This window comes from Ochotona princeps, chromosome 11 (assembly GCF_030435755.1).
Source record: "Ochotona princeps isolate mOchPri1 chromosome 11, mOchPri1.hap1, whole genome shotgun sequence".
In the NCBI taxonomy this organism is placed as follows: Eukaryota; Metazoa; Chordata; class Mammalia; order Lagomorpha; family Ochotonidae; genus Ochotona; species Ochotona princeps.
Window position 1 is genome coordinate 6,742,907 of NC_080842.1, and position 71,008 is coordinate 6,813,914.

The 71,008-nt window shown below is 54.2% G+C and overlaps 1 protein-coding gene across 1 annotated transcript; it reads right to left on the minus strand.

Annotated features, from left to right (window-relative positions):
- Positions 1–7,931: 7,931 nt before the first annotated feature.
- Positions 7,932–41,862, minus strand: SFRP1 (secreted frizzled related protein 1). Its single transcript, XM_004592727.2, has 3 exons — positions 40,980–41,862; positions 36,623–36,700; positions 7,932–8,534 (listed from the first exon to the last, which is right to left on the minus strand). Exons 1-3 carry the CDS (start codon positions 41,530–41,532, stop codon positions 8,212–8,214), a joined length of 954 nt encoding a protein of 317 aa, XP_004592784.2. The 5' UTR covers positions 41,533–41,862; the 3' UTR covers positions 7,932–8,211.
- Between the last annotated feature and the right edge of the window lie 29,146 nt (positions 41,863–71,008).

A 71,008-nucleotide genomic window follows, 5' to 3' on the forward strand; every position in this document is an offset into this window, starting at 1 on the left:
TGCCTGTGCTGCCAGGTTTAACCTACTACACCACGGCACCAGTCCCACACTTGTTCCTTTTACTGGTTGGATATTTGCCACTCTGACTTACAGTTCCCTGTGGAATCCTGACATGGCGCACACTGTACATGGGTATCAGTCATTTGTAAGGCATCTTTGGAGAAACGAATATTCCAATCCTAATGTTGAGTTTCTTGTTAGTGGTACTGAGTGACAGGCAGACAGGAACAGAGAGAGGAAGGTGTTCTATGTGCTGGCTCACTCTCCCACATGTCTGCAACAGCCGGGACTGGACCAAGTAGACCCCAGTAGCCAAGAACTCCATCTGGACCTCCTCAGCAGGTGGCTGGCACTCAATCACTAGGACCATCACCTCTTCGGATCTGCGTTAGCAGGAAGCTGGAATTATCTAAGGGAGAGGGCAAAGTGCAGCAAAACCATGTAAGGTGTGGGCCCGGTGAATCAGATCAGCCCTAAGACAGCAGGTCTTGACCAGGCTCAGGGCCAGTTTTGCGGCCAGCTACTCTACCTTAGAAATTTGTAAGGTCAAGGTATCATGGATGTTTGTTGTCCGGCCCCATGCCACACAGAGAGCTAGCACCCCAGCTGTGTCTGCCACCATGCTGGCTGTTCCTCTGAGAAAGCCTTCCACATCTGGCTTTTCAAGCCCTCCTGCAGGGAATCTTGAAGACAAGGTCCTCCAGGAAATACATCTATAGGAGAAGGACCCCGGGTTGGCTGGCCAGCTGATATGTTGAGTGCCTGTCCGGGGAATGGAAGCAGCTATTTCGCTACCATAGAAGATGAGGAGATGGGTCCTGACTCTGGGCTTTATGAGCCCTGATTCCCCTCCAGCGTCCACCACAGAAGCCTTTGGCAACAAAATGTGGGGAAACCAACCCTCCCCTAATGGCGTTGCCATGACGCAAGCCAGGCCACCAACTCGCCATTCTCCTTGCAATTGTTAAACACTGAGTTCTTTGAAAGTGGGAGGTACAGAGAGGAAGAGCGTCGCAGAGAGAGCTTCCATCCACTGGTTCACACTCCAGTTGACCACTATGGCAAAGACAGGGCCACGCTAGAGCCAGGAGCCAGGAGCTTCCTCTGGGTCTCCCACAGGAGTGCAGGAGCCCAAGGACTTCAGCCTGTTTCTGCTGCTTCTTCCAGGGAGCATTGACAGGGAGCTGGACTTAAAGTAGAGCAGCTGGAACATAAACTAGTGCCCATATTGGATGCCAGTATCGTAGGCAGTGGCTTAACCCACTATGCCCCAGGATGGGGTTTTTCTAAGAGAAGTGCATTAGTATTCCCGGGAGGGAGGCACTAGATTCCATATGGGGAGGAGCCAGGGGCTTTGTGCAGACACACTGGTTCCCACACATGGACGCAGCTCTTTGCTTTAATGTTATCCTGGCTCCTTTTCAGCACAGGTCAAGCTCAAATGCTTCACGCAGCCTGGAAACTGACCGCACCGGGGGAAGTCCAGGTGGTTCTGATTAGGTCTTGGAAGCAGTTGACTTGTCCAACAGAGGGCTCGAGCCCTGAGTTCCTGTCCCTGCCTGATGGGGCCCAGTGTCAGTCCTGGCAGAATGGAATGTCCCCACACAAAGACATGCACCCTTGGATGGCTTCTCTGCACCTACTCTTTCCACAAAAAGTCACAAAAGTGGAGAGGCTTAAAAAAAAAAAAAGTTGGCTTGCAATACAGCCCCCGGAGGCTTGCCTGGCTATCACCCACCCTTCGTAAATCCACAGTTTAATGAGTTAAGTGCACAGGAATCAGAAACACCAGGGTCACATTTCCTCTGGGAAGATGGAATGCACTCTGCATTTGGCCTAATCCAAAGCCAGGAGGCGGGCCAGGTGCCTGTCAAGTTCCCCTGCCTCAATGCCTGGCCCAGCAACAAGGACAGCTCCCATCTCCCAGCCCCCTACCCAGTGCCGTCAGCCTGGGCAGTACATGCATTCAACTACCACAGGCTGGGAACAGCCACGCCAATGCCAAGGACACTGTAAGCCTGGCAGCAAGGGAGGGAGGCAGGTGATCCTCAGAACAATGAAAGGCTCTGGCAGGGGAAAGGTCAGTAGGAGGCCAGCAATTACATGAGAACAAACATGCCAAGTGCCACCACAAGCATTTCAACACACCAACAGAGGTGATCAAAACAACATCGACAAATTCAGAGCCGCAGCACTTGGCTTCCTGGGCAGAAACAATATTACTCCTGTGGCCGTCTGCCTCAGCAGGTGTGTGAGAACCTATGCTGGGCATGTATGTATTTGTACTTCAACACACTGGGAATGTATGTGACTTGATTTAGAAGTTCACCTTTTCTGGAGTTGAAATCACTTGATTTTTTTTGGTAAGATTTATTTATTTTTATTGCAAACTCAGATATACAGAGAGGAGAAGAGACAGAGAGGAAAATCTTCCATCTGATGGTTCACTCCCCAAATGACCGCCATGGCCGGTGCTGCACCAATCCAAAGCTAGGAGCCAGGAACTTCCTCCAGGTCTCCCACTCGGGTTCAGGGTCCCAAGGCTTTGGGCCGTCCTCGACTGCTTTTCCAGGCCACAAGTAGGGAGCTGGATGGTAAGTGGGGCCGTCGGGATTAGGACCGGCACATGTATGGGATCCTGGCGTGTCCAAGGACTTTAGTCACTAAGCCACTGCGCTGGGCCGGAAATCACTTGATCTTAAAGATTCATTAACTGGTAGAGAGAGAATCTGCGTATTCACTCCCCAGGTGGCTGCAATGGCCAGTGCTGCGCTGATCCAAAACCAGGAGCCAGGAACTTCTTCCAGGTCTCCCACATGGGTGCAGGGGCCCAAGCTTTGGTTCATCCTCCTCTGCTTTCCCAGGCACATCAGTAAGGAGCTGGATAGGAAGTAGAGCAGTCAAAACTTGAACCCTTATCCATACATACAGATGAAAGCTTTGCCTACTACGCCACAATACCAGACCTTGGAGCGAGTTTTCAATAAAAGTATTTTCAGGGTAAATTAGGAATAGTGAGGCAGGAAAAAAAAAAAGAGGAGTTCTCTCCAGACCACAGGCTCAGACTGTGTGTTGCTGGACATGTGCTAACCGGCAGCTATGCTGTCCAGCTCAGGGTGGTGGCAGGGTCACCCAGAACAGGTGAAGGAACGAAAAGTTTTTCTAGAAGCCATGATGGCCAGAATACACCAGCTGTCTCTTTTCTTCATTCATCCAGGTACAATCTGCCCAGCACTGAGGGTCGGGAGGCCGAGGGAGCGCTTTCCCTCCCCCTACCTCTTTCCCTTCTCAGCAGGAGCCTTTGGAGGCCTCTGCCAAGCCTGGCTGAACCCAGGGGCCTGATTTGCCATGTCAGAGGGAGGAAGCATGGTGGCCCAAAGTCATAGGGCAATCCACCAAGACTCACAGCCAAATGCCAATGGCCCATGGCCCAGGATGCCCACCTTAGGACTGGGTGCTGACCCCAGGAGAGGCCTCACACCATCAGCTGTGCCACAGACCCCTTTGGAGGATGGGCAGAGTGATCCCTGGGGAGCTGAGGTCCTCAGGCCATGCCCCTCACCCTCAGCCTCTCTGCACCTGAGCAAGGTCATCTGCTTTCTCCCTCTACCTAGACAAGGAGTCAATGGGCAGTTCTGGGAGTTGATTGGTTCCTTCTTGGGTCCTAGACCTCCCACCTGTCTGGTCAGCCATTGGACATTACCTGACCCCCTGGCACAGGCATTGTCTGGGTGCGGGAGAGAGGAAATTAAGACCCAAGACAGGACAAGGATCCATCTGAATCCTGGCCTCCAGCCCTACCTGCCTAGCCAAGGTCACCTTCATCATTAAAATTGTGCATGAAACCAATGACCTTCCCTGCCCTTGGCCTCACTGCCCTGTGGGCCAACCTCACTGATGGGCAGGTTTCCCATGACTCCACCCCCGGCCTGAGACTGCCTGGATGTGACCCAGCACCTTGATGCTGCTGTCCAGCTCCTCCATGCCTGAGCCACCTGCGTGGATATCACCTGCTGGTTAACAACAGCTAACTCCCTGGCAGGTCAGGTGGCAGGGGAAGGAGGGAGAGGGATTGGGGCAGGAAGAGGGGTACAGAAGAATCACAGACAGCTGCAGCCAAGTGTAAAGGGCAGCTCCGGAGCCTGCGACAGGCCAGGAGAACACTCCACTTTGGGTTTGTATTCACAACTCCCTGGGTTAACCTCCCCAAGCTGAGACATGGTTAGTACTTCGGAGGTTCCCAAAGCAGGCTGCACGTGCAGACCTTGGAGCTGGCACCTGAGGGGTGGCAAGGACACCTACTAGGCCCCAGGACCCTGCCCACTGCCCTTTAGGGTTTCCCTCTGGCTTATCCCTCCCGAGTCTTATTCCACACTCTCTAGGAATGCTGTTGTCAGGGCAGGCCCTGGACCGTGCAGCTAAGATGTGGGTTAAGACCCCCACATCCCACATCAGGGTCCCACACCCAGCCCTGGCCCTGGCTCCCGCCTCCAGCTGATACAGATGCTGCGAGGCAGTGGTGAAGAGAGATGAGCAGGGACTTTCTGGCTCTGGGATTTGGCCTGGCCCAGTTCTGGCTATGGCATGCGTTTGCGGGTGGGGATAGCAAACCTGCAGGAGGGAGACATTTCTCTTTGTCTCTCTCTGGGCCTTTCAAGTAAATACACAGGTTCCAAGTAGCGTCTTTGTGCTGCGATGTGGTTTCAAGTAACGGGAATATTTACACATTTCTGTGTCGGGCTTGGAGGTGACTTATTAACCAGAGAACTGCGTCAACTCTGAAGTTACCACCGTAATTGCTTCAAGTACAAAGTCACACGGAAGATTTTCTCAGGCGAGCAGCACCGAACCCAGCAGGGACCGGTGCAGAGGGAAGGTCAACAGGTCTAAGTCAGACAGGAAGCCTACCCCACGAGGGCCTCGAGAGCCCGAACCCTGATGCTCCAAGCTCGCTAGGAGAAGCCCTGACTACGTCACATCGTGACACACAGAAAGAGTACACAGGGCTCCTAAGTTCTCACACAAAGGTTTATGACTCTGGACGCAAACAAGCTCGTGACTTCCCGTCAGGAATTTGAATGAGGAGCTGGACCAGAGGGAAAACAGCCTGGGTGACCAGGAAGGTGGGAAAGAAACGTGGCCAGGCCTTGGAAGCAGCATTCACAGCAGAGTATTCAATCTTCTCTCCGATTTGAGAGGACAAACACTTCTGGCAGCTGGTACTTCCTAGGAGCAGCTGGTTAACGCCAAGGGACTGGGAGAGACCTCCTGTGCCCTGCCCCCTCAACTTTACCCTGCCCCCATCCCACTGCACCCTGCCCCCAATCCACTGTGCCCAGGCCCCACCTGGAAGTCGAACAACTGGGACGAGAAAGCTACAGAGGGGACCCCAAAGCAGAACAGGAGGAAGCAGGGGGAAAAAATTGCCATTCACATCGTCATTGGTTAATTGAGTGATTTTAGTCAAGTGATTTGGATATATGGCAGAGAAAGCATGAAAATAAAATGAACACATACGGGAATGGCTATTAACATAAGTGATAACATCAGCACATCTGGTCAAATGTAATTTGGAAAAAGAAAAAAAAAAACCACCACACAAATGAAATGGAATGTCAAACATTTTCACAGTATTCAGCGCTTTCAGAAGATCTAGGCTCCCCAAACAGAAGGGGGCTATGACTAAGGGACCAGGAGGACTGGGAACTCCGTCTGAGTCCCGGGCATCCACATGCAGAGCCAGTTCCTGGCGGTGGACCGTGCTGGTCCATGGGAGGCGTCCACGAGGCACTTGGGAAATAGATCACCCTGAGCCCTCTCATCCACAGAGCCACAGATCAGCTGGTTCCTTGGGGCAAGATGAGAGAATCAGGCTGGAGGCTGGGAAGGAGGGGGTTCAGCAATGGGCAGGCTGGCGCTCACTCTGAAGGGATTCTATCCGGGCTACCAGAAGCCAAGCGCCACTCGGGCTATTTTAAGAACCAAATGTCCCTGGGTCCTTACTTCCTCGGCTTCTGACCACTCCTGTTCTTCAAAGACTGAGCCCCATCTCCCCAGCCACTGGGCAAGACCCCCTTCGGAGCAGTTAAAGCTTCACAAATCCAATTTTAGCACTAGCCAACAGGGACCAAGCCCCACGGAGAGGCCAATGCACACCCAGCAAGTCTGCTATGCAAAGACTTGTGAACACATAGCTGTCTGGGGGCCCATCAGCAGCTTCCTCCTCCTCCTTGGTCTTGAATTTGCCGACCTGCCAGGCAGAGCTGGCAGGCACTTAAGTCTTCACTTACACAGAGGAATCTGGAACCTGCCATGAACGCCACAGTGGCCACCCACATCTATCCCTGCCTGGCTCTCTTCCAGACTGAGAATCCCAACAGAGCCCAGCACCGCTGCCTGTCCTTCCACTCTCCCAGGACGACCCTAGCCCTGAGGTCATCGCCTTGGAGGAGTGCACCTGCTCTGCCCAAGGCACTTTGTGGGAAGGAGCAGCAAATCCTGAACACCCCCAAAAAGGAAGACTGGGATCCCTCGCACAGTGAGTGAAACTGCTCTGAGTTTTGGCTTGACCATGGGAGACTAGAAAATGCCAAATTTTTAACTCTCTCTCACATACACAATTTGCTTCATCATCCAAAATCACTGGCCAATCATTATGCCCTCCCCCTCGCCCGCCCCAACACACACACTCTGACACTTTTGGATTAAAGGATAAAGAGCCACAGAAGAAGACAGGATGAGTGACCAGGAGCTGGGAATAACATCAGGTGCACCTGCTGGTTTTCAGGATGGAGTCTTTCAGGGTTAACCCCTCAATCTCCTGTGTGGATCCAGAATTGTGCAGTGACAACTGCCCACTGCGGTCATCCGTGCAGGGTGCAAACTGGCCAGGGACAATCGTTGAGGCCCTTGGAAGTTACCGCAGGCATCCCTTGCTTCTCAGGCACGAGATGAGAGGCGTGAGATGAGGGGCACCATGATGTTACTGCACTCATGGCGCAGCAGGGCTCTCAGACGCACCCTAGGTCAACTGGGAAGCTGCAGAAATGTCTGGCCTTGGAAGCTCTCCCCTTGGAGGGGGACCTGTGTGCCAGCTTGCCCTCTGCAGCGAGAGAGAGCAAGCGAGCACAGGAGGCAGGATGCCCTCTGGATCAGTAGCCACAGAGCTGAAAGCAGTCTGCTGCTTCTTTAAGGATGGGAAAGAACCAGCAGCACCCTAGGGTTTCTGACTGATGCTGCGCTGGGCCCCAGGGAGCCCTCCAGGGGGAGCACAGGTGCACACACCTCTGAGAGCCATACTTCCGGGCCCTCCCCAGGTCCCTGCACACCCAGTGGATACTGAGTGTCAACGCTTGCCAGAACCTTGATAAGCGGGGTTCAGGGCAGGGGAACAGTGGGGGATTGCTGTTCCATTCAAGAACGTGAACCGAACAAACACAGGCTGAAATGCCACTCGGAAATTATATTCCTCTTTTTCTTTGTGAGTTCTGTTATTTTTCATTTTGTTTGGAAACCACTAATGACTGCCTCTCCCGGTCTGCAAGCCTCCCTCTCCGTGGTGCCCACCTGCAGCTGTCTCACACGCCGACAGGGAGGCAGGCAGTGAGCGGTCACCCTTCACACGGGTGAGAGCATCAGGTCATTGCCCAGAGTGAGGCCAGGTGAGCCAGCAGGAGACAGCTGAGGGTGGAGCAGGGTCCCCCACAGCACTTCCCCATGCCTTCCCACCCACCAATCCTAAGCACGGGGTGGGGCTCACAAGAGACCACTCTGGGATGGAAAGCAACATGACTTGCTGATAGAATGTTCTAGCTCCCAAAGGCACGGGTGAGCCCCCCACAACGAGGGGGGAGAACTAAGCCATGTATGATGACACTAAGAAAGGCACAGAACTGAGTTTTCGTTGCCACCCCTCGCTTGGGGCCCTTAGTGTGTCTCTGGATGCAGCAGTTTTCCACAGTGGCTGCTGTGCCCCCCCTACCCCGGCCTCTGCGGGCCTTAAAAAGCTGAGCTAGTCTACAGGACCCTTTCCTTGGCTGGATGGGGCTGGACTGGGGTGTGAGCCTGCCTACAGGGATGGGAGGAGAGGGAAGGGAGTGACAAAGCCAGCTGGGTTTCAGTGTCCACCGAGGGAGCCGCCGCGCCCATCCCCACCCGCCATCCAGGGTGTCTCGTCCCAGGAATGGCCGGCCATCTCCCGCGCCAGGAGCATCACTTGAAGACCGACTGGAAAGTGGGACACTCGTGGTTCTTCATCCTCTTCATGAAGTTCTTGAACTCCTTGTTCTTCTTGTCCCACTTGTGGATGGCGGTGAGCAGGTACTGGCTCTTGACCTTGCGGCCCATGATGAGGAAGTAGTGGCTGAGGCTGTCGAGCTGGTGGCAGGGGCAATCGGCACCATTCTTGAGGTACAGCACCAGCTTCCGGAGCTCCTTCTTCTTGAGCGGCCCCAGCTTGAGCGGCTTCTTCTTCCGGGGAACAATCTTCTTGTCACCGTTCTCCTTCTTCACCTCCTTGATCTTCATCCTCAGGGCTGCAGGGGAGAGGGAAGGGGTGGCAGAAAGAGAGAGAGGAAGATGTGAGGACTGTCCACTCCAGCCCGTGCCAGCCAGCATCCCGGCTACGAAGGCTCACCCAAAGCAAGACAGGACGGGAAACGGGAAGGAGAAGCCCCCAGCACGGACAGGGCATTTCTCTGTGGAAACCGGAGCTCCCCGCCCTTCAGTAGCTCAGCAGGTTCTGTGCTGCTCAGGGCTACCTCCTTTACTGCTGCCGTAGGATGCTCTACCTCCCCACAACCCAGCCCCACCTAGGGCGTCAGCACGGATGGTCCCAGAAAATGCATGTTACCTTTTAATCCTACTTTTCCACAAACCTGTTTTTTAGAATTATTTATTTTTACTTGAAAGAATTATAGAGAGAGGTAGAGACAGAGAGATCTTGCAACCAACCCCTGGTTCACTCCCCAAATGACCACATCAGCCAGAACTGTCCTGGTCCAGAGCCAGGAGCCAGGAGCTTCTTCCAAGTCTCCCACACAGCTGCAGGAGCCCAACCAAGCACTTGAGCCATTCTCCACTGCTTTCCCAGGCGTGTTAGTGAAGAGCTGGCTCAGAAGTAGAGCAGCCGGGACTGGCATCAGCACCCCTATGGGACTGCTAACATTACAGAGAGAGGATTAGTCTGAAATGCCACTGCACCAGCTGTTCCATCAGTATTTTGATGGCCTCATCTACTTCTCTTTTCTGTATTTTTGCTTCCTTTTACCACCAAAGTGAAATTCAGTGACATTATAAATACAGTATAGGGACTGTCCAAAGGTTTAACTACAGCTAGTGCACGTATATACAATAACACTGCTTTATTTATCAGAATTCTTGCCCCAAAAACATGAGCCATGGTAGGATTGAAAGGGTATTCTGGGACCAGCGTGATGGCTCAATCGACTAATTCTCCACCTATAAGTGCCAGCACCCCATATCAGTGCCAGTTCATGTTTTGGCTGCTCCACCTCCCATCCAGCTCCCTGCTTGTGGCCTGGAAAAGTAATAGAGGATGGCCTAAAGCCTTGGGACCCTGCACCCATAGAAGCCTGAGAGACCCAGAAGAAGCTCCTTGCTTCTCGCTTTGTATGAGCTCAACTCCAGCTGTTGCTGCCACTTGGAGAGTGAACCAGTGGATGAAAGATCTTCCACTCTCTTTCTCTCCATCTCTCTCTGTGAATCTGCCTTTCTAAATAAATAAGTCAATGCTAAAAAGAAAGGAAGACAGGAAGGAAGCAAGAATGGACATTCTGGAAATGTGGCAGAGCTGTCCACATAACCAAGTATGCTGTTGAAGACTCAAAGGAACTGATTTGCCCTTGTGGGATAGGAAACAATAGGACAAGCAGCAAATGCTACTAAAAAAGGAAAAATCTCCGAAGCACTGAAATGTGCAATCAGTTCTATTTGTAAGTAGCCTGGCAGCTGCAGCACCAAAAACTCCCAGCATTTCTCCTAACCCCGAGAGCACTGCCGACCCCAAGCCTCACCAGGACCTCTAGGCTGCACCAAGCTTCCAGCACACATGGCACACAGCAAGGTACAGCTCCCAGCAAGCTCCTCCACAGGAGCTCCTCCGTGCTCCTGGGACAGCTGGCCTCTCCACCACACCCCTCCCCCAAGGGACAGGGCACAATGAAGCCAGCAGCTGGAAGTGTAGCCCTCTTGGTAGCAAAGGAGAACCTCCACACAGTGGCCCTGGTTTGAGGGCTACATGCAAAGCCTCGAGGCTGGGCATCCCTCCTACGGGTAGCAGCAACATGTGAGGCTGACGTGAGGATATGGAGGGGCTGGGACAGCAATGCCACAGGCCACTCCCTGTGTGCTGCACACGCAGTCCCATTACGGCATCAAGGGGCAGGTGTCAGCATGGCAGTTAAGCTATGCCCACATCCCACAGTGGCGGAATGCTTGGATCCAATCACCAGCCAGGCTCCCAAACCCAGTTTCCTGCTGTACTGCATCCCCTGCAAGGCAGCAAGTGCTGGCTCAACTAGTTGAGTCCCCACTGCCCAGGTAGGAGACTTGAGTTGAATACCAGGATCCAAGCATTTGTCTGGTCCTGCTCTGATCTTTCTGGGCATGTAAAGAGTCTACCAGAGGAAGTCTACACTCTCTAATACACAAAAATAAGCTTTTTAAAAATGTTTAGAAAAAAGAGCAAGCCGTCCTTATTACATCACAGAGCTAGGAGATGGACTCAGGGTTAGTAAGGATGACACAAAGGAAACAGGATTAGAATCCACACTTGACTCCAGAGACCAGGCCCCTTCTGCCCATACTGCAACTCAGCTTAAAATAATACCGTTGGGGGACTGGGTGTGCAAATAGGACCCTCAACCCCACTGGCTGCTTTTGGCTGGTGTGGGAGGGGTGCAGCCTGGCCTGGCTGCTTAAAGGCAGCTGGAGCCATCTTGGCCTTGGTTGGGTGTGCAAACAGGATCCTCAACCCCATCCTGCAATGAGCTCTGAGGACCGGGGGCAATGGAATTACTGACTAGGGACATCAATGGATAAGGTCACCGTATGTGAAGGTGAAGAATGAATCCTGAGGGACTGCAAACGACAGGGCCACTGTACTTGCAGGTAAGCAAGTGGAATGAGATCTGGTGTTTTACAGGGGAGAGACCAGAAGATCTGTACAGGTCAGACCAATGCACCAGCCCACATGGGAGTCCTGAGATGGGCTTGTTAGCACAGAACATTGCTAACCACCACAAGTCAGCCCACACAAAACCTAGGGCTGGCAGTCTGTCTAGCAGGGCTAGATCCCAGTCCCTGACTGAGAATTGGAACAGGACATGAGTCACATTTGGCAGGGCCAGGACACTAACTAGCATGCAAGAGAACCAGGTCCAGGAGTAGATTCTGTGGGGGATATATGGACAAATACCGCGGAAATACAAGTCCCACTGGTTAGCTAAAAAGTTGGGGTGGTGATGGACTGAGCTAGGTATAACCATGGAACCTGCGAACACTCACGGTTACTGGGGCTGGGAACAGGCTGGGCAGGTCCAGGCTGCAGCACCCCCATGTGCATCCTAAAACAGGTGTGGGGCGGGCCGGGCCACAACATTCACCAGTTCATACAAAGGCTAAGATGGAGGGGCAGATTATGCCAGGCAAGGGCCTAGCATCCACTGGTATGCGTGAGATCTGAGTCTGGGAATAGGATGAGTGGGGTAACTTGGGAAACTCCCTTAACATGTCATTGCTCCCATTGGTGAGCATGTGGTCCAGACCTGGGGGTCAGGCAGGCTGAGCAAGGTAGCTCCATCCATTGGCAAGTGTGTGGGTTGGTTATGGAAGGGGACAGACAAGGCCAAGCAAACCTTAGGTCACTGGCAAGTGCAGAAACCAAGCTAGAACCAGGTCATGCTGAGCTAGGCTGTCACACCTATGGTCTGCATGAGCCAGGTATAGGAGCAGACTCAGCAGGGCCAGGTTCCAGCACCCTCCAGTGAGAGTTGGGACTGGGGGCAGGCCAGGTCAGGCCAGGCTATAGCATCCAAAGGCAAAGGCAAAGGCCAAGATAATGACGGACTACGTCAAGGTGGGTCAGAGCAACCAGTGTCATGCACCAAATCTGTGGCTGGGAGCAGGCCTGGTTGGGGAGCAAAGGGGATGTCCTGTTTGGGTTGGGGTTCCCACTGATGAATGTGAGGGCCAGAGTGGGGGCTGCAATTTGGTCTGGACTTGACTGCAGTGTCTCTCAGCACAAGTGTGGAATGAGTTTGGGGTGCGCCAGACTGGGTTAGACTCCAGCACCCACTAGTGCTTGAGAGAACCAGAGTAGATGTAGGGCAGGCTAGGCTAGTTATCTGCCCCTGCTGAGCCATGTGTGAGCTGTATCTGGGTATGGATCAGGCTTGGCTAAGCTGCAACACCAACAGTAAAAACTGGAATGGGTAAAGACCAGTCAGGAAATGAGGTGGACTAAGTAGGACTGGCCCGTGGACCCACTGGTGTGTGCAATATCTGGCACTGGCAGAGGTCCTGATGAAGGAGCTTGGGAAACACCCTGCAGGTGAGCACAAAAATCATGATAGGGAACAGCCCAGACCAGGCCAGGGAATGGTACCCACCAGCACACCTGTGGCTCAGGTCAGGGGTAAAACAGGCTGGGACAGTTCATATCATCTGCTAGCGAATCCAACCACCAGAATGGAGTGTGGGTCAGGCCGGGTCAGGCCACAACACAAGCCAGTTCACATGAGGGCCAGAACTGAGGCTCAGGTGGGCTGAGCTAGGCTATAGTCCCCACCAGCGTGAGCAGCAATTGGGGGTGGGCCGGGCCTGGCCAGACTATAGCACCCACTGGTAAAAGCTGAGGTGAGGCAGGACACGCCAGACTGGACCACAGTGCTTAATCAGCACATGTGGGAGAAGGTGTAACCAGTAGAGAGGCTGCGTGGGGCTCCCCTGCTGGACCACTGCTCCCACTAGTGAGCATGAGAGCTGGAATGTGGGCAGATCAGGCTGGGCAGGGCTACAACACCTGTTGGCTTCATGTGAGTTGGATCAGGGGAAAGAAAGCCAGGCTAGATTGTGCGTTCCTACTAGTGCATGCATCAGCCAGAGTGGGTGAAGGTAGGTTGGACCTTGCCACAGCGTCAGCTGGCAGATGCTGGTACAGGGGACAAATCCTGTCAAGTCAAACTGCAGAACCACCTACAGAGTGCACGATCCAGGAGTAAGAGTGACGCCAGTAGGGCACCTCCCTCTTGGGTTGCCACTCCAACTGGTAAGCATGAGAACCAGGACTGGCGCAGGCATGGATGGACAGAGTGGCACCTGCCGGCAGGTGTGTGGGCTGGATAGTGAAGCTGGTTGGGGTGAACTAAGTTTCAGTGCCCATTATCATGTATGCGAGCTGAATGGAGTGTGGGACAGACTGTACCAGTCTGCTGTACATACTGGTAAGCATGGGAACCACAGCAGGGGGCAAGCCTGGTAGGGATTATTGTGGGTCACTCCCACTAGGCTACAGCTCCCATTGGTTTGCATGACGGCCGAGTATGTGGTGGGCAGGATCAGGATGGGCTGCCACACCCATTGGTTTGTGTAAAAGACAGGGCTGGAGACAGACTGACGAAGCAACTGCATGTGCATAAACTGACTGGGACGACAGACTGTGCCCAAACCGGTATTGGCAAGCACACACAAGAATCAGGTCTGGGATCACCTCAGATGAAGTTTCTTTGAGGATCCTTCCAACTCAGAACCCAACCATGGGAGAGAATTGCAGGTTCCATGGTCTGACCATGGAGTGCATGTGTCAAAGCTGGGCCTCCTCGGTGGCTTAGGCGAAGCAGTAGACAGCATGTACAGGTACACACGGAGAAACCGGCAGTACATAGCAGCCTGTAGAGGATACCTGGTACCATGGCAGAGGACAGAGGTTAGAACAAATTGATCAGCTATCCCAGCCAAGTGTTGCAGTGAATACTCTGGCAAACAGAGACTCTAAGGTGGACTATGTCAGCCAGTGGATTTTGGAGAGACTTCATTGTGCTTGGAGTAGCTAGGTCACCAGTAATTCAGAACTGTTGAACTATCAAAACCTCTTGAGCAGGACCCTCAGCATGTGCCCCACAGCAGGGACACTGGGATGACGTTGGGTGGCTGTCCCCCATCCCAGGGTACAGAGGCAGTTGGCAGACTGGGTGTGTTTTCTTCCCTTATCTCCCCAATTCCCCCCAGAAAAAGACAGGAAAAAAAGAGAACGTGGAAATAATGGTCTCACTCACTTTCCTGTAGCCCTTGACCCTTTGCACCCTAATCAACAACGTAAAAATCATCAAAAAATAAAATAATTATCAAAAACTAACAACAATAATTCTGTTGGGGCCACTATTGTGGCATGGTGTATAAAGTCACTGCCTACACTGCCAGCATCCCATATGGTGCTGGTTCCAGTCCCGGCTGCTCCACTTCCCATCCTGCTCCCTGCTAATGCACCTGGGAAACCAGCGGAGGACCGCCCAAGTGCTTAGGCCCCTGCACCCTCATGGGAGACCTAGAAGAAGCTCCTGGCTACTCACTTCTGCCTGGCCCAGCTGAGGCACTCTCTCTCTTTGTCTCTCCCTTTCTCTGTGTTACTGTGTCTTTCAAACAAATAAATAAAAATCTTTTTTAAAAGATGAAAATGCTTCAGTGGAAGCTACTTTACTCTTCTGATTATGTTGCTTTGAACCACAACTCAGATCACAATGGTCCTTGATCGCATAAAAGAATGTAGTGAATCCGGATGGCTTAAGAGGGCAGATGCAGTGAGCGGAAGTGTGCCCTGCATTAGTATCTCTCCCTGCCCCACTTTCTTTCCTGAGGTACAGAGCGTGGGAAAGGAGGCACATGGCCGTTGGACAGGCTGATTTCTACACGTGTGACTCCCTGCCTCCCCCCACCAACTATGCCTTGCCCAGTTGCTAGGGGGGCCAGGTGGTGCTGACCCAGAAATGGCCAGCAACTGCCCACTCGCACACCAAGTGCCTGTACTCCAGGGGCTTTCCTGCAGGCACTGAGTTAGAAGTGCAGACAGCAGCAGTGGTGAGCCTGAGGCCACAGATGGCACATGGCACTGGGTCCCAGGTTCTAACTGGGTAGTCCCAACATGTGGCTTTGCCTGCTCTGGGCCTCAGTTACCGATGCATGAAGTGTGTAGGGCATCTGAGTGGCAACCCAGCAAAATTGCCCCCTGAAAGCCAGCAATCCTTCTGCAATGCGATGGCCCACGCTGTGCTCTCCTGGCTCACTCCAGGGCAATGCCAGGGAAGCTGGCCTCGGCTCAGGGGCCATCGGGAGATGCAGGGCACTATTTGCAGGCCATGCCACATGATCAACTCCCCAGCAGCCTGCTAGAGGTGGATCGCACCATGAGTACTGCCCGCAGGATCGGACCAGCAGACGCCCTGGGCCTCCTAAGGCCTGGGGGCTGGATGCTCCTCCTGCCTGCTGGAGCACAGTACAGCAACTTCGGTCCTTCCCAAGGGTGACCTGCACATCTGCCTGAACTAAAGCACAACAAATGCATTCTGTGAGCATCAATTTCACCCATGTGGGAGACCTGAGTGGAGCTCCTGGCTTCTGGCATCCATCCAGCCATGGCTGGGCAGCCATTTGGGGAATGGACTGGCAACCAGAGGATTCTCTCTCTCTCTCCCTGAAATAAATAAAATCTTTTAAAAAACAAACTACAATCATGTTCGTGTGCTACATATCAAAAGAGCGAGCTAAAGTGATTGAAAATGACCACTACTGTGAGTGGTGGTGGACCCCAGGTGAGAGTACAGGGTTAGGGAACTAGCAGACTTCTGGTAAAACTTGTGCGTTTCTTTCACCTTTTCAGCTGTATTTATTTTGGAGTGAAAAAAAAAAGGAATCTTTTTTTAAAGAAATGCACAGTTCCTTTGGGTCTACTTCAGATAGAAACAACATTTCCCAGATCTCCCCACTGATGAATGCTTTGCGGGATTCACGCAGCGTTGCTGAGCTCGGCAAACAACCGAGTCCGGCTTGATTGTTGACTCAGGCCCAGAAGGCACCGTGACCCTGGCTCCAGCACTGCCAAGTGCAGGAGGGTCCGGCCACTGTGGCCAGGGCACCTGCCCACCAGCCCTGTTTCTGACAGCCCTGCTCTCCCTCTCAAGTCTTTGATGGCTGGTTCTGAGAGGGTTGGAGCAGCCCGCTGCCAGCCAGCTTCCTCTGCCATGGACATCCCCAGGCACCAGCCCTTGGAGGTCCTCCTGCTGCCTAGGGAAAGCCGCCTGTGTGGGTGACAAGCACCGCCCCCACCCCCTGGAAGCCTGTAACAGGGATTATTTTCCCTTTGCGCAGCCTTCTGGAGTGGGCAGAGAACACCATGCCCAGAGCCAATCAAGCAAAAAAGACAGGCTGGCAGCTAAGGGCTCTTGGCTTTGTGCGGCTACAGCCTCTGTGCAGCGCTCGGCTGAGGTCTGGGCACCCACGGGGAGCTGGCTCCGGGCCTTCCGACAACAGCCCGGCAGCGCACAGCAGGAGCTGATGTTTGGCATCGCTGGCTTGCAGGGCAAAGAAAGGAACTTCCACTTTGTCACAAAAGCTCGTTCTGCCCCAACCACAAAACCGCCCACTGCGGGACATGCACTGAGGAGAAATGAAAGCCGCAAGAGGGGATCAGAAACAGCCTGCCGTGGCGCGCTCCTACAGCAGTCCGCCGACGCCCAAGAAACAGCCCACGTGGAGTCAATCTGGGTCTTCATGGAACTTGTCCTGCTCTCTAGATCTCAGATACTGCCAGGGACAGTCAAGCTCACACTGTCACAGGCCCCTGTCCAGTCCACTGGTCCCCTCATGCGGATACATGCATGCATGCACACACACATGCCAGAGGCATCAACAACACTCAGGTGGAATCCCGCTAACCGCTTCATTACACGGCTGTGTCCAGTCTCCACAAGTTGAAGCCAGTGGTACAAAATCAAACTATAACCTGATTGCAAAGTGTGTGGCGGATGGCTCTGGCAGCCAGTGCCTACACAAAAGAAGAGCTTTGCTCCATCCAACCCCTCCCCTAGAGGGCTGCTCCCGACCCCAGATAGCATGAGAACAATTTCCTGAAGTCGGTCACAGGAGTGGCACTTTCAGCTGCCAAGTCAGGTATACCTGCCAAGGCCACCAGGTAGCTCCCACCACAGGGTCCCTGTGGTCCCTGCTGGAACCTCCACTCCCCCCACCCCAACCAGCGGTGCTAGCTCAAGTGGCAGGCTGCAGTGTGCCATGGTCTCCGAGAAGGAGAAAGATAGGAGCTGGGTAACAGCAGGCAGGAGGAGGTGAGCGGGGTTCAGAAGCAACCTGAGCCATGCCGGGGTCTGGAGGTGCTGAAGAGGCCAGTTCAAGCATGGGATGCTCAGGAACGTGCGTGTCTAAGATGTTTCCAGGAGAGGCTGAGGCTGCCCGGCAGCTGGGGACCACAAGGGACAGCAACAGGGTGCAGGAGTGGGAGTGTGGGCACGGCTCTGGAGTGGACACTTCCTGGTTCATGGCCAGCAGGCCCAAGGCAGCTCCCCTACCTGCCTCCTGTCCAAAGTCCCTGAAAACTCAGGAACAGATCAGCATAGACAGGGCACACCGGATAAGCACCCTGGGGAACTGCAACAGCAAGGGGTCTCACACACACACACACATACACACACACACACACACAGAGCAAGGGAAAAGATAGACACTCTCTCACACACACACAGAGCAAGGGGTCTCACACACACACAGCAAGGGGTCACACACACACAACAAGGGAACAGACAGACACACACACACAGCAAGTGTCACACATAAGAGCAAGGGGACAGACAAACACACAGAGCAAGGGGATGCATACACACAGCACAAGGGGACACATACAGCAAGAGGTGCATACACACAGAGCAAGGGGACACACACACACACACACGCACACACCACGGGAGAGGCTCCCCACAGGCTTGGCCTCCAGCACTGACAACTGCACAAACTGTAGCTCTTTGCAGCTCTCAGTGCAACCACCTGCAACTCCAAGGTTCTGGGCAAGTTCATTTCCACATCCCTTCCCCTCCCCACAGGGAAATGCCCCACCTCCCCAGGACCTGGCCCTGCCTGCTGCCATCACCCCAGCCTCCCTCACTGTAAATGTGTCAAGGCAGAAGCAGGTCCCACACATCATCTCACCATCTGACGGATGGCAAGAATGGACCCGGGGGCAGGTGCTGTTCCCCCACTAGCCAGGATGCCTGCGAAGCAGCCGTGGGTGCTGCTGCCTTCTGAGGCACAGTGGCAGGTACCACTCTCTCCGCCTTTGACACTTTTGCATGGGTCTCAAACCACTTGAACACTTTTTCATGGGACTGCTTCAAAGGTCCAGTGCACTTTAACATGGCCCACCCATTTGCAAGCCAACCTACAGGTCCATCTTTTCCCACAAGGCTGCCAGGCCCTCCTGGTCCTCCTTGGCTCAGCCCAGGGCCTTGCATGCACAGTTTCCATGTATGGGGCGGAATCTCCAAGTTCTTGCCATTGACCCAGGGCCGATGGTCAATGACAGGTACTCAGCTGAACAGCCGCCCTGTCTGGCCCGGTGTTTGACAGTGTGGCTGGGAGGGCCTGGGTTCAAATCCCAGGCTGAGCTCCCGACTCCAGCCTCCTCCTATGGCATACCCCTGGAAAGGCAGCAGTGGTAACTCCAATAATGGAGTCCCTGGGGCTCATGTGGGAGACCAAGATTACGGTTTCTGAGCGCCCAGCTACACTCCAGCCACTGTGGGGGTTTGGGGAGTGAATAGGAAGACAAGAACACACACACACACTCTCTCTCTCTCTCTCTCTCTCTCTCTCTCTCTCTCTCTCTCTCTTGCTCTCTTCTCTCTCTCTCATTTCTCCAGGACAGACCTAGGAGCCCCCACCTCCCCAGCAGGTACACTCACCACTACTATGGCATGCAGCTGGCCCTTGGAGCCCACTCCCTCCCTACCCTGAGCTCCCTACCCTACCTACTCCTACTCCCCTTACCCCAGGGAAGATGCAGGAGTCCCTTCTCTCACTGTCCTCTTCAAGGTCCCCAGCCATGGCACTGGGGGGCCTCACTGACCCCCCCCCCAGACACACACATACACAACCCTCTCCAGACTCAACAGCGAGCCTCTTCCTGTGTTGCAAAGCCAGAGGCCCGTCTTGGATCTACGAGTGGCATAAGGTACCAATTTCTTGGCACAGGGACGGCCAGGGACTGACAAGAGGGGCGTTGACCACCACTCGGTAAGCAGCGCAGAGAGGGCACTGGTGAAGGCACATAGCACGTGTACTCAGGTCAGCTAGCGGGTGCACCAATCTCAAAGACGGTTACCACACCCAGAGCTCACAGGGTGAGGATCTGCTGGGACTCTTATGTGCACAGGGTCCATGGTGGGGGGAGTGGGAGGAAGCTGCTACAGGCGGCCCACCGGCAAAGGCCAGACCACCGGCTGTAGGCTCCCTGGGTGAGCCTGCTGCCTGCTCTCCATGGTGGTGCTCATCTTCCCTGGCCAAGACTCCCACCATGCACCTCTGGGAAAGGCCTGTGCTGTGCCTAACAATGGGCGAACATGCAACTTCCTAAGGGCTCATGGTTGTCTAGCGAGAGTAGCACGAGCTGCCAGAGTGATGCCAGAAAGCTGGAGACGTTCACCGCAGGTACATATACAGTGTGCCTCTGCCTCCAGCGTTGCCCCGGACCCACCCACAAACGGCCACCACTCACTGCCTTGGGTACTCAGACACAGCTACATCGTGGCTCTGTCTTCGCCTGGCTCCACTCACAACACAAACTCCTCACGAGCTCAGCAACGGCCCCGCCTCCAGCTAACCAGCGGCAAAGCCACTGGCCCAGTTCTGAGCAGTGCCCTGCCTCCTGGCAGCTGCTGGAAGCCAGGCTCTGCTGAACCACAAAAACATCTCTGGGCCATCCTGCGGGACTGTCCAGGCTTTCTTCAGTGGCCATCAGGGACGCTACCGCACGCTGGCTGTGTGAGTACCAACAAGCTCCACACTGCGTCCCAGCTCCCAGAGGACCATCTACCTACACCTGCCCAGGCTGGCCTTTGGAAGCCCTGGCATTGCCCACCCTCACAGCTGCAGTGAGTGGGCACAACAACCACCGCTGGTGCTTTACAGAGCAGAGGATTTAGGCATGCCCCAAAGACACCAGCCAGCAAGCAACAGGGGCAGGATTCGATCTGAAACCTGTGGTAGGCTGCACGCTGTTCCTTTTATATATATAGATAGATAGATATAGATATTTATAGATATAGATATAGATATAGATATCTCCAACTTGGAACCTCAGAAAGGGACATTTGCCAACAAGTCATCAGTTCAATTACAGTGGGTTCAGGGCCAGCGCTGTGGTAGAGTGAGCTAAGTTGAAGCTGACAATACCACCATCCTGTCTTTACCAGCACCAGCTCAAGTCCCAGCTGCTCCACTTTCAATCCAGCTTCCTGCTGATATGCCTGGGAAAACAGCAGAAGATGGCTCAAGTCATCCCCTCTCACACCTCTTACACTCACGGAGAAGACCCAGATGGGGTTCCAGGTTCCTGGCGCTGGTCTACACCAACCCTGCTGTTGCAGCCATCCAGGGAAATGCTGGATGCAACCCCAGCATCCCACCCTGCAGCACCTAGGTTGTTTCTTGGCTCCCAACCAACTCCAGCCCCTGGGAAGCCATGGGAACAGCTCTAGCTCTCGGTTTCCTGTGACTGCCACAGGAGATCTGCCTGGTGTCCCTGGCTCTCAGCTTTGCTCTTGCCACTGCCGGCATCTGGGGGGACAGGAAGGTAGTGAACCAGTGGATGACAGTGTTCTCTCATTCTCTGACTTGCTTTCCCTGATCTCTCAAGTAAATAAAATTCTAAGTTGACCTCAGAGTTAAGACTCTGGTTTTGGAATCAGCATTGTGTAACAAGTTAAGCCACAGCCTTTGACACAAACATGCCATATGGGTGTTGCTGCAAGTCCCAGCTGTCCCACTTCCAGCGAGCCTGGAAAAGCAATAAAAAATGGTTCAAGTGTTTGGGCCCCCACACCTACGGGGGAGACATGGACAAAGCTCCTGGCTTCTGCCGGGCTAAGCCCAGCCACTGGGGACTCATGCGGAGTGAACTAACAGCTCTTTCTCTCTGTGTGCCTCTGCTGTTCAAATAAACCAATATCAAACAAAGATGCTAGCTGAACACCCACATCCCATGTTGCAGTGCCTGGTCAGGTCCCTGTTGCAGCTCCTGACCACAGCTTCCTCTCACCTACACCTCGGAAGGCAACAGGTGATGGCTCAAACACCCACATGGGAGACTTGGCTGAGGTCCAGGCTCCTGGCCTCAGTCAGGGCTTCCAGGGGGTCGCTGCTGGGAAGCTCTAGAGAGCTCTTGGGAGATATGTGTGTGTGTGTGTGTGTGTGTGTGTGTGTGTGTGTGTGTGCACCCGTGTGCATGCACATGTTAGCTGCTGAAAAATAATTCAATCAGGTGTCATCATTGGCATCCACAAGTCATGAAGCCAGGGACAGCTGACAAAGTCCAGAGACAACTGTCCACAGCCCCAGACGCAATGCCCAACTAAGTTCCCAACCTAGTGGGAACTCACTCTGAAGAGACAGTCCCACCAGGTAGCAGTGACAGGTGGGCACATGAAACAAATCCAGGTTCAGGACACAGACACACAGGATTCTGGAGCAGTTCCGGACCTCTGGTCAATCACTCAGCCATCAGGAGCCCCTGGCCTCCCATCATGCCCCGAACATTGCTTTCCCTACACACACACACACACACACACACACAAGTGCACTGTTCAAAGGAATGCTGAGGGTCCTGAGCTCCAGCAGCCTCCCTCCTTAGCACTCTTCTGCCCTCTCCTAATTTCAATGCCAGAACCATACGCCAAACCCCAGGAAACCAAGCGGCTTCCAGTCTGAACAAGACGTGCATCCCAGCACTCAACAGCCATCATCAGTCACTTCCGGAAAAACACGTAAGAACCAACAGGGAAGCCAGGCCCAGAAGCCGGCCTTCCTGGCCCAGTCTGGGGCACCTGGGAAGAGCTCCTCCCACCTCCTGGCCCAACCCGAGGCAGCAGGTCCTCCCTGCGTGTCCACTCCAGAGCTACTTCCCATGCCCCCTCATCCCTGAGGCCACTGTCCAGCCAGAACCAGCTCCCCTGAGCTCCAACCTCACGACAAAAGTGGCTGTCACATCAGCAGGAGGGATCCCTCCTGTCACCAGGGTTTTGGGGGGTTTATCTCCCCAGAAGTCTGAAGGGGTTGGGAGAACAGGGAGCAAGGAGGTAAGCAAGGGTTTGCAGCTGGACCTGGGCTATGTCTCCCCTCTCACACCCTACCCCCCAAGGAACAAGGGCAGGAGCAGCACAATAAGGCACCTGGTGCCCCAGCCTGCTGGCTCTGAACCCAGGCCCATCACTTAAAGCCAGGAAATCTGCCAGAGAATACATTAAGCAAGTGCGAGAGGCCGGATCCGGGCCAAGTACTGTCCATCACAGTGGATAGGCAGCCCCGCCCAGGGCAGCTTCTCCTCACTGGGTCCTCCTTCCCACACCTCCTCAGCGCCAGCACACAGGTACACAAGGGTAACAGCAGAACCAGGTTTTCAAATGCACCCCAAGAGCCACGGGGAGGCGGACTTCTAGGGTCAGTAGTGCTCCACATTCTCTGGTCGGCTGCATTCCAAAGTGACCTCGAGGGCCCAGTGCCGTAGCCTAGAGCCTAAAGCCCTCGCCTTGCACACACCAGGGTCCCCTATGGGCGCCGGTTCGTGTCCCAGCTGCCCCGCTTCCCAACCAGCACCCTGCTTGTGGCCTGGGAAAGCGGTCAAGGACGCCCAAGGCCTTGGGACGCTGCACCCTCATGGGAGGCTCAGAAGCTCCTGGCTCCTGGTTTCAAATAGGCTCAGTTCTGGCCATTGTAGCCACTTGGGGAGTGAATCAGCGAACAAAAGATCTTTCTCTGTGTCTCTTCCCCTCTTTATATATCTGACTTTCCAATAAAAACAAATAAAAATCTTTATTTAAAAGGTGGCCTTGAGATCAATTGCCTCTGAGCACCCAACAGCTCCAGGCAGGGACTCGTGCAGGACCAGGGACTAGCTGCGGTTCAGGGTATAAGGGCCACCTGGATTTCAATAATCACCAAGATGCCTTTCTATTCCTCTTGAGAACTCACTGTGTCCCTCAGATGCAGGTCCCCCTCCTCTCCCACTTGTTCCCTGCCGCCCAAGCACCCCTGCCTGAACAAGGGGACGTGGTGCAAAGCTGTGAGCCTCGCAAGTGGGCATCACGGGGTGACTGACGCCCCCACAGCCTATAAGCTCCTCCTTTCACTCAAGGCAACAAGCCTTGCTCTGAGGTCCCAGCCTCTTACACCCAAGCTCCTTTCCCTCACACAGCCAGGGGAAGGAAGGGCTGAGTACTTAGAGTGGCCCGGCCCAGCAGGGCACCATCCACCAGGAGTCATGTCTGGGACACACTGGTGGAGCACACGGCGCCAACTCAGGGACCGTGGCAGTCAGCCAGCAGAGCTGCAGTCAGAGTCAGGGAGGCCAGAGGTGGTGTCATTCATCTGCCCCATTGGACTGCCTCTCCCAACATGCAGATGTGCGCTTTTTCAAGTTAGGTAAACCGAGACTCAGACAGGGGACATGACACAGCAGGTGGTGGTGGTCACCCCCACCCCCATCCCTGGCCCTTCCTCAGCCTAGCCCCTCGGGCTGCCAAGCCACACCTATCTCCGCAGCCCTCCACCAGAGGGTTCAGACTAGAGCCCGCTGCAGTAGCCGGGCTCCGGGCAGACTTGCTGGAGTCCAGCAACCCCCACACAGCCACAGGCTAGCCTCGGGCAGGGCAAGGCTGCACGTTGCTCAGTCTTAGCCTCCACCTTGTGCCAGGACACTGTGGCCAAAGTCCCAGGGCAGCTGCCCTGACCAAGTACCCCCTGAGCCAACAACCCAGCAGCAGCTTCTACCGGTCTCTTTCCCCGGCTAGTGGGAAGAACGGAGAAGAAAGAATCCAACCTCAGGCCTCACCAGATAGGAGACCGAGGGTCTGGTCACGTTCACCGCCATAACAATGTGATGTGATGTGACATAACGTGACTTGCGCACTCAGACCAACACGCACACACACCCTTCTGCCTCTACACATGTGTCTACACTTGCGCCTCCTGTGTCCAGCCCAACATGGAGGTGCACATGTGTGTGGCCAAGCATCCACACAGCATACAACACACACACACACACACACACCCCTACCCAACTCCTGCTGACCACACAGCCCCTCCCCCACCACTGCATGGAGAGCAACCCCCCTCCGCCACCCAAGATCCCCAAACGGCCCCCACGGAGCCTCAGGGCCCTGGCTGATCCTTCCTAATCCATGATCCCGGGCCTGGCTCCAGAAGGCACTGGGTCTGTGCCATCCAGCCACTAACAAGGTCTGGAGAGGAAAGTCAGGCCCTTTATGACAGCTGCTGCGGTAACAGCCGGCTCTGCGGTGACCCAAGGGGCAGCTGAGTACAGCCTCCCACAGAAGGAAGAAGGTTTCCTGCGGGCACGGGCCATTGGCCATGGTCCCTTCCCTGGCTGGCTGTCGGGGCTGCTACATTGACCTCATGAGGCCCACAACCCCCACCCCAAGGGCTACACTGCATGGTGGCCTGCAGCTGGCCCAGCCCCAGCCAGCTGCGCCCTGAAGGAAGATTTATCTTATGGTCAACAGCAGGCAGCAGAGGGCTCTGGGCACCAGGGGACAGGAGGCTGCTGCAGGAGTCTGAAGGGAAATCAAGGGCGACCCTCTGAGTCTCTCCACAGCTGCTCTTGGGCTGCTCCTGCCAAGGGACTCAACTTATGCCAGGCCTTGGGAAGGCAGGAAATGGACCTCTGTTAAGCAGCAGGTGAAGCTCCACAGATGAGAATTCCTGGGTCAGATTCCATCTGTGGAGCCCTATGGGGACTTGGTGTTCAGTGGAGGCCCAGCAACAATTGGCTGAATCCAGCCTGCAAGATCTCCCCTGCTGTGCACTACAATTCACACACACACACACACACACACACACAGAGGTCTGCAAGATCCCACCTGCTGTGCACGCTCAAATTCACACACACACACGAGATCCCACCTGCTGTACATGCTGATTCACACATACACACTCTCTTTCACACACACACACAGAGCGCTTGTGAAGGACTCAGCGGACCAAGCTCCTCCTCTCCTCCAACATTCTCTCACTCAAGGACTCCCTCTGAGGATAGTTCTCCACCACACCAACTCCGTAGCCCATGGGACGTGAGGCACCTGCTCATGGCCACTGCCACTCTGTGGCTGAGGACACAACGGGGACCCAGAAGCAGCGATCCCTTCTGCCACACCTCCAATCAGCCTATGTGTCCCCAGGCCTTTCTCAGCCAGGGCTAACCTAGACACAAGATGGCAAGTTGTCCACTGGAAGGGGTCAAGGCCAAACAAATGACAGATACATACAACAGGCTCTTTACAAAGCTCCTGGGAAGTGACGTGGAAAGCTCTGAAGCTGGTGTAGTGGTCAGAGGGCATCCTGTATCAGTCCACGGTTCCAATCCTGGCTGCTGCACTGCCCACCCAGCTCCCTGCTGATGTGCCTAGGAAAGCAGTGGAGGATGGTCCTAGAGCCTGGGCCCCTACACCCACATGGGATGCCAGCTAAAGACCCAGGCCATGCCATATGGGAGATTCAGCTAAAGACCCAGGCTCCTGGAGCAAACCTGCAGATGGAAGACTCTCTTTCTCTCTCTCCCTCTCTGTATGTGTGTCTTCCTCTTGCTAACTCAGCCTTTCAAACAGATAAATCTTACAGAAAATATTCAGCTCATTTTGCTCTAAAACACTTTTAAAAAAAATAGATATATCTATTTTTATTGGAAAGTCAGATATACAGAGAAGAGAAGAGACAAGAGAGGAAGATCTTCCATCCAATGATTCATCCCAAGAGGCTGCAACGGCCAGAGCTGAGCTGAGCCAAAGCCAGGAACCAAGAGCCTCTTCCGGGTATCCCATGTGTGTGCAGGTTCCCAAGGCTTTGGGCTGTCCTTGATTGCCTGCCCAGGTCACAAGCAGGGAGTTGGATAGGAAGCAGGGCTGCCGAGATGAGAACCTGCACCCCTTTGGGATGCCAGTGCATGCAAGGCGTTGACTTTAGCCTCTAGGCTACGGAGCCAGGCCCTAAAACATTCTTGAAATTCATGCCTACAAAGGATCTTCCAAAATCTCCTGGAAAGTACCTACCATGAAAATAAAAACTATGAGCCCAGTGTGCTAGCCTAATGGCTAAAGTCCTTGCCTAGAACATGTCGGGATCACATATGGTCGCCGGTTCTAATCCTGGCAGTCCCACTTCTCATCCAGCTCCCTACTTGTGGCCTGGGAAAGCAGTCAAGGACAGCCTAAAGCCTTGGGACCCTGCACCCGCATGGGAGATCCAGAAGAGGTTCCAGGCTCCTGGCTTGGGATAGACTCAGCTCCAGCCATTATGGCCACTGGGGAGTAAACAATCAGACAGATCTTCCTCTCTGTCTCTCCTCCTCTTTGTATATCTGCCTTTCCAATAAAAATAAATAAATCTTAAAAAAAAAAAGAAAGAAAAAAGAAAATAAAACAGGAAACCACCCATGGGTCTCAAAAAAAATTTTTTTTTGCACCCAAGCATATCCTTCAATTCCATTTTCTGTGAGCATGTTGGAGTCTGCTCACACTTCTGTACCTGCCCCAGCTTCCTTTCTGGCCATGAAACACCCAGCATCTCCCAGGCCTCACAGACGAGCCCACCCTACCTGTATCGGCTCCCCCAAGGCTTGCGAGCTGCAATGGCACCCACACTGCTTGGAGACATGGGTGGTCCACGAGGCTCCAGGGTGTGATTGTGGCGCAGAAGGGGGGAGCAGGAAGCAGGTCCTGGGCCAGGGCTGAGCTCCAAGGCGGTTTGGCTGGGTGGGCTGGGAGCAGAGCCCAAACCCTGGGCTGCAGGGAGGACATGGGGGCACCACCTTACCCAGGTCTTTTTCTGGTTCTGCTACCAGCCACGGAGGCAAGCACCTGCATTTGCCTACACTTGGTGGATCTGCCAGAGAAGGGAAGATACACACACACACACACACACACACACACACACACAGGCTGATGTCCAGAGACCCACCAAGAGAGCAGGGATCAGAGCCAGAGACAGCACAAGGGAGAAAGCCCCACCTGAATGGTAGCACCACAGTGAAGCAGCCAGCTTCCCCACCCAGGCAGAGCCATACCCCAACTTTCAGAAGCCCCTACCCCTGCCACCAGCTAGAGAGGCCAGAGCACCCCACACAGGGAGGCTAAGTCAGGAGGTACCCATGTTCACCTGCAAAATCAGCCCTGCAGAAAAGGGTCCCCATCCCCACCGAGGCCAGCAGGGACCCTACAGCCTGGCACGAGCAGCCGCCAGCTTGGCTGTCCCTCCCGGAGGACACCCCCAATGTGAGCAGACCTAGAAGATGGCTCCCCATGGCCCTCTTCCCTCACCGCCAAGTCCTGTGGCCATCCCCTGGGTCGGCCTCTCACACCTCCCCTGGCCTCCCTTGGCCCAAGAGGGCACTCTCCCAGCCAAGAGCCAAGAACACCCAGGTAGCATTTTACAGCCCTGCCTGGATAATTCCAACCAGACAGGACCCACGAGGCGACCCATCTCTCCTGCACAACCACCAGCCCCCTGCCCACAGTACCCGACCAACATCTCCATCCACAGAGACAGCAGCGGCTGCCTTGGGTTCACTTCCCTCCTGATGCACAGCCGGCTGTGGATGCCATCTGGGATTCACCCAGCAGAGCAGCACCCAAGTCCCAGTCCTCCCACCCTCCACCAGGTCTCCTTGGGCACTCAGTGTGAGTGACAGCGCTCCTTGTGATGGGCGAGGAGTCTCCACGCAGCACAGCTACAGTTGGAATATTTCTTGTATGTGTCTGGCTTTTACATGGGATTTGCAACCTGCCAGCTACCCATGTTTACTCCGGTAGAAACTCGCAGAAAATCATCATCTCAACAGGCTCAGAGTTTATTTCACTGCCAGATAAACAGCTTGCTTTGATAAATCATCCGTGTGGCAGTGGCCCTGAAAGACTAAACAAAGATTTCCAGCACCGATCTATAGGCCTTTGAGAAGCCTCCCAGTGCTAATGCAGGTTTAATTGGCTGCTCTGGGCAGGTTGGGGCAGGGCACGGGTCTAACATTTCTTTGGCCGTTTGTTCTCCTTGGGAGTGGGGGGAGAAGCTCACATACATAAACACACACAGAGCAGCACTTTGGGCTCGCTTCTGCAGAAGTAGGATAAAATCTACCAGGATTTCAAATTCCTCTTGGCTTCAGAATTCAGACCACTTTTTTTTTTTTTGAGGGGGGGTGGTTAGAGGGAGTGAGTATCCCAAGGCAGCTGTTTGGAAAGGAAAAAGTCAAGGGAAAAAGTCAAGGCAGCACCACTGGCCCACAAGGGGGAAAAAACGGCTGCACAGTATCCCCTGGGCAAAGCCCAATAAATCCTGTGCACCATGCACTAAGTACATCACTTCTAAAAAGCATGCATGTGTGTACACACACATACACACACATACATACATGCATACACACACACACACACACACGCTGGAAACTGAATGGGATGGCCAGCAACCGACATGGGCACAGCCCAGGCCCTATGCAGTCTCCGCCTAAGACTTCCAGCTCACCCGGGTCCTCCAATAAGGTTTTTGCTTGCTTGGGCTACCTACAGCAGCCTGAAGCTGCACGCAAGCTTTCCAAGATTTGCCAGCATGGGCTTCTGAGAGCTTCCTCAGCGTGAGCCTCTGCCTAGCTGGAGGCTTCACCAGGCCATTCCTCCACTTACAGGATTGTTTGGTTTTTATAACCAATCACACTGCACCCTCTTTCCCAGGGGTTCGTTTCCACCCCCAAGACTACTCTAATAAGAAAGGGGTCATTGCTACAGTCCGGACAGCCCCTCCTCCCCCCTGTATTCTGAGAATTATGCACGCATCAGGCACCCATTGCTCCCAGACACACAGTAATGCAACAATCGCCTTGCAAATGAGCTCAGGGAGGGCCTCGTGCTGAGTCTGCTCCTAAAACTGCTTATGCGTATTGGGCACATACTGATCCATTTAAACCCCATGCACCCAGGGAGAGAGGGCACAGCCTATAGCCCTCCCCCCCCCCCCGCCCAGGAAGCTGCTCCTCCACCCACCCCCAGCAGCCAGGGGAAAGGTGACCCACAGAAAGCAAGCCAGGCTATGGCTTGGGAGCTGGCAAAGTGCTGTTGGGAAGGAGAGTGGCAGGATTCCAGTGAGGCAGCCTTGGGCTACGCGACACCTAATTGCCCCATCCCATTTACCTTCTCCCCAGTCTGTGAGGGCAGGCACCCACTGACCGACCTCTGCCTGCAGGCTGAGCTTCCCCTTGCAACACCGGCAACCCTAGCATCCCTGTATCCGCAAGCCAGCTGGCTACACTGTTTCTCATCCAGCTCAGGCCTCGCCCACCTGCTTTCTCCACCCACCCCCACCCTCCCCAAGAAAGCTGCAGAGAATAAAGGTGAACTGGAGGACAAATCCCTCTCCTTGCAAACAACCAGGGCATGAGACTGGAAAACGGGAGCTGGCACTGCACTGGAGTGAGAGCAGTCACCGGAGCGTAACAGCAGCCCATGTGAGCACAAGTTCAAGTCCTGGCTGCTCCACTTGCCTTCTGACTCCCTGTGCTACTAGCCTGGGAAAGCAGCAGAGGATGGCTCAAGTCCTTGGGTCCCTGTACCTGCATCAAAGATCTGGAAGAGCCTCCTGGCTCCCAGTTTTGGACTGGCCCAACCCTGGTCACGGCAGCCAAGAAGGGAGGGAACCAGGACGTGGAAGATATCTCTAAATTAGTTAGTTAATATTTTTTAAATAAATAAGTAAAAAAAAAAGATATGGGCCCAGTGCAATAGCGTAGCAGCTAAAGGCCCTTGCCTAGAACATGTTGAGATCCCATAGCGTCACCAGTTCTAATCCCGGCTGCCCAGCTTCGCATCCAGCTCCCTGCTTGTGGCCTGGGAAAGCAGTGGAGGACAGCCCAACCTATTGGGACCCTGCACCCGCATGGGAGACCCGGAAGAAGCTCTGGGCCCCTGGCTTTGGCTCAGCTCAGCTCCAGCCATTGTGGTCACTTGAGGAATGAACCATCAGATGGAAGATCTTCCTCTCTGTCTCTCTTCCTCTCTGTATACCTGCCTTTCCAATAAAAATAAATAAATCTTTAAAATAAATAAATAAAACCCAGTGAAAGGCAGAAGGCCAACCTATGATTCCATCTGCATGTGTTCACAGAGGATGGAGCTGAGGGCAGGCAGGCGGAAGGGATGCTTAACCCGCAGACAGCTTCAGTCTGGATGCCAAGGGCTGCATGACCCTGTGGGTGCCATTCATGCCACTGCCTGGATACCCAGACATGCTGAAAAATGACAGAGGGCTCTGCAGAAAGCCCTGCCCTGGCTCAGCTGTCCCCTCTCACTCCACACCAGCCTTCGCTGGTGCAAAAGGAGATGCCCACTCAGTCCGCCCTTGGCTAAGCCTGGTCCTGCTGCAGGGGCGGCCAAGAGGGAAACCAGCTCCTTCTCAGGGCGTGGCCTCATGCCCCCTCTGCGTCTAGCATCCCTCTGTCTGAGGTATAACTCCAGGAGCTCACAGCTCTCTGATCCCAGGGGGTGGAGGAGCAGGTGCATCACACACCCTGCCCTCAGCCAGGACTTCATGAAGCTCTGACATCCCGAACAGGGGACCAGCGGCCCTCTTCCCACACAGCACACACTCCAGAGCTGCCATGGCCTGTATTTCTAAAAGGGGCTTCAGTGACCATCAGAACCAGTTACTCCCAGCTGACTGACCTCCCTCTAGGATAATGACTCCTCGTCCCCTACGCCTACTTAATTTTACTGCAACCAAAACAGATTCCCGGATGTAGGACCAGCGTGGTACAGCACATGAAACCACCAGCAGAAATACATACATCCCATACAGACGCCTGCTCAAGTTCGGGCTGTTCCACCTGCAAGCCAATTCCCTGCTTGTGGCCCAGGCAAGCAGAGAAGGATGGTCCAAGGCCTTGGGACAGGGAAGAAGCTCCTGGTGGCTTTGGTCTGGCCCCACCCTGGTCGTTGCAGTCATCAGGGAGTGAGTGAACCAGGACATGGAAGATATCTCTCTCCTAACTCGACTGCCTTTCAAATAAATGAAATAAATCTTTTTTAAACCCTGGGACCTGGTGCAGTAGCCTAGTGGCTAAAGTCCTTGTCTTACACACGCCAGGATCCCATATGGGCGCAGGTTCATGTCCCAGCAGCCCTGTTTCCCATTCAGCTCCCTGCTTGTGGCCTGGGAAAGCAGTGGAGGACAGCCCAAACCCTTGGGCCTCTGCACCCGCACAGGAGACCCAGAAGAAGTTCCGGGTCCCTGGCTTCGGATCAGCTCAGCTCCAGCCATTGTGGTCACTTGGAGAATGAACCAGCAGATGGAAGACTTTTCTCTCTGTCTCTCCTCTCTGTATACCTGCCTTTCCAATAAAAATAAATAAATCTTTAAAAACAAAAACAACCCCAGGAGTCACAGTTAGTGTGTGTGTGTGTGTGTGTGTGTGTGTGTGTGTGTCAGTGACCCAAAACAGGGCATGCCATGCAATTTTTTCTAAATTTAATAAACAAGTCGCTCACATGTGCTTGGAAGGGCTCTCTCCAGTATGAAACAAGGAGCCCACATCACACATTCACACACACACACATAACTGACACACTTGTATTTCATATCCACATGGGAGGCACTGTGCCCAGAGGCCACCAGGGCACGGGAAGGCGGCAGTGGGGGTGGGGGGAGGGGAGCAGGAACCAGGATCACATATCGGGGACACACAGGGCTGCTTCGCTCTGAACACCAGCTCTCACTGCTCTGTCAATCATGCCAATAGACTCCTTTTCCTTTTTACCCCTTTCTCTCCCCTCCCCCTGCTCTGCGGTTTGGAAACACTGTATTTCTCAATCCCTTGAAAGCGGACTGGAGCACAAGCAGCAGAGATTAATCAAGGCGCTCAGACTCCCAGCCCCTGCCCTCCAGCACTACCATGGGACCTGAGGTCCTCTGCTGTCCTATTTGACCCAAGTTCAACGCTGCAAAGTGCAGACGCTCTCGATGGGAAAATTCATAATCCCAAAAGGGGAAGAAAAAAATCCTTCCAAAATGCAAGACGCTTGCCTGAGAATACACTGGGGTTCACCAGGTTGCCCCCTCCGAGCAAAACCTGCAGACAGCAAGCAGAGGAACAAACGAAGCTAGCCAAAATGGAAACTCTGGGACTTCAGGAAAAAATAACATGGTCCAGGGCAAAGCAGGATGAAGCAATGTGTATTTGGTGTAACAACTAAACTTTGAAACCCATGCGTAGTTGCTTTTTTTTTTTTTAAATAATATTCATTCTCCTTGATCCTTCTGAAGCTCTCTGGGAAGGCGTGGATTTCGAAATGTTTGGCACAAAAAAGAACTTAATTCCGTTTTCCGTGAACTTCTTGCAGTGCCCTCATATATTGTCATGCAAATGTGTGCCAGAACAGCTTGAGGGTATTACAGATCCTGGAGAGGGAACTGGAGAAGGTGGCCAGAGTGGGGGGTGGGGAAAGAGGAGTCCTCCTGATCCGGCTTGGAGATCACGCAGTCCGCTCACTGGCTTGGCATCCAGGGCAGCACGGCAGGAGCTGGCCCCTGCGTCCTGACTCAGGTGTGGCTGATGGGCCTAGCGCCAGGCTGGGTTTGGACACTGGGCCACCAGTTAACCTCTGGCGTGTGGTACAGTACAAGAGTGGAAAGAATGGGTGTTCAGACACCTGTCACACAGGGTTAAAAACCATCGCCTGGGCAAGGGGAAGAAGGCAGGAGGAGGGGGCATACCCAGCTCCTCCCTGCTCCGGCTCCATCCACTGGGGGCACGGGCAGGAGGGCGAGTGTGCCTGCTGACCCGGAAGTTATTCAGCCCTTATTTCTGCAGCTCATTGAAGCTCCCAGGCCCCCACGCCATGTCTTCCCACCAGGAATGGCAGGCGCAGTGAATGCAGAGTTTGATCTCTGAGAGTAGGGAGTCAAATTGCTTTTTCTTCTCGGCTTCATGTCAGCTCGCTTCTTTGTTTCCTAAGCGAATCCCATCAGCCTGGCTGACTGCCTCCCTAGCTTGAAGTGAGCCGAGCTAAGAAACAAGTTTCTCAACAAGGCTGCCTTCTCCAGGGTGCTAAGAAGGGCAGGGCTCAGCTCAGCTCCCGCAGAGAGAGGGACTGAGCCAAAAACAATCCCATTCACTGTTGTCTAAGAATATGGCGGGGGGCGGGGGGTGGAAGTGGTGAGGAAGACAGAAGGCCTTTCCTGTATCCGGGTCTTGCCCGTGTATATGCTTGGTGCAGCCTACACACTTGTCCGTCACTTCCTGAGTGAGGCGGGCAGCCCCGGCCAAGCCCAAAAGCCTTGAATGGGAGACTCAGATTTCCTTCTGATCAAGTAAGATGGCCTCCAAAGTCCAGGAGGAACTCCAAAATGCCAAGAACCCCGAAAGAAAATCCCCAGATCAGATCAGATGAACCCAGCAGCCGCAGCCTGCAATGCCTGCGTCCCACATCATGCCGGTTCAAGTTCTGCTCGGCTTCCAATCCACATACAGAGTCCTGGAGGCCAGGTGACAACTCGAGCCCTTGGGTTCCTGCCACATGCCTGTGGGATGCAGATGGGTTGCAGGTGCCTGGTTTCAACTGGACCAGCCCTGGCCATTTCGGAGCGACTACCGGATGGAAGCTCTTTCCCTTTCAATCTCTCTCTCCCTCTTTCTCTCTTTCTAGCTCTGCTCTATAGTTGAGTTACAGATGAATACAGTTTTTAAAGTTTTCCAAGTTTTTCTCAAGAGGAAAACACACACAGAGATCTTCCATCCACTCGCTCCCCCAAATGACCACAAAAACCCAGGGATAAGGAACTTCAGGACAAAACCAGGAGCCGGGAGCTTCCTCCGGGTATCCCAAGTGGGTACAGAAACTCAAGCACTTGGGCCATCTTCTGCTGTTTTCCCAAGTGCGTAAGCAGGGAGCTGGACTGGAAGTGGATCCGCTGGGACTTGAACTGGCACCCATATTGAATGCCAGCACTGCAGGTAGTGACTTTACCTGCTATGCCACAGTGCCAGCCCCAATAAATATTAAAACAAAGAAAGGAAGAAAGGAAGGAAGGAAGAAAGAAAGGATGAGAGGGAGGGAGGAAGGGAGGAAAGAAGGTGGCATCTCAAGGCTAAAGAGAAACAGTCCCAATGGCCTAACTGCTGGGACTCGCAGAGGCCTGAGAGCGTATTAGCATGAGACTCACCATCCCAGCTGCAGGCAGAACTTGGTGGTTTACTAAACCTACAGGTACTGCACCTGCTGCAGAGAGCAAGCCTGTCCCTCCCGAGTGGGTCACCAGGGTCCCCAATGGATCCCGGCCTACACCACAGTCACCCAATGCCCACATGCCCAATGGATCCAGACTTGCACCACAGTCACCCACCTGCTCATATGCCCTGTGGATCCCGGCCTACACCACAGTCACCCACCCGCCCACATGACAATTCTCTACTGAGGTTCTCTTGTTGGGCCACAGCAGCACCATGCCTCTGAGTGAACCAGCTTCCAGGAAGCCCCCAGGGAACAGGGATTTGGGGGCTAGCCACTAGGAAAATAAGAAAGAGGTCCTGACATCAATTTTCCACCAAAGACCCCGAGGATCCGATGTGCCCATCGGCCTGTTAAACCGAGGCCGTGATCCTGTAGGAAATCCCTGCCTAGGCCTTTAGTCAGGTTTTTAAAGACACTAAAATTAAATTCTAATGTATTTCTAGGTTGGGTTTGGATCACAGCACTGATCTTTGTACTCAATGTGCAATCCCACACACACATACTGAATTCTGTGTTCCCCAACGGGAAAGCGTCACCTGCCCATCACTACCAGGGCTGTCCATCACTCATCCATCAGGGACAGGGCCTGACGGACCCCAGAGGAACACATACACACACACACACACTGCTTCCCAGCACCTACTCTGAGGTGAGTGCCTGCACACTCAAGGGCCTGGATGCTCACCACACACACCGCATGGCAATTTAACAGCAGCAACTCTCCCACTTGCCCTAGCCCGCGGAGGGTCCTTGGGGATCGCAAGCAGATTTGCGCATGCACGCCCCCCCTGGCCAGGCAACAAAAGGTTTCTTGTCAGGGTTTCTCAGAGGGCGCATTCACAGCGAGCTGCCCATGGGTCCAAAGGCATGTTTGGAAAAGAACCTGAACCTGAGCCCTGGACAGAAAGCTGGCTGCCAGCAGGCAGTGAGGGGCTACGTGCCGGGTCGGGCACCCTCGGATGCAGCTGCAGCCTGCACATCCAGAATGCTGCTACTCAGTAAGCTGACGCACGGACTGTCGGAGTTGGCACGCACCAGCCCTCTGTGATGGAGCTCATTCCATGTGGCAATGAGGAAAACCTTTCAAACGGGATTGGGATTCCACCACCAACAGCCGAGTGCATCCAATCCTTCTCTGTCACAGCCAGGAGGAAGCACCTGAGATGAACGTATTGTCCGGAAGCCCCTGGCAGAGGGTCTCAGACCCTCAGCTGCCCCCTCACCCTGCCCTCAGTCAGCCACAAGTATGAACACCCTGAGGAGCTACGGACGTGACCCGACAGACAACTTGTGTCATGTGCCAGGGAAGCAGCAGCAGCCTTGGCAGCAACAAGAGCCCGTTGTATATCTCTCCATATCCAGTGCATATTCACGGGGACAGGGAGTGACAGCAACGGCTCTGACCCATGCTGCCTACCATTAGCTTTCCCTAAGGAGGAATGTGGCCAGAAATCCAACCTCAGGGACACAGGGCAGGAATTAGGATTGCACGCACTCATGCACACATGAACACCGCCTGGTTAGCCAATTGAGCCTCTCTGTCAGTGGACAGCTAGGGCACAGGCAGGGGCTAGAATAGAGCTCCCAGGGTTGTGGGGAAGTGGGTCTCCTTTGGGACCCCCTGGGACACTCTAAGGGCTGATTTTAGAACTGTCTCTGGCTGAGCCATTAGGGAAGACTCTCCTCTGAATACCCTCACCACTCAGTGGGAAGTTACTAGCTATTTACATCCTGGGCAGAGGAGTGCTGATCCCTAGGCAGGGATGCAAAAAGGGCCAGTCCAGGCAGCACCCAGCCAAAAAGCTGACCCCTGGAGTAGGGCCAGGGGGTGAGGAGGGGAGGGTGATGCTTGCCCCTTCAGTCAGCCCCTAAATTCAACTCCCTCCATGTGATGCTCTGTGCAGAAGTAGGTTCACTCTGATGAAAACTGGTCATTTCTATACCCTACCAAGTTCTTTCTCTCTCTCTCTCTCTCTCTCTCTCAGAATTCTGGGGCCTGCAGAGTCCCCCACACTACCCCTGTCCCGCCCTACCCAGAAACTCGCTCTCACCAAACTCGCTGGCACACAGGTGCTCAATGATGGCCTCGGACTTCAACTCGTTGTCACACGGGGGACACACGGTGGTACCTGCAGAGGGAAGGGCACAGGCAGCAGTCAGGAAAAGGGACCTCCCCAGGGGAGGACAGCCCCAGAGCCAGGCTGCAAGAAGTCTCATGATGACGCGACATCCACTGGAAGCCATACGCAGAGGGACGAGGAGTCCCACAATGACACGGAGGGGAACAAGGAGTCGCCCGAAATCAACATCCACTGGAAGTCCTATGCAGGGGGCGCTGCAGAGATCAAGAGATAAAGGTAAAAACAATGGCCACATCCAGTGGCAATGTTGAACTCACAGCATTGTCCTCCAACCCCTCAAAAAAGATGGACATTCCCAGGGTTGGTTCTCTGCTCCTCCCTCCCCCATCCCTTCTCCTTTCCATTTGCAAACTCCCAAGGAGATAGCGGATGAAACCATCAGGAATTAGAGGCACAGTTCCAAGCCCAGGCTCCCAGCAGACGGGCAAGAGGTGGGTCGCCTGTCCTGAGGATGGCAAGGAGGGGAGGCGCCAAATGGGAGGACAGAGCTGGAGTGGGACAGACACCCCAACCAAGGCTCTCTTGGAGAACAACTGTGAAGTGCTTTGAAGAGGAGGTGTCGGGTGTGGGGGTGGGGGCATCCAGGCAGCAGGGGACAGGATGCTGAGGCCAGAGGGAGGCCTCCCTCATCCTCAGCCTCCTCATCCATCATCCTCACCATGGGCTCAGAGAGAAGGCTGAGCCAGGCCCAAGGGCTTCCTCACCCAGGTCAGGCTGCAGTCAGCGCCCTCCTCAGCCCACACCCACCCTCTCTGGGGTGCCCAGGCAGTGCCTCCCACCCCCAGAGCCCTAGAGAAGCTCAGAGCAGAGGACAGCACACAGCCGGGGACCCCATCCTCTCCCCAGCCCCAAGCGGGATGCTGTGGGGAGACATACCACACCTGCTAGGCTTTATCATCAGATTCCCCTCTCACCTGTACCAGGGGAACCTCAGAGAGTTGGGGGAACATCTATCGTGGAGAAAACATAAGTGGACCCCAAAAATGCTTGGTGCCAAAATGTACTTCTGTTGTTTCTTTTTAGAGATTTATTTATCTTTATTTGAAAGCCAGTTACACAGAGAGCGAATCTTTCATCTGCTGGTTTACCCCCTTCAAATGGCTGCAGCAGCCAGAGCTGGGTTGGTTAAAAGCCAGGAGCTCCTTGTGGATCTCCCACATGAGTGTAAGGCACTCATCTTCTGCTGCTCCAGGCACATTAGCAGGGAGCTGGAGAGGAAGTGGAACAGCCAGGACTTGAACCAGCCCCCATATGAGATGCTGGCTCTGCAAGTCGAGGTTTAGTATGCAACTCCACTTGCATGACTGCACAGCCAGAACCCAACACCTTCCAGGCTCACAGCAGCCAGAAACACATTCCAGGGGCCCATTAAGCCACCTACGACACCAGCAACCCCCCAGTGTACCACCGGCTGCTCCACCTCCCATCCAGCTCACTGCTAATGCGCCTGGGAAAGCAGCAGCAGAGGATGGCCTAGGTGCTCGCAGGAGTTCCAGGCTCCTGGCTTTGGCCTGGCCCAACCCTGGCCATTACAGCTATGATGGAAGTGAGCAATCTCTCTTCCCTCTACTCTCTCTTCTCTGTCTTTCAAGTAAGAAAAATAATAAAATCTTTATTAAACATTACATTGCTACCAAGCTCCACACTCCCAGATGGTGTTACCGGTCTTTGGTCCAGAAGTTGGGAGTGCCCTTGAGGCTGGGTTCTGGGAGCAAGCCAGGGGGCAGGATGCTGTTTCAGACCAGAGGGAAAACATGGCATCATGGTAGCCGCTTTCACTGGGAGCGAAAGAAAGGATGGGCGTGGGGGGAGTCTTACAAAAGGGAAGGGGCTGAACTATGTATCCCAGAAGAAAAAAACTGTATCTGGAGGTTTTCTTTACTTAGGGTAACACACACACGGGCACACACACACACACACACACACACTCAGCAGCAGTCACCTCGCAGCCTGTGCGAGCAAACTCTGAGGGTCTCCAGCAGGGCCTTACTGATGCCTACTCATCCCTCAGGGGTCCCAAGAGCAGCCAGCAGCTCTCTGCAGAGAGGCAAGGGGCAATGTGTAATAGAATATTCAGCTGGGCTGCCTCCTCCTCCTCCCTTTCTTGGGGGGCTGTCGGGGGGAGTTCCAATGGTAGAATGGAATCGCAGCTTTGAGGGTCTAACACAACACGGAAAACTTGTGTATTCCACTACCATTTAACAGGGAGTTCCAAGAAGCTTCCCAGCAGACTGAGATGAAGGGAATTTTTTTTTTTAATCAGCACACACATACACAAGACCATGTTTTCTCTCTCACACACAAACACATTCTTCCCTGGCCAGAGCCCTGAACTCAGAAGGGGCCCCCGAGGAAAGTTCTGCAGAAAATAGGGTGTGGATGGGGGACATGATGGATGTAGCTGGACCTCACAACAGGGAAGAGTACCACAACTGGCCAGCCTGGGAGAGGAGGGGTCTCACAGACTCCCACAGCTCAGAAAGGACTTTCCTGGGGGAGGAGGATGGTTTCTCCCCATATAGCAAGCTGACGTGGTCTCGGCATCCCCACCAGAAAAAAAAAGTCTCCGGGTTCATTTCTGGACATCACACAACCATCAATATACCAGGCACTAACTGCATATGTCCAAGAACCAGGGCAATAGGAAGTAAGCAAAGTGGGGCACAGCTCTGCAACGCCCAACCGTGGGCACGTGTGAGCATCTCCTGCCAAAGCACTGTTTCCCACGAGGCTCCAGGCCCAGGAGCAGTGTGACTCGATCCCCGCGCCCCTGTGCACATGTACACATACGCACATACTCCGAGCTCAGTGGTCTTAGGGAAAGCCCAGGGGCCCTGACCCCACGGTGCTGCAGTCAGGGCTGGGTCTGGAATCTCCAAGGGTAGGCCCAGCCCCAGTTCCATTCACACCCTCCGGTTCTGTTCCTGCAGAGTTCCGGAGGGTGACAGTGACCTGCACAACGACTCCGTGGAAGAGGTACAAGTGGCGTCTCAGGTCACTGGGACGGGAAGTGAGTGTAACACCCGCCCACCCCACTCATAGACTTGTTGTCGTGCATGCAGCCACCACCACCAGGGTCTCCACATCCCACCCACCGCTTGCCCAGGAGACCAGCAACAGCCACTGGCAACGGTCTCTAGCTCCCACCCAGCGCCACGAGTGGCCAGCTGGTCACCCGGCCTCTCCCAGGCAGAGGCTGGACCAGCTGCAGCTCTCTACAAGTCCTGGGCAACTGCTGGGATTCCGCTCTCACACAGCAGAGGTGGTGGGACCCCAGGGACCCCACCTCTGCAGGAAGCCTCCAACTCTCCACCCAGCCAGCCTAGTCAGCCTCGACCCATCTCTGGCATCTTTCAAGAGAGCCATTAGCCACCAACAGGGCAGCCCAAGAGCCCCCATCCCATGCCAATCCCACCTGGGGCCTGACCTTTCCCCCATGGGGTGAGCCTAGACCTCAGCAGCTGGCTCTACACCCTTAGAGGAAAAAAAAAAAAAAAAACTCGGGGTTGGGGGAAGGGGTGGATTCCCGTTTAGTTTTGCTTTTGCTTCTTAGAGTTTGGGATTTCTTCTCGCTGCACAACTGCCCTTGCAAGGGGAGGCGGCAGTGGGATGGTTGCCGGCAACTTGCAAGGCCCCACACTCCCTCAGGGAGGAGATGAACCCTGGGCTAATGACATTTTTATCTTTCTAATTACCTGCGGAATTGTGCAAATGAGCGAGCCCGCAATGAGAGGGGGGTGGGGTGTGCCGTGGCAGACAGACTTTCATCCAACCCCCTGCATCGACCAGGAGCCCGTCCAGGGCTGCTGCCTGCAAACCCTTTTGCTCTTTCCCTAAACTTTTCGTTGCTCAGCCAGTTCTGCAACAGCCCGGGATCTAACCTCTCCCTCCCACCCCCCACCACTGCTGGATGACTAGCTTGGGGACCCGTCTCAGCAGGACTAAAACAAAGCCCCAAGCTGTATTCTAGGCTACACACTTTGGAACTGAGCGTTTGCCCATCGCCTAGCCCCAAATCCCGCCCCAGGCCAGCAGAAGACTAGAGGCAAAACCAGCCATCTGCTTCGATCGCCAGCGCGGAGCTTTGTTCCGGGAGAGGAAAATGCGACCCCAGCTCCTCCCGGAGCGCCCCCCGCGCACGCGCAAGCCCCGCGGGGCGCCCTAGAACTGAGTGCGGACGCAAGGACCCACCGGGTCCGGAGTCAGGGAGCCACCCATGCTGAGCTCCGCCTGCGCCCCCGCACTCTCCCGGGGCCGTGGGCCTCACCTTGCGGTTTGGAGGCTTCAGTGGCGTTAGGAGGGGTCATGGCGAGGCAGACGTCGCCGTCCGGGAACTTGTCGCACTTGAGCATCTCGGGCCAGTAGAAACCGAAGAACTGCATGACGGGTTCACACGAGTCGCGCACAGCCTCGCAGAGCCAGCGGCACGGATAGATGGGCCGGTCGAGGCACACGGGCGCGAAGAGCGCGCACAGAAAGACCTGCGTGCCCATGTGGCAGTTCTTGTTGAGCAGCGGCACCCAACTGCTGGCTTGTTGCTTCACCTCAGCCATGGTCTCGTGTTCCAACAGGTTGGGCAGCACCATCTTCTTGTAGCCCACGTTGTGGCACAGCCGCAGGTCCGCCGGGATGTCCACGCACTGCGGCGGCTTGGTGTAAAAGCGCCCGCTCTGGTACGAACCGATATCGGACTGGAAGCTCACATAGTCGTACTCGCTGGCCGAACCCGCTGCGGCCGCCAGCGCCAGCAACTGCAGCAACAGCAGCACGCCCGGGGCGGCCCAGCGGCGGCCCCCGGCGCCGCCGCGCCCGCTGCCCATGCTTGGCTTCGGCGCGCTGCCTCCTCCCGCGACGTCGGGGCTGCCCCGGCGCGCGTCCCGCCGCAAACTTCCAGCGGTCCCCGAGCCGGGGTCTGGAGACAAAGGGTGCGTGCCCACCCTACTCGGCCCAGGCGCTGGGTGCGTGGACGGGGAGCCGCCCTGGCTGGACCCTGGCGCGGCGGTGGCGGCGGATGCGAGAGCGCTGCGGGCTCCGAGGCGCGCGCAGCACCGACTGCCAAAGCTGCAACGCCCCGAGTGCGCCGCGCTCCTTCGGCCGGTTCGGGGGCAGTGCGCGCAGCCAATCAGCTCCCGGCTGCCCGCGAACCGCGCGCCTCGCCCCCTTGCCAGGCAGAGGCGCCCGTGGACCAATCGCTGCCCTGGCCGGAGGGCTGGGTTCGCCCGGACCCAGGCGCAGGTCCACACCCCTTTGGGCCGGCGACCCCGCCCCCCACCCCCAACCCTGCAGAGAAATAAATAAATAACCCGAGAAGGAGGAGAAAGGAAAAAGGGGATGCAGAAGGAGAGGGAAATGGGGCATGGGGGTGAGCGCGGTGCAACGCACCAAGCTTGCAGGGCAGGCGGGAGCTTTGAGCTTCCTGACGTGTTCGCTTTTTCACGCAGCCACAGCCCCGCTCCTGGCTGGTGCTCCCAGTGGCTGCGGGGAAGAAGAGGAGACTGGGGAGGAGGGTCTGGCTGCGAGGGGGGAGGTCTTGCCTTTTATAACTCCCTCTAAACCCTGCTGGGGCACCTGGCAAAGGCTAGGGAGGCGGGAGGGAGAGACATTCCCAAGGCAACACCTTCTCAGGTAGGACAACCGTAACAGGTGTGAGTGGGCGGGAAGTCCACAAATCCACTTCCCTGAGGTGTCAGCTTTGGGATCTCAATGTTAAAAAAAAAAAAAAAAAAAAGGTAAATAAAAATCAGTAGGAACCCCTCCCACCTTCTGCTCAAGCCGCAGCCCAGCCGACTGTGTGTGTGTGTGTGTGTGTGTGTGTGTGTGTGTGTGTGTGTGTGTGCAGGCGCGTATGCATTGACATGTTCGCGGTGTAGAAAGGCAAAACATTAAAAACACATGTGCACTTATGGGCCAGGCTTGTGTAAATATTGAGGCCGTCACTCAGGCACATGTGCTGCCTGCAGACTTGGCTGCAACAACCACCAGCGGCCGCACGGCCAAGAGGATGGATGGAGGCGGCAGAGACTCATCCTGGCCTTGTCCTCTGGCTGTCTCCTCCCTGTCCCCACCCCGGGGGTCTCCCTCTCTCCACCCTCCACCTCTATCTTCCCTGGATATGCTTCATGTGTCACAAACATTCCTGGACAGCAAACGAACAGAGTGTGACAGTGACCAATGCCAGCGCCAGAGAGCAGCGGCCAGCGATCCATGAGACGTGTGTGTGTGTGTGTGTGTGTGTGCAATGCCATACCATGTGGCAAAGAGACCACCAACTGAAGTGGCTGCAGTCCACTTTGCACTCTGCAGGCCTAACGTCTCCATGGCCCGCGTCCAAGGGAAAGGACAAGAACGGTTTCCTTAGAGCAGTGGTCCCCAGTGTGGAGAGGAGCTCTACAGCCAACGCCCTGAACGTCGGCAGGTGGACAATGCACATGTGTGCACATGTGTGTGGGGGTGGGGGGATCCCAGACCCCTAAATAGCGATGGAAAGCCAGGATTGCAAGGGCCAGAGCAAGACTTGGGGCTGCCTTCTGGCATCCAGACCCAGGGAAAGCATTCCTCCCAGAGAAGAGAACAGAGCAGGAGACCAGGCAATTGTGTCTCCATACAAGCGAAGTTGAGAGGGGGTCTCTTTCTTCCCTGTCCCCAAAAGCTCTCCATCCCAGGGCAGGCATGTCTACTGATTCCCCGCTGCAAAGCTCTCCATCTCTCGCTCTGACTCCAAGCTAAAGAACACTTAGTTGCACATGCCTGCTGTCGCCCCACTGGCAGCTGGACTTTGATCTGTCCAAGACTGTTGTCACATGACTTTTAAAAGAGAAACAATATCATGGAATGGGTTGTGTGATGACAAATTCATAGATGGGTCATCCAAAGGAAAAAGCTTTCTAAAAGAACACCATGGTCCTGTTTTATTTTGTTTTGTTTTGTTAAGATTTATTTCTTTTTGGGCCCAACGTGGTAGCCTACTAATTGAAGTCCTCGCCTTGAACGCGCCGGAATCCCATATGGGTGCCAGGTCTAATCCCAGCGGCTGCGATACCCATCCAGCTCCCTGCTTGTGGCCTGGGAAAGCAGTACAGGATGGCCCAAAGCATTGGGACCCTGCACCTGCGTGGGAGACCCAGAAGAGGCTCCTGGCTCCTGGTTTTGGATGGGCACAGCTCCAGCTATTGCAGCTACTTGGGGAATGAAGTAGCAGATGGAAGATCTTCCTCTCTGTCTTTCCTCTTCTCTATACATCTGACTTTGCAATAAAAATAAATAAATCTTTTAAAAAAAAAAAAAGATTTCCAAGGTCTCCCTTGTAGGAGCAAGGGCCCAATAACTTGAGCCACTCTCCTGTTTTCCCAGGTTATAAGCAGAGAGCTGGATTGGAAATGGAGCAGCCCGGACTACAATCTGAACCAATATGGGATACTAGTGCTGCAGATGAAAGCTTAACCTACAATGCCACAGCACCAATCCCAAGAGATTTGGATTTAACTGGACAGCCCACATACCATCTGGCAAACCCCAACTCCCCAGCCTCACATGGCCTCCTCCCAGCCTGTCATTTCCCTCCTGCACTCTTGCAGGACCAGTCACTCTCTTCACACGTGCCATTGTGGCATTCACACTCATGTTTCTGGGAACCCTGGTCTCCTCTGCAAAGGCCAGGGCACATCCAGCAACCAGCACTGGTGCCACGCGTGTCTGGCCACAGGCACAGGCCACAGAGACAGGTAGGGATTGCACTGGGTTTTGCCCTGAGTTTCCTGAGAGCCAAGGCCGGTCGGCACAGAGGCTCACCTGCATTGCACAGCATCATCCAAAGATCAGCCTCGTTGTGTGGAGCCTTTGTCCCACTGCCTGTCCTCCCATCCCAGCATCCCCTGTGCTCAGAGACCCTGTCCCCCATGGACTGTGTCAGGGGAAGGGAGTAGGGGTGGTAATGCACAGCACAGTTCCTGGAGGAGGATGGAACTTTCTAGAATCCTGTATGGACACTCTTCCTACAATCCCCAAAGCACTGTTGTTTAAAAAAAAAAATGGGGCTGATGCTTAGAAACTCAGAGTTTCTGGAAGCTTCTGGCAGCTTCTGGGAATTGGGAGCATAAGAAAATTAGAAGGACACACTATGGCCCCTTGGGACACCATGGAGCAGGCCCCTGCACCTGTCACAGGGAAGTGAAAATGAAGAGGCGCTGGCTTCAGGGATAGACACCTGTAAATCTGCCAGTGGCCAGGACAGAGACACCTACCCCAAGGAGCCTGAGCTCATTAGTTACCTAACCCTGCCTGGGTAGCTCACTGCCTTGTCCAAAGCCTGAGGCAGAAATGACCAGGGGGACAAATGGAATGCTGGTGAGGGGAGGAGCTGTGGAGTGGGTACAGGATCATGGGACAAGCTGCCTGTACCAGATGAGTTTTATACCCCATCTCTGGCCAGTGAGCATCACATGGAAGTCGGGGCCGATGCTTTGATGTGGCACATCAAGTCTCCACCTGTGGCACTGGCATCCCAAATAGGCTGCCAATTCAAGTCTTAGCTTCTCCGTTTCCAACCTAGCTCTCTACTGGTATGCCTGGGAAAGCAGCAGAGGATGGTTTATGTTTGGGCCCCTGCCCCTATGTAGGACGCTCAGATAAGGTTCCTAGCTTCAGCCCTGGCTTCCGTCATCATCTGGGGAATGAACCAGCAGATGGGTCATCTTTCTCTCTGTGTGTCACTTTGCCTTTCAAATAAGTAAATCTTTAAAAAGAAGATCCTTGGGCCTGCATGGTAGCTTAGTGGCTAAAATCCTCGCCTTGCACACACCAGGATCCCATACAGGTGTCAGTTCAAATCCTGGCGGCCCCACTTCCCATCCTGCTCCCTGCTTGTGGCCTGGGAGAGTAGTGGAGGATGGCCCAAAGTCTTGGGACCCTGCTCCCACGTGGGAGACCCAGAAGAAGCTCCTGGTTCCTGGCTTCCGATTGGCTCAACTCGGCCCGTTGTGCCCACTTGGGGAGTGAGTCAGCAGATGGAAGGTCTTCCTCTCTGTCTCCTTCTTCCTGTATATCTGATTTCCAATAAAAAAATAAATAAATCTTTTTTTTTTAATCCTTAGGCGACCCCTACTGGTATTTAAGTCTGAGAAATACCACTTTGTCTATCTTCTCGGTTACACACGTGTGCCCATGGGTTTTCAGGAGGATCCACCAGCCTTATGAGGACAAAGAGTGCAGACAAAGGATCGCTATCCAGTTTCCAGGCAGAAAGCATGTCTTCTCCAAGAGGTTGTAGACGCCAGCGAGGCACCACACAGTCAGCTGTGCCCCAGGGCTCCACCCACAGGTGGCTACCTGGCCTCTGAAGTCTTCCATTGTCTCTTTCTGTGGCCTTCGATATCTGCCACTGCAACCTTGACCAGAAGGTACTATCATCCACCAAGCTCTTTGTCTCTCCATTCTGCTTTGTCACTCAAAACACCCAGCAGGCCGCGTTGCTGCATACAGTGTAGAGAGAGCCCCATAAACAGCCACTTGGGAGTCCTGAACACACATGAAACGGGTTGGAAGGCCTGTCTGGCAGGGCTCAACCACAGTACCCACTAATGAGGGGCAGGGCCAGAGGTGCACCTTGTCAGGCTGGGCCCGTGACATTAACCAGCACGCGAGAGAGCTGGGTCTGGGAGCAGATTCTGTGGGTGGTTTATGTGCTCACCCCTGCGGGACTGCCACATCAGCTAGTTTGCTCAACGGCTAGGAGTGGTGACAGGCTGGGCTAGACATGACCACAGAACTTACCAAAGTTCATGGGTGCTGGGGTCGGGTACAGGCCAGGCAGGGCCAAACAGCAGTAATCACAGACACACCCAAAAATTGGGTGTGGGTTAGTCCAGGCTGCCACATTCACCAGGACACACAAAGGCCAACACTGGGGGATAGACTGTGCCAGATAAGAGCCTAACACCCGACAGCATGCTTAGGATCTGGTCTGGGAGTAGGCCTAATGGTAGAACTTGAGGAACTCCCTTAGTGAGCCATAGCTTCCGTGGGTGAGTCAGCTGGGTATTGGTGAGGCTGGGCAGGGCTGCTTCACTTGTCGGCAGCTGTATGGGTTGGCGCTGCAGAAGGGCAGATCAGACAGGGCTAGGCTAAATCATAATAGGAGCCAGGATGATTGCTGGTCATGCTGGGCTAGGCTAGGCTATCACACCTACTGGTTTGCATGAAAGCCAGGGATGGGGGCAGGCTGGACATGGCTAGGCTGTAGTACACATCGGGAACAGTTGGAACTGGGGCAGGCCAGGCCAGGTCAGGCTGCAGTATCGATGGCAAAGGTCAGGCTGGGAGATGGGCTATGTGAGCCTGGGTCAGAGCAACCACTGGCAAGTGCAAGATCTGTGTCTGGGAGCAGGTCTGGTCAGGGAGCAAAGGAGACACTCTAGCTGGGCTGTGGTTCCCACCAGTGAGCGCAAGAGCAGGAATGGTGTGGCAGTAATCTGGGCTGGGCATGATTGCAGTATACAGCATGGCTGTGGACTGGGTCCGGGGTGCCAGACTAGGCTAAGCTCTAGCACCCACTGGTGATCACAAGAGCCAGAGTAGGTGTAGGACAGGCTGGGCTCAGTCTTGGCACCTGCTGAACTACTCAAGAGTTAGGTCTGGGGGTGGGTCAGGTAGAACTAGGCTGTGATAAGAGCCAGAATGGATGCGGGACAGTCGGGCAAGACTGCTGTACCTGCCAGGATAGAGGTGGGCCAAGTCAGGCTAGGCAAAGAATCTACCTATGATGTGAGATCTGTGCCTGGGAGGTGACCTGATAGAGGAGCTTAGGAGACTCCTTTGTCAGGATGTAGTCCCTGCAGGTGAGAAGTACAGATTAGGCCAGGTTACAGTACCCCCTGGCATACATGTGGGTCAGGTCTGGGGGCAACCCAGGCTGGGCCAATTCATAGTGGCAGATGTGGGAACCAGGACAGGGTGCAAGACAGGCCAGGTCGAGCCACAACACCAGTTAGTTCACATGAGGGCAAGGACTGGGGACTGGCTGGGCTGGACTAGGCAGCAGCACCCACCAGTATGAGCTAGGACTGGAGGCAGGCCAAGCTGAGCCAGGCTACAGCACCCACTGGTGAATGCTGAGGTGAGACAGGACATGGCAGACTGAACCGCTGACTCACAAGCACACATGAGACCCATTGGCGAGCCAGGTAGAGGGGGCAGCAAGGACTCCCCTGATGAGCCACTGCTCTTGCTGGTAAGCATGAGAGCTGGGACAGGGAGCAGACCAGGCTGGGCAGAACTACAAAATCTGTAGGCCTGTATGTGAGCTGGGTCAGGGGGATAGCCAGGCTGGGCTAAACAACCATACACACTGGTGTATACATGAGGCCAGAGTATGTGCAGGCTGGTCAGGTTTTACCACAGCCATCAGCTAGCAGTTGCTGGGACTGGGGACACATCCTGTCAGGCTAGCCCGCAGAACCATCTGGAAAATTCAAGATCTGGGACTGGGAGTGGGCCTAGTAGGGATACTCTAAGTAGGGATATTGTGGATACAATGGGGATACTGTGATGGGCTGTAACTCCCACAAGTGAGCGTGGAAACCAGGGTTGGGAGTGAGCCTGGCTGGACAGGCAATGATACCCATTGGCATGAGTGTGGGCTGGATAGTGCGGTTGGTTGAGTTGAGTTGAGCTAGGCTCCGATGCCCATTATGTGCATAAGATCAAAATGGGATGAGGGACAGATTGGACCAGTCTGTTGCACATACCATCATGTGCAGAAACCAGGGTTGGGAACAGGCCTGGTGAGGGTTACTGGGGGTTGCTCCTACTAGGCTGCAGTTTCTACTGGTGTGCATGAAGGCCAAGTATGTAGTGGGCAGGGATGGGCTGAACCGCAGCATCAATTGGTTTGCATATGAGATAGAGCTAGACAGAACTGACCAGGAAACTGCAACCACAAGTTTGTGTATAGGGTGATGTGAGCGACAGACTGAGCTGAATCCCATCTTGGTTGGCACACTCAGGAATCAGATCTGGGGGTCACCTCAAATGAGGTTTTTTGGGGACCCCCCCAACTACACCACTGGATTCAGAACTCCAACGATGGTGAAAATCATAGGATCTGTGGTCTGACCATGGAATTGGTTGTTGAAGCCTGTGCAGCAGACAGCATGCCCAGATGCACATGGGGGACATGCAACCAGCTCATTGAGACCTGCGAGGGTGTCTAGTACCATGGAGGGCAGTGAACAACTCTCCTGGTTAAACTTTGACAGCAAGTATCTGGGCTAGTGGAGACTCTAAGGTAGACTATGTCAGCCAATAGATCGTGAAAGGATTTCCTCAACCTTGGAGCAAAGAAATCAACAGCATCTCAGAACTATCAAAACCACTTAAACAGTACCCTTAGAACATGCTCCACATTGGGGACCCTGGAATGACACCATGTGGCCATCCTCCATCCCCAGGTACTAATGTGCTGGGAGCAGCCCTCTCCCTTGCTCTCCCCACTTTCCCCAGATACAGGAAGAAAAAAAAGGAGATTGGAAACAGTTGTCTCATCTGCTTTTCCCCCATTCCTTGACCCTCCCTATCCTAACAGCTGGTCCACATGGGCATGCATCCTTCTTGATTACATAAACATCATCAAAACTGAAATAAATTTATTATTTGAGAAAAAAAATCAGCAACTCCAAGAACCCAGGTTCTCTGGGGTAGAGATATTGAGGTTGAGAAAGGAACCCAGAGCAGAGGAGAGGAGTTACCAGAGCCAAGGGTGAGGAACCTGTCGCCTGGCAGCCTCCAGCCAACTCCCCTAGGCGCTCAACACTCCAGGGGCTCCAAGCAGAGTCCCCTCCCCTCAGGGCTGCTACCCTGAGGGGCTGGAGCTAAACGTAAGACCGAGGGGAGGTTTGGAATGTGGCCCTCTCTGTACCACTCAAAGGCAGAATAGAATACATTAGCTCCACAGTCCATTCAGCTCTTCCCCTTTAAGAACAATGGCGACTACTGAGCTGATTTTTGCCAAACGACTGCCTCCTTCAGTCCACTCCCACCAGGAGCGGAGCAGAGACTGGCTGGGCAAAGTCCACAGGAAGGTGGGCGAGCCAGGCGCCCCCAGGAGCACCCCCACCCGGGGTTAGGGGAGATGAGGCTGACACAGAAGGCTCTCAGCCGGTCTAGGAGCAGTGGACATACCAGTCCTGGGGGCTGGGGGAGGGCAGTCTGGGGTATTCATAAGGTGAGGAATGGGGCTGCCCCAACCCCCTGTCCCCCCACCCCCACTGTTCCAAAATGTGAACAATTGGAAATCCAGCCAGCCCTCCTGCCTGCACCCATCTGCACTACATCCAAAAAATCTTTTTAATTTCCACGCCTAAAAGGTCCCATGCAAATGGGAGTGATGCTCCTGATCTTTGATGCAAATTTTTTTTCCAAACATTTACTTATTTATCTTAAAGGCAGTCATAGAGAGAGAAAGAAAAGACAGAGAAGAGAGAAAGCTCACTCTTCCATCTGCTGGTTTATTCCCCGGGACAAAACAGCAGGATTGGACCATGAGCCAGGAACTTCTTCCAGGTCTCCCACATGAGTAGGGGCCCAAGCACTTGAGTCATCCTCTGCTGCTTTCCCGGGTGTGTTAGCAGAGAGTTGGATGAGAAGTTAGAACTCAAACCAACACCCACATGAGACGGTGGTGCTGTGCTGGCCCCTGGAGGGTGTTCTTTAGCGCAGGTGGCCCTGGGGGCTGCAGACATAAAGCCCTCTGCTTTTCCAAACCAGCCATTCACAAATGCATAGGATGCTTTCACCAGGGTCTGTGTTGGGATGCCAGTGCTGCAGGTGGCAGCTTAGCCCACCATACCACAGCCCAGCCGCTGGAGTGGATTTTGAAGTTCCAGTGACAGGAACCTCAGAAGTTGGGAGACAGAGTGCCACCAGCCTGGGCAGTACGTGCACATGGTTTTTCCATGTACACAGAGTTAGTCTCCCAGCAGCTCTTCCTGTTTCTGAAGGCCCACTTGAAGCCCCTCCCCTCGGGTTTTTCTTTTGCTTGCTAATCCCTGGGCGGGAGAATTTCAAGAGGTGGAAGGCAGCTACTTCCAGAAAAGAGGTGGGCCTGCCCATGCTGACAGAGGCACAGGGCCCAGCCAGGATGTCCCTGTGACAGCTCACAGCAGGCCGCTCCTGCTAGGCTCTCCTGCTGCCTCCGCAGCAGCATCGGCCCTCACACCAGTGCGTGGCTCTCTTGTCTGTCTCCTGTCGCCAGCAAGCTTCCTGAGGCTGCAGCTTCAGCTCGATCTACTTCAGGGCTGTGATCCATGGAAGAGTCGTCCTGGCACCTGGGAGGACTCCAGAAATAAAAGCAGCAGGGAGGGAGGGAGAAGGGCAAAGCTAAAGAAGGCACAGGTGGCCACCCACTGAATGCCTACTGAATGCAGACATACTGCATGCCCTCCCCTGACTGTCCTCGGGCCTCTCACCCGGCAGTGGGTGTCCTCCTCCCCAACTCCCCTCTGAGAAGGTTTCTTGCAGCAGCTTCCAGCTTGGGGCAGGGACACAAAGTCTGGAGTGTGGGGGGAGGGGCGGGGACACCAGACCCTGTGGAGTGCTCCCCACCCGACCAGGGTGCATTCCCAGCCTGTCAGGTTGACCGTGCCAACCCTGCAAGGTCACAGCCCTCCCAGTCCTGCCAGCCAGAAGAGCGCTTGGCAGGCTCAGCCTCTGCTGGGGCTGCAGGAATCCGTCGTGTAACAACTTGCAGGCACAACACCTCCCTCCCCGTCGGAGCTGGACCCTGTGCCACAGGCCGGGACGGCTAGGAAGAGGCTGAAAGTCCGCTGGTGCAGAGGGAACTGGGGAGAGGGGGAGGACTTGCCAAACCCGAGAGGCGTTTGTTCTAGGAAATGCTGGACAGAAAGGGCGAGAGATGCCAGGCAAGGCAGGCGGGAGGGCGGCTGAGCCTGATTCAGCGGAGCTGCTTCCTCTTCCCTCCCCCCCAGGTGCTGTCACACCTTGCCAACTCAGCACCTGGCCTCCCTTGCAGTCCCACCTGCAGGCTCCTCCGGGCTGGAGTCCCGTGGGAAACTCTGATTGGGTGACTTTAGATCACTGCCCCAGGCAGTGTTGGGTGGTATCACACAGCTGGGGGAGGAGGGGTAGGTCTCCCACAGCTGGGAGACCTTTCACTCTAGCAGCGGTGGGCGTTTGGGAACTGATTTCCAACCCACTCAGCTCATTTCCTTCTGGTCCCCGCATCTTTGCTTTAGAAAGACAGCCGGCTGATGTCCCCATGGTGCCGCTTTGTGTGGCCATAGGCTTTCTCGGCCCTGTCTCCCTGAAGATGGATGATGCGGCTGTGGCCTCTTGTATAATCGTTGCCCATCCTCACTCACAGCACACTGCTCCAGAGGCCCCATGTGGGCCAACAGGGGCAGCTTCCCACCCCCACTCCACCAAGACATGCAGGGAGGTAGGGCTGGAAGTGATTGAAGACAGCAGCATCCAAGTGAAACCATTGTCCGAGGTCACCCAGCAGGTGCAGGCCAGAGGCCCAGCGCCCCAGCCCGGATCTGTGCTGACCCCGCCCTGCCTGCTCCTTTAGGATCCTTTAGCATCCTCGCCCGGCCTCTGTGAGCCCAGAAACCTGCCCCTGATGTTGCTCCTTGACTGTCTGCTCATTCACTCCTTGTTCAACATGTGGATGGGGCAGGAGAGCTTTGAAAAGCTCACAAGAAAATGGAATTTAGGACTGGTGTTCAGGCATAACAATCCCCATTGCTCAGCTTCCCAGCCAGCTTCCTACCAACATACCTAGTGTGAGCAGTGATTTGAACATCCCATCTTGGCCCCAGTGCAGCTTCTTGCTTCCCCTCCCCCACAGCTTGTGAAATACGCACCATTCTGATTATCCACCAATAAAATGTAACCTCACGTTTTACTTGAGAATCCCACTCCCCAATCTCTCAGGGACCCTTCCCCTGTCCCCACCCACCTACCTGTGGCTCAGATAATCTGTCACCGAACCCTGGGGCTGACACGCAGCCCCTCCCTTCTCCTTCCCCCTCTCTCCCCTTCCCTTCTTACCTGGCTCTCCCCCCTCCTCCTCCATCTTGTCCCTTCCACTGCCCTGGCAGCCCTCATCCTGCCACCATGGCAAGAGATGGTTCCCTTCCTGTCCCCCCTACTCAAGTTCCTACCTTGTTGAAGTAAAGGATCTCCAAATACACTATCGTGTCTGGGATTTTGGCTTGCAGTAAACATGCCATGAAAAGAAGGCTTGGCTGCGGGAATTAACGACGTGTAATAACGCACAAACCATAAGAACTTTAAGTGCATTTTAAAACCTAACACCTAGAAAAACAGCACAAAATGGGCCCCAAGTGCTTGGGGCCCTGCAAGCAATGGGAGACCCACATGGAGTTCCTACCCCTCGACTGGCTGGGCTCAGCTCAGCTCAGCCATTCCAGCCATTTGGGGGGGGTTGAACCAGCAGATTAGAAGATCTCTTTCTCTAGCTCTTTTAATTAAATAAATCTTGAAAAAAAAAAAAGATAAGCTTGTTTTACTGCAAAGATATTTTAAATCTGTGCACAATTTTCTCAAAAGAGAGTGAACTTTTTGAAGATCCTTTACTTACATCCACGGTTTGGAGAAAACCTACACCAAAAAAAAAAAAAAAAAAACCTGATATATCAGGTTTTAAGTATATAATTGCTTGACATGCAGAGAGAGACAGATGAAAAACCAAGCTCCCAGCTGCCCTCAAGAGCTGGGATTGGGCCAGGTCTCCCATGTGGGTGGGTGGCAGAGCCAGCCTCTTGAATCATTACCTGCTGTGTCCTAGGGTACGCAGGAGCAGGAAGCTAGTTTCCAAACCAGGACTCCAACCTGAAATGGGGTATGGATGTCAAATGCCACTCTAAAACGTATCCTTTAATTGTGTTTTGCACAGGCTTTTTTAGAGGTACCCTGGTCTTTTTATTGGAGGGCCAGAATATGTTAAGCGCTGTGTCTGGACCTGGGACCACCCACTGTCAGAATCAAGTGCACCTTCTCCAGGAATCCACCTTCTAATGGAGGGGAGCCAGGAAAGCAGTACACCAGGCAGATGGAAGGTGTGTAAGGAGGAGCCAGGCAGAGGCATCCAGCTGTGATGACACCCGGGGGAAGGCTTCCGTGAAGAAGGGGCCTGTGGCCCGAGATGTGAGCAGCAACTAGAGGAGCAGCCTAGAATGAGTAGGACATAGGACAGACACTCCGGCTTGACCGGAGGCTACAGGGAGAAGCACTCACGCCCTGACATGGCTTGCATCAGGGTTAGCCAAAGAGGAGGCTGCTGAGTATTCCCAAGAGGGCCAAAGACTGGAGCTAGGGCAAAGGGCAGGAGGAGCAAATGGCCTGCCCCAAGGTTGTGCTCAGTGTGTGACACTTGCTTGTCCTTCGCGAGGCTCATGGACGCCCTCTGGGTAATTCAAAGCCAACCTCACCATTCCCCCTTCCCAGGTGAAGGGACTGTGGCTGGAGAGGGGAGCAGGAGGAAGCCCATATCTACCCAGTTCACTCTGCATGGTGACTGCTTGACCCACGTCCACTGAGGGACTGGACCAGGTAGGAGGGCCAGATAAAGAGGCCTAAACAAGATCACAGGGGAGGAGAGCTGGCCATGCCCACCTCCACAGCAACAGCTACCACCGACCTGCTCGGCCACTCTTGATGACAGTGGTCACAGTCCCCGCACCCTACCTGGAGGAGGCAGCCAACAGGAAGTGCAGCAGTGTGCTGACTTTGGGTGATCTGTATATCACCTGTCTTTCTTTCTTCCTTTCTTTCTTTCTTCCTTTCTTTCTTTCTTTCCTTCATTCTTCCTTTCTTTCCTTCTTTCACATTTATTTGCTTTTGTTGGAAAAGCAGATTTGCAGAGAGAAAAGGAGAGACAGGGAGAAAAAGATTTTCCCTCTGTTGATTCACTCCCCAAGTGGCTGCAACAGCCAAAGCTGAGCTAAGCTGATTCAAAGTATGGAGCCTCTTCTGGGTCTCCCACGTGGGTGCAGGATCCCAAGGCTTTGGGCCGTCCTCTGTGCTTTCCCAGGCCACAAACAGGGAGCAGAATCAGAAGTGGAGCAGTGGGGACAGGAACCAGGGCCCATGTGGGATGCTGTGCTAGCCTGTTGAGCCACAGTGCCAGCTCTACCACCTGGTTTTCTGGATGTCCAGCTGACATGCTGGTGCCCTGGCCTGACACACAGCTCATCCACACAATCCAGTAAGACGACTCTGCTCTCAGACGTGACCCAGTGGGAGCAGGGCCATCCACAAGCCCCTCCCTGGCACCACTGTCACATGAACAAGATGAATGTGCCTCCTGCAACCTGGGAATGGGAGACACCCTGTCTCCTGACCTTCTGAGGAAAGGAAACCACGCAGGCACAGGAGCATGAGAGCCCAGCCAGACTGAGCCTGTGTGTGCGTGCACACACACACACACACATGCATGAACACACACGTAAATGCCTGGGTGCATGCTCACATGTGTGTATGTGCATGAACATATATGCACAGCGTATCCATATGTGATCGTGTGTACAAGTGTATATATGTGCATGGATCCTAGCAGGACCTAGCTGATGGGAGGGGAGGATTCTATTTCCAGCCCAGCATTAGGACCACAGCAAAATATATTTCATGGCCCTGGCCGAAGGAAGGGTGATGTCGTAGGCTTCCACGTGCATGCTTTTCTGCTCCTGGTCCCTGGGTTTACCAACAAAGAAAAAAAGGACAAACTTGGCAACCACATCCTCAATTGACTGCTGTGCACACAGCACCTTCCTGGTCATGGGGCGCTGAGGAGATAAAGGCACAGTCTTTCTCCTGGCTGACCACTCTGCCCTGACCCACACCCAGGGCCTGCCCCCATCCATCCCCATCTGCCCAGCCCTCTCTCCTAATTTAGGAAGGGTTGGCTTCTCTGCCACTGATGTCACTGTGGGGTAGCCATTATGTAGTGGCCCTTTCACCTGGTAACACCAGAGTTACAACATCCACCACCCCCATCCACAGTCCCTAAATCTTCCTGCACTTGACTCAGCATGATTTACTGTACATGTTTGCATGTGCGTGTTTGCACACACTAATCTGAGCAGCAGTCTTCCAAGAAGGTATTCATGCATTGAGAGGAAACAGAGCATTGAAAAGCTTAACAATGCTTGGCAAACATGGTTCATCCCAGAGAACACTGGCAACTGATGGACAGCGGTTGCTGAGGCCTCCTAGGCCGCTCTCTTCCGTCCCTGCACCCGCCCAGACCCGGGCACACAGCACAGTCTCTGTGCTGAGATATTTGCGAAATTTTCCGCATGCGCTCTTGCACTCAGTTGTGGGTACCAGTCTCTCAGCAGCTAGAGGTACCAGGAACCTGTCAGGATGGAGGCGCAGGGGCTCAACTGTGCTCCAAGCAGCTGCACTTGTGCACAAGTGGCTCCAGAGGCCAGGGAAGCACCCAGAGGATGTCGTTCCTGTGGGTGAAGTCTCTGCCAGCAGAGTCACCCCAAACACTATCAAGATGTGCTGCCAGAAGCCAGAAGTAAGCCCTGACCCCCACAGTCTCTTGTCCTGACTTGAGGGACACCGGGTCATTTGGCTCACAACCCTCCCTCTCACACCTCGCCTCCTCCCTGGCCAACTCAGACAAACCACCCTCCCCTGGGGCAGCCTCAGCCCCTGCCAGGCCTTTCCCCGACCCAGGTTCTGCCGGACCGGATGGCCCTCTGTGCCCAAGGCTCAGCTGAGGGTGCCTTTTCTACACACACCTAACAACCTGCATGCCTTCCATGGCCCTGGGACCATTCCACTCCATGTTGTGTGTGTATGTGTCGGTCGGATCTTACTTCCCAGCTTCAAGTTGTGAAAGAACAAGAAATCTGCCTGTGTCTTGCTGCATAGCTTGCGTACAGTGGGAAGAGAGGAAGGAAGGAGGGAGGAAGGAAGGAAGAGAGAAGGAAGGAAGGAAGATGCAAGCAGGGAGGGAGAGAAGGAAGGATGAATGGATTAAGGGAAGGAAGATGCATTAATGGGTGGAAGAGGAGAGAGGGAAGGAAAGTAAGAAATAAATAAGGAATCAATGAGCAAACAAAAGACGCTTTGCCAAGAGGAGCTGCCAGCTTCCTGTTGGAAGCAGAGCAGCCCTGCTCACTGCAGACAGACAGGAACATGCAGGCAAGCCCCTGAATGGCCACCCTCTGCCCCCTCCCCCTCCCAGGAGTCTCCCTACAGCAGCATTCCTCACACAGAAAAAGATACAAAGGCAGATCAGGGGTGGCCCTGCCCCGTGAAATCCCCTTGTTCAAGGGCCACTGCCCCCATAGGAAATCAGCAAGGGCCAGACCAACCTGCCAGCTCCTTCATCCCAAAGCCCCTGACACCCCGGAAGCTGACCATGACCACACACAGCAGGAGACACACCCAGCCCCCTCAGCCAGGACACTTCCTCCAGGCCACACACATGGACATGGGTGCACATAAGGCCAGTGGGGCCTCCAGCAGAACGCCACTCCCTCCACCCCCTGCTGTATCCCAGGCCTATGTGTTAGTTTTTTAAAGATCTCAGCTCCCTTGCATTAGGGAAGCAAGAGATGGTCCCAGAAAGCTGACTCATGTTGGAAGAAAACCATGGCAGGCCTGATACACCTGCCAGAGGTACAGGCTCAGCAGTGGCTTAGGACACACAGAATCACCAGAGGCCAAGATGGGGCAGCAGCAAAGCTCTTAGCACTTGCCCCAGCTCCCGGCCCCTGTGACCACACCCCTTGCTGTGGGCCAGTGCCAGCTCCAGCACATGCCTGAAATATCTCACTTAATCCTCTTAACAACTCGTGACCACTACTGTCCCCCCACGGATAAGGAAACTGGAGGCCACCAAAATAACCCATTCTAGGTCACACGTCAAATAAGGCATGGGAGCAGTGCTGGAGCCCATGGGGCCTGGCTGGAAGCCAGGTCCAGCTCCCTGCTCCTTGGGGCCCCCTGAGCTTCTGCACACCCCAAGGGCCAACCAGGCAAGGGCAGCAGCTATGCCAGCGATAATGTGCACAGGGCCTTCACTGTCTCTCCCACCCTGCAGGGAGTGAGGAATGGCCCTGCTTTTTGCAGGGAGTAAGAGTAAGAAAAGCTGAGATCTGGAGACACCATGCAGAACTGAGACATCAGCCAAACTTAGCACAAAAGGCACATGAATGTGCATGTGGCTCCCCCAAGTCAGGGTCACATACACCTCGGAAGGCAGAACCCCCGCCTCACATACAGATGGTCTTGGAGGAAGGGGGTCCCAACCAAATCCAAGCCTAAGCTAGGAGAGGGCCAGGGCCCAACTGGCAGAGCAATGGGGAGGCCCTGGCCTGGGAACTCCAACAGAAAGACAGAGAAGAAGCTGTGATTGGCAGATGGCCTAGGTGCTGTCAGAGTAGCTGTGGAGGAGAAGCCTGAAGGAGGCAGGTGGAAGAGCTGGGGCAGCAGGGGCAGTGCTGGTATCTGGCCTACAGTTCCCTGGACAACCCCATTGCTTAGCAAGCTTATGCCCGATGGAGCTTGAAGCACCCTAATTCTGCTTGTGGCCCCACTGCCTGTCTCATATGCTGTACCCTGTATAAAAAAAAGAAAGAAAGAAAGAAAGAAACACAGGGTCAGGGGGAGGGAATCCACTGCGGTGGCATAGCAAACTAAGACTCCACCTGTGTCTACATGAGCATCAGTCCAAATCCTGGCTACACCAGTTCCAATCCGGCTCCCTGCTCAGGCAGGTGGGAAAGCAGTGGCAGATGGTCCAAGTACTTGAGTGCCTGAACTACCAATGGGAAGATCCAGAAGAAGTTCCTGTCTCCTAACCAGGAGAAAGTGAAGCAGTGGTGGGAAATCTCTCTCTAACTTGATTTTCAAATAAATCAATAGAATCTTGGGGAAAAAAAAAAGGAAGATCACTCAAGAGTGTGACACTTGGAGAGAGAAGGCTTCCAGAGCGATGAGAGAAAGCAGAACTGAAAATTAAAACCTCAAGTATTCACACCTTGTCACTGCTCGGTAATTAATTTCCCCTCTTATTCACTTTAACAAGCACCAGTGCACCTCAATAGGTCAATGGGCACAGAAATTTATTGGGGCCAGTGTGGTGGCATCACAGGCTAAACTTTTGCCCTGCAGCACTGGCATTCCATATGAGTGCCATTTCTAGTCCCAGCAGCTCTACTCCGGGTGAGAGACCAGGAGGAAACCCCTGGCTCCTGGCTTCTTATCAGTTCCGCTCCAGCCACTGTGTTCATTTGGAGAGTGAACCAGCAAATGGAAGACCTTTTTTCTCTCTCTCCTACTTGCTTTGTAAAACCTGCCTTCCAAATAAAAATAAATCTTTGGGAAAAAAAAAGATAAATCTGTAGCAGTACAAAATGCTTTGAAATCCATGTCTAGACTTTAAAAAAAAAAAAAAGATTGATTTGTTTCCATTGGAAAGACAGATTTACAGAGAGGAGAGACAGAGAGAAAGATCTTTCATCCGCTGATTCATTCAGTAAGTGCCCGCAATGGCCGGCGTTGAGCCAATCTGAAGCCAGGAGCCAGGAACTTCTTCTGGGTCTCCCATGCGGGTGTAAGGTCCCAAAGCTTTGGGTCATCCTCAACTGCTTTCCCAGGCCAAAAGTAGGCAAGAGAAGGGAAGTGGAGCAGCTGGGACATGAACCAGCGCCAATATGGGATCCTGGCACATGCAAGATGAGGACTTTAGTCACTAGGCTACTGCACCAGGCCCTAGATATTTTTTCATGAGATGCATTCTTCATGCACTTGTTGAAGACCCTTTTGTGCTCATGCATTTCTGTATTTTTTTGCACCATATCAATGTGTTTTATAGTCGTTTTCCAAGAACTCTCAAAGCAGCCCCTCATATTCACTATGCATCTATGCTATAGCGCGTTCTGGCCTGTGTGCTGCCGACCCTGCCCACCAAAGGTTATGAATGACACATCCCAGGAGCTTCCCAGAGGCATTCAGCCCTAAGCATCAAAGGCCCCTTAGGCGGGGAGCAAAGAATAGGGGCTCATAACTGAGTTCTGGCTTTGGCCCTAGGCTTTCCTTCCACTCTCTTGCTCTGGGCCCAGACCTGGAGGTGTCGTGGGCGCCAGAGGGGCTGTGCTCCTGTGCCCAGCTTGCCTAGGAAAGCAGAGGTTCCCCCTGAGAACTGGCCCAGCTGCAGGTGCAGAGAAAAGCAAGGCCACAAGACAGGCTCTTCCCACTCCCACCCTTCCCCCTATGGAACACACTTGGTCACATGCACAGTAGCCTCGCTGCTCTGTGACTGAGCCAGCTTCCATCAGCAAACCCAGTTCCCTCAACTGATTCTCCCAGAGAGCCTGGCACTGCCAGTCACGGCCGGCCAGTGCAGCCCCAGTGACCCTATGGGTCAAAAGCATAGAAACCAAACCCAGGCAAAACCGTGTGCACCTGCTATGAGCTCAGAGTGGCCAGGAGATAAGGCCAGGCATTCTCTCTCTGCCCCCTCCATTTCTCTCTGAGTCTTTTCTGATCCCCCTAGCTCCCTCGCCTCCCTCCTGCACCCCCGCCACCCCCCATACCCCAGTGCACCTCACTCCTTTCCTGACCTGTACCTGTGTGGCTTGCCCCGCCTTGTCTTTGGCCTCTCGCCTCCTCTCACATGCCCCGTACCCACTTCTCAGCAGCCCCAGGAGCTTTAGATCCTCCCCTGTGACGCTGTCGCTCAAGCAGGGGGTCTCGTCCCAGCTCCCCTCCACACACTCTAAGGGTCGTCCGCAGCAACATCATACACTCACAATCAGCAAACAGCACGTTCTCCCCACCCCAACACACCCTGCACGGCAGATTGCACACTACCCTGTATCTCTCTGGTCTTTAAAGATCTATTTTAGGGGCTGGCATTGTGGCATAGCAGGTAAAGCTGCCAGCTGCAACGCTGGAATCACATGCAGGCACTAGTTTGAGTCCTGGCTGCTCCAGACCCAAGCCAGCTCCCTGCTAACATCATTGGGAGAGCAACGGAAGAGACCCAAGCATTTGGGTCCCTGCAACCATGTGGGAGACCTGGATGGAACTCCTGGCTCTTTCTGGCTTCAGCTGGGCCCTCTCTTGGCCTTTGTAGCTTTCTGGGGAACAAACCACCAGATGGAAGATCTCTCTCTCTTTCTGTGTGTGTGTATCCGTCTCTCCATCTCTCTCTGTAACTCAAGTAAACAATAATGACAATAAATCTTTTTAAAATGAGTTACTTTATTTTTTTAAATATGGAATTAGAGAGGTGGGGGGACAGAGAGAGAGAAAGAGAACAAGAGAGAGAGAGAATTTTCCACTCACTGATTCACTCCCAAAATAGCCACAACAGGCCAAAGCCAGGAGCCAGGAGCCAGGAACTCCACCTGGGTCTCCCTCTTGGATGTAAGAACCCACGCACTTGAGCCATCTTCTGCTGCTTTCCCTGGTGCATTAGCAACGAGTTAGATGAGCAATGGGGCCACAGGCACTCCCAGCACTCACACGGGATGCCAGTGTTGCAGGTGGCAGCTTTCCCCCCACTCCACAATGCCAGCCCCATCTTAACTCGTGTCCTGCAAACACAACTTCCTCACTTCATCTCAAGATTGCATTCAGGTGTCAAAGCCTTTATTCCCCCCACTAACCTGCTCACTTTTTCAGTGACTTTGGGGGGGCCATGCCTCTTGTCCCTACACCTGGCTCTCCCACAGCTCTGGGACCTCCCAGAGTCAGTCAGCATCCCACCCCGCTCTAACCCCTCCAGCCTGGCTCCATCCTCGCCTTCCCAAATTGCCTACTGTTTTCCACGGTCCTGGCTGCCTGCCTATTTTCCTGGCTCTTTGCCAGCGAAGCACCCCAGAGCAGTGGAGTTACTTCCTATACCCCCTGCCACTGTCCCCCACCCCCAGAATCAAGACCCTGCCTTTCAGCAGATCTGCTGGATGAGCCATAGCTGAAGGCCAAGGGGGAGCGACTGTGGCTCAGTGGCCAGCAACCCTGGGATTCCTGCCCAGAACAATCTGGCACACAACTGCCACCTGCCTGCCTGCCTGACAGTAGTCCACAGACGCCTCTTTGTAGAAGGCACGAGATTCACCGCTTTGGTGGTGTGGAAGCAGCCCCACCCCCACAGGCGTAGGCTCAGCAGACGGGATGGCTCCCCCCTCGCCCCCAGCAAGCCAGCCAGTTCCCCATTCATTTTCTAAATAGCGGCAGCCAAGACATAGCAACTATTATTTATGACTTTGCGATAAATAAGCCTTTTACAGAAGTGAGTTGAGGAGTTCTGCAGAATTTCAAGGTTAGCTTTCAGCGCGTCTCCAAGGTCGGGTCCGCCTGGGATCCGGAGCCCCTGTAGGATCCGCCGCTGTGCGGGGCAGCCTTGTCTGGTTTGAATTATTGGTCCTTCCCAACTTCACCCGCCGTTCTCCACGGAGGCCTGTGTGCTCTCACTCTCCTGCCTATATTTTATTCCCTGAGTGGGCCAGGGCCTTTCATAATTGTTCGCGTGAGGCTCACAGTAGGGAGAGAGGAGGAAAAGAAGGCGTCTTAATGAAATCCCAGCTCCAGCAGATGTGTTGGGGAAGAAGGCTCGGCCTGCCTGGCCACCCATTCTCCATGGCTGCCCCCTCCAAGCATGTGCAGCACCCCCAGTCCCTGATCCACACACAGCTGCTTCCCTGAACCTGCGATGCCCAGACAGTGTGCCAAGGGCCTTGGCTAATGTCCGCCACACGCCAGACCTGGTGCACAGGCTGCAAGCACAGCTTTGAGGGACTGCGGACCCTTTGTCACCCACACCACAGCCTCAGAGGCTGACGCTCTGCCTTCATGGTACAGGCATTCAGTAAGTCCCTCAGGTTTGCATGGAAGCAAATCTAATCAGGTTTCCAATTCTGCTCCATTCTGGCTGTGGTTTTCTTCCACAGAGTCTTTTTTAAAAAGCTTTTCTTGGGACCTGCTTTGTGAAGAGTTAGGGATGCCAGCATCTTTTATGAGGACAGGTTCAAGTCCATCCAGCTCTCTGTTAATGCACCTGGGAAAGCAGCGGAGGAAGGCTCAAATCCTTGGGACCCTGTACCCACACAGGATACCTGGAAGAAGCTCCTGGCTCCTGACTTTAGATCAGCTCAGCTCTAGCTATTGTGGTCACTTGGGGAGTGAACCAGCAAATGGAAGACTTTCCCTCTCTCTCTCTCTCTCTTGCTGTGTCTTTCAAATAAAGAAATCTAAGAAAGAAAAGAAATAAAGAAAAAAGAAAATAAGTAAGTAAGAGAGGAAGGAAGAAAGGAAGGAAAGATGGAAGAAAAGAAGAAGCAAGCCAGGAATGAGCTCAGCAAATACTGAGTTCATTTGGCGAGCCAGATGAGAGTCCCAAAACAAGACTGGGGCTGCCCTTGCTCCAGTATCCAGGTCTGTGTTGGGCTGGGACTGTGAAAAGCTCAGTAACCGATCTCCTGGGGCCCCCAGCTTGTGGCCGGTGACCCTGGCTCTCTGCCTGTGTTCCTGAAGTTCCTGTGTTCATGAAGGCTTCCTCAGCCATTCCTCACCGTGCCCAACATGCCCAAAGAGGGCTCTCCTTCCCCTCCAATGTGCCCAAGCCAAGAAGGGACAAGGAGTTCCTATCATGAGGGGCACTCCAGACCCAGTTTGTGACCAAAAAACCACCCGTTTGGTCAACAGGGAGAGACTAGAGGATGACTTCTCCCTGTGCCCTTGGGAGAATTGCAACTGTACGCCCCTCATGGCATTCAGGCCACCCAGCCTGGGTCACGGTCTCGGGAGCCTTTGTCTCCTCTACAGCTCACATGTCACGTTCTGGCTTCCCCTTCCTCTTCTGCCCAGCCACTCCTGTCTTCAGCATCTCTCCCCAGGGGGACACAGCTATGAACATGGATTCCCCACTGTTGGATTTGGTGGCGATTGTGTACAAACCACTGCAAACTGCAAAACTTAAAGCAATGCTCTGTGGTCTATTTTGTGCCTGCTGCCATGGCCAACTAGGATGCCATGTCAGCCTGGACCGGGATCAACTCACCCTAAGGGCTCACACAGGCTGCGACCCTGCACCCGAGGACCTCCCTGTGGCTGCTTCAGGCAGCCCAGCATCCCACCTGACTGTATTTGCATCCCCCAGGGTGGGGCATGCCCTGTAGACCTGCACAGATGTTTCTGACCCAGCCCCACCTGGAGAGACACATGCTGACTTTTCTCTCACATGGACAAGGCGCCAAGGTCAGTCCTAACCAGGAGGGAAGAACTCAGACGCCACCAGCAGCTGGGATGGAGGAAGCAGGTGCAGTAGCCAGCACTGCAGGCAACCACATCTGGAGCTGCCATCCTGTTGTGCGTTTTCTTCTCTTATGTTGAGACTCCAAAACCATTTGCATTTGTCTCTTACAATTTTTTTTTAATATTTAAGTATGTAGTTTAAAGTCCCAGTTTTGGGGTCTGGCGGCGTGGCCTAGCGGCTAAAGTCCTCGCCTTGCACATGCCACGATCCCATATGGGCGCCGGTTCTAATCCCGGCAGCTCCACTTCCCATCCAGCTCCCTGCTGTGGCCTGGGAAAGCAGTCAAAGCCTTGGGCCTTTGTACCAGCGTGGGAGACCTGGAAGAGTTCCTGGCTCCTGGCTTCAGATCAGCACAGCACCAACCATTGTAGTCACTTGGGAAATGAATCATCGGACGGAAGATATTTCCCTCTGTCTCTCCTCCTCTATATATGTATTTCTAACTTTGCAATAAAAATAAATAAATCTTAAAAAGAAAAGTCCCAGTTTTAGAGAGAAGAGAAAACAGAGAGAGAGAGAGAGAGAGAGAGAGAGATCTTGTATCTGCTGGCTCATGCCCCAAGTGGCCACAGTGGCCAGGGCTGAGCCTGGAGCTTCTTCTAGGTCTCGACATGGGTGCAGGGGCCTAAGGCCTTGGGCCATTTTCTGTTGCTTTTCTCAGGTGCAGTAACAGGGTGCTGGATGGGAAGCCAGCGGCTGGGACAGGGACCAACACCCATGGGAACTGCAGGTGCCCTAGGCAGTGGCTTCAGCTGATAACACCAGCATGCTGGCCCCATGCTATTCATTTCTGACCCTAGGCAGCCTCTTATCCACTCCTGTCAAACTCACGATCCCGTTCTGAATGCCAAAGTGGCTTTGTGGCTTTCTTTGTAAAGCCAGTCCCATACTGAGCACAGTGGATTTTGAGATAGAAAAATGCTGGCCATAAAAATGACGGGAGAAGGAGCCAGAAATGGACCCAACAGGAGGGGCCACCTACATCCCAGTACGTGGCTCACGGTCCACTCCTGGTTTGATACCTGGCCCAGCCCAGGCTGCTGTGGCCATTTAGGGAATGAACCAGATATTGGAAAATATCTCTCTTTTTCTCTCTTTCTCTCTCTCTCAATAAAAAAGTGTAGCTGGGGGGAGGGAGAGATAATTTAAAGCCTCCCTGGAGAGATTGGTGGTTTGGCGAACTCAGCTGTGCCACCCTCATCCAGGTATTTTTCAAGTTCTCATGTGTCTCCGAGAGCACCCTTTTTTAGATTATAGAAAACAGATCCAGAAAGCAGACAGCGACATGCATGCTAGGGCTGCCCTCCAGAGCCCAGGAGTCAGAACAGAGAAGGAATCCAGAGAGTCGGAACCAGCCTGATACCACTCTGTTCAAAGTGAACAGCTTTACAAGACTCTCCTCCCTCCCTCCCTCCCTTGAGACCTTCCTCATCCAAACCCTCCCCGGGGACTCTCCTCACCCCACAATGCTCCCCAGAGACCCTCTTCATCTCTCACCCTCGTGGGGATCGTCCTCACCCACCAACCCTCCCCAGGGACCTTCCTCACCTCTCACTCTCCCAGAGACCCTCATCGCCCCCCAACCCTCCCCGGTGATCCTCCTCACTCCCACCCTCCACATGGACCCTCCTTACCCCTCACCCTTCCCAGGGACCCTCCTCTTCCCCCCATCCTCCTTGGGGACCCTCCTCACCCTGCCACTCTCCCACTGTCCTCAGGGACCCTCCTCACGCCCACCCTCCCAGGGACCCTTCTCACCCTCCATACTTCTCCCCCCACCAGGGCCACCAGCAGCAGAGCAGCTACTGCTGACCCTCACACGGCTCAGCGCCCTCCTGCCCAGTTCCGAGGGCCTCTTCCCCAGAAAGAGCCATTGCCCCAGGCAGGGGGCTTAGCACAGAGGGCAGAGGACACAGGGGAGCTGTTGGTGGGACACAAGGAAACACACAAGGAACAAACACCCTGCCTGTTTGTGTGTGTGTGTGTGTGTAGGAGGAGTGCTGAGTTGGTCAATCCTACTTTTCTGAATATTTTTCATCATCTTCCAGGGATTGAGGACAAGAGTGCTGGGTGGGGAGTCCTGCTGGGGTCCATCCTATGGCTGTGTAGCAGCAGGACCAGGAAGAGGAAGGCGGAGATGCAGCTCCCTCCCCCCTCTGCCCCCAAACCCCTCCCTGCCTTGCTCCCGCAGGCTCCACCCCTGCATCATTGTCCCCAGCCCCCTCCTCCAGGGGCAGCCCCAGAGAGGGGATGGTGACCTCCCTCCTGGGGCTGGAGCCACGGAGGTCTCTATATTCTTTAGCTCTTAATCATTAGAAGCGAAAAGGGGAAGGATGGGGGGCGGGTGAAGGGGAAGGAGAGGAAGAAACACACACACACACACACACACACACACACACACCCTTCACATCACGCCAGAAAGAGCCAGCTCCCCACCACCACCCCCTGCGAGCTCCTGCAGGCCCAGCGTTGCATTCAGGGTTTTGAGAAAACAGGGTCAGGCGAGCCCGGTGACCTGAGCCCTCGGAGCTCCTGTTCCCCGTCATTATCTAATACAGCACTCTCCGGGCCAGCTACAATGAAACAATTTGTCACTTCAATTATCTGTCAGTCAGCACCGAGCCTTTTCAACAGGCCAACACACGTGTTTGCAAAGTTCCTGGGCCTCGGGGGCTGTCTCGCCAGCCCCCTATACCATGCAAAATGGGATCTTTGTCCAGGCTGCCTCTTAGAAAAGCCTCTCTCTGCCTCTCTCCTCTGCTCTCAATGCCTGCGGTTTGCGATTCGCCCAAGCCCTGAATCCCTCCTGGCCGGACCTTCACTAAGATTTGCATGAGGAAGCAGAAATCAATTCTGCTTTTTGAGGGGGAGGGTGTGCTTCCCTTCACCCCCCACCCACACATACTCACCACTCTCTCCCTGCAATTTTTTCTATAATTCTGTTTAGAGCCGAGATTACACCCTGTATTAACAGCAGGATGGGGCATTGGCTAGAGCGGCTGGGACGGGGTGGGGGAGGGGTGCACGCGGAGCAGGGAGAGGTTAGCGACTCCCCAGTCGAGCAGGCGAGCCAAACGGCTTTCCTGTAGCTCCCAGGCCACCTTTGGATCTGGAGCAAGCACGGAGCATCCAGCCCCTGGGGAGAGACAGAGGAAGAGGGGAAGGAGAACGAGCAAAGCCCGACTACCATTTCTAGACGCAGAACCGAGGCGTGGGTTGCAGGCAAGGGGCACCGGTGGCTGGTCAAACTAGGCTGAAAGGCTCCGTGCCAACCCCATGTGGTCCTCTCTACGTGGAAAACAGAAGATGGCTACGTGGCAGTCAAGGCACCCTTCCCAGCTTCCCAGGCCGGGCACTCAGGGGGTCCCACCGAACGGCCAGGCACTGGTCCACTGCCTTGCAGCCCCTTGGAGCCCCTTGGAGCCCCAGGCCTTACAGGACTCACACACATGACACAGCCCCTGCGCTACCTCTTACTGACTTCCAGAGAAGCATCTAGCGGGAAGCCAGCCCTTCCTGCTCTAGGGTTTGTCTTCAGCTGCGGGACCCAGTGCCAAGAGGCAGCTGGGGTGCTCCCCAGGCCCTGGGCCTGTGTCCCCGGCACCTCGGAGCCTCTGCAGCCCAGGGGGCCACAGCGGGGCGCCTGCTTCACCCGGACGAGACACAGGGCTCCCAGCTCCGAATGCCTGCACCCCTTGCTGTGCTGTCTTTCTCTTCTCTCTTCCTTCCCCTTGCTATTTCTTTGTCCCTTCTCCCCTCACCAATTCTTCGCCTGTATTAGTTCTCTTTTTTAAAATGTTTCAAAAGATTTATTTCTTTTCATTGAAAAAGGCAGATTTACAGAGAGAAGGAAAGATAGAAAGATCTTCCATCCATTGGTTTACTCCACAAGTGGCCGCAACAGCTGGTGCTGAGCCAATCCGAAGCCAGGAGCCTCTTCCCCGTCTCCCACATGGGTGCAGGGTCCCAAGGCTTTGGGCAGTGCTTGACTGCTTTCCCAGGCTGCAAACAGGGAGCTGGATGGGAAGTGGAGCAGCTGGGAAACAAACTGGTGCACTTTGCTTGCAAAGGAAACATTAACCAATTGAGCCATCATGCCAGGCCTTGGTTCCCTTATTTAAAAGATTCATTGATTTATTTGCAAGATATTGTGACAGAGAGAGAGAGAGAGGAGAGATTGCTCCTCTGTGATTCACTCCCCCAAATGGACACAGCTTGTATGACGCGCCCAGGCCAAAGCTGGGTCTCACATGTGGATGGAGGAAGTCGTAAGTGTATGGACCAACCTCCACTGTCTTCACAGGAGTGTCAGCCAGGGGCTAGATCGGAAGCATGGCGGTGGGGGCTGGACCATGGCGCTCAGATGTGGGATAATATTCTGCTGCTTTCTTTGCCCTCTTTGAGCCCAGAGAGTTCCAAAGCCAGCCTTACTGTGGTGAGTTACACAACAGAAGTCTCCATCTTCTCTTTCTACTTAGAGGTCAGGAATTCTAAATCAGGGAGCCATTGGCTTTGTCGCTCAGTGGGTGAAGCCATGACCGCTGGTGATACCTGCATCCCCCATCATTGTGCCAGCTGCTGCACTTCCAATCCAGCTGCCAGCCAACAACAGCAAGAAAGGCGCAGATGAGGGCCAACAGCAGATGAGGAGACACAGATGGGATTCCTGGCTCCTAATCAGTGACTGCCAAATCAATCCACCAGCAGGTGGATTCAAGCCAACGGCACCCCAGCCCCCACCTCGTGAGGCCACAGGGACCCTGGCAACCAGCCTGGGTGTGGTCCACCTGCCTGGGCTGTGGAGACAGTCCATCCGAGACACCAGGGGAGCAGGGAAGAAAGCAGCTGGGGTTTTCACATATAAACAAACACTCAGCAAAATGACCACCCACAGTGAGAAGCCACACACTTATTCCTAATGCACCCAGCCTGTTAGAAAACAACTTTGATACAAATGTTCAGGGGAAAAGAACACATCCAGGCTACACAAGATCAGATACATCCGTTTCTCTTCACCCATGTTTCTAAGGGGGGGGAGGGTGTCATTTCCTGCATGCCTCAGCTTTCTCTCTCTCTCTCTCTTTCAGGTTTTATCCTGATCGACATGGAGATGTGTCCAAATATTAACCTTCCCCTTGATAGAAGGAGGATCATACGTGTAAGAGGGAAGCGAGGGGAATTAGTAGAGCCTTTTGTGAAAATTAGCTGCTAGGGCAGCCCGGCAAAATACACCCCAAAACTGAAAGCAAGCTTGCAGCAGCAGACTGTTTCCAGATGGGGATCCTTGGAGCAGGACCTCCCTACCACACTGCATGTAACTCTGAGACAAGCACCCAGCCTTGTGGAAGACACAACCCACAATCTCCAACTGGGGAGGGGGGTGGTCCGTCTGTTTTCTCTCAGCTCTGAGACAGGCCCTCCCACCTCCCCTCGCCTGTCCCAGGCCAAGCGCCAGCTCACCTACTCCCCTGCACCACATTCCCCAGGACTTAACCTTTCACCTGCCACAGGGACTGCCGTGGGCTCCTTTGAGAACCACTTCAGGAGAAACAGGGGCAGAAGCCGAGTGTGTGTATGTGTGTGTGTGTGTGTGTGTCCAGCTTGCACAATTTGTTGCCTACGCCCAATCAGTTCCCGGGGCGGGGGGGGGGGGGTTAGGATCTTACCAGCAGGCTGTGTAGATCCCTGATCCTGCCCTAGGTGGCAACCCAGCAGCTCCTAGCCAAGCCAGTCTGCCTCCCAGCCCAGGCCAGGAAAGCAGAAAAGGCACCAGGGCAAGTGGTAATGTCTGAGTGCAGTGAACTCAAGAGCAACGTTGGGGAAATCCTTGCAGCTGGGAGGAAAATGAAAACAGGCCCACAGAAGGGAAGACTGAGTGTCCAGCCAGCACCACAGTGCTGCTCTGGCCACCAGTGCCACTGAAATGCTGGCAGGCCACACGGTGCAGGTCATCAGGGCGTTTCATGTTTCCTAAGACCCTACTTCGTTCTGGCGTTTCCAGCTTCAGTCACAAAATGCCACCACCGAAAAAAATCCATGTGTGTGCCATTTCACGCAGGTGTGTCCACACAGTAAATCTCTTTGATATCTTTATCAAGAACCCCAGAGGAGGCTTGCTAGAATCAGCCCCCAAGTAAGTGCACCCTACTGGGGCAAGACAATGACCAAGGTTTCTTGGATTATGAAGACTAACAGTTGAAGAAGCAACAAGACAGAACTTTTCTTTTTTTTTTTTTTTAAAGATTTATTTATTTTTATTACAAAGTCAGATATACAGAGAGGAGAAGAGACAGAGAGGAAGATCTTCCGTCCGATGGTTCACTCCCCAAGTGAGCCACAACGGCCGGTGCTGTGCCGATCCGAAGCCGGGAACCAGGAACCTCTTCCGGGTCTCCCACATGGGTGCAGGGTCCCAAAGTTCTGGGTTGTCCTCTTTCTGCTTTCCCAGGCCACAAGCAGGGAGCTGGATGGGAAGTGGAGCTGCCGGGATCAGAACCTGCGCCCATATGGGATCCCGGGGCGTTCAAGGCGAGGACTTTAGCCGCTAGGCCACGCCGCCAGGCCCAAGACAGAACTTTTCAATGCATACAACTTCACAGAACTTATATAATACGGACCGTTCGAAAGCTACTTTCACATCTAAACATACAGGCATTGCCAGAGAAATAAATTATTTAATAATACTTGTTACAGCAACAGTTACAGTAACATTTTTATTCAGGACATAAAAATAGGTGATACCTTACAGAATGTCTTTAAAAAGTTCATGGAAAATGTATACTATGGAAAAATTATATATGGGTTAAAAAAACTTTTTGCACCAAAATAGATTTATCTTTAAGATTCTATGAGCTTTCTGAAGAGCCCTATTTTAAGGTTGATTTTATTTATTTGACAAGCTGAATAAAGGAGGCGATGGAAAGATTCACAAGGAAAAGAAGACAGAGCGAGGTCTTCCATATGCTGCTTTACTCCCTAAA

Bases quoted from the DNA above. Each gene is read 5' to 3' on its own strand.
- SFRP1 (XM_004592727.2), bottom strand. From the start codon at position 41,532: ATGGGCAGCGGGCGCGGCGGCGCCGGGGGCCGCCGCTGGGCCGCCCCG. The intron at 36,701-40,979 runs GTGAGGCCCACG...TTCCCTCTGCAG, and splicing joins TGAAGCCTCCAAACCGCAAG to GTACCACCGTGTGTCCCCCG. The intron at 8,535-36,622 runs GTGAGAGCGAGT...TCTCCCCTGCAG, and splicing joins CCTGTGTGCCAGCGAGTTTG to CCCTGAGGATGAAGATCAAG.